General features: G+C 48.0%; 1 protein-coding gene across 1 annotated transcript; it reads left to right on the plus strand.

Moving 5' to 3' along the window:
* Positions 1-1,467: 1,467 nt before the first annotated feature.
* On the plus strand, positions 1,468-58,469 carry GMPR (guanosine monophosphate reductase). Its single transcript, XM_004043308.4, has 9 exons — positions 1,468-1,715; positions 9,774-9,893; positions 13,204-13,287; positions 17,488-17,661; positions 37,325-37,406; positions 41,679-41,785; positions 48,694-48,736; positions 53,347-53,506; positions 57,925-58,469. The coding sequence occupies exons 1-9, from the start codon at positions 1,629-1,631 to the stop codon at positions 58,103-58,105; spliced, it is 1,038 nt and encodes a 345-aa protein (XP_004043356.1). The 5' UTR covers positions 1,468-1,628; the 3' UTR covers positions 58,106-58,469.
* The last annotated feature ends 2,981 nt before the right edge of the window (positions 58,470-61,450 follow it).

Consider the following 61,450-nt stretch of genomic DNA (forward strand, 5'->3'; position numbering starts at 1 on the left):
GTTTGAAAATACAAACACAATGCACATAATGTAACATGTGACTACAAATCTGTAACTACCATGCATTGAGCAACTACTATGGGACAGACATGGTGCTTACATAAACACACACACTTTAATTCTCACAAAAACCAGGGAGGAGATAGGGTTAACCCCCCCTCCTGCCCCCACCCCTTTTATGAGAAAACTGAGACTTAGAGAAATTGACTCCCCAAAGGTCACCTAGCTAGACAGTGGTGGAACCAGGTTTCGAACTCAGGCAGAGATGTTCCAGGACAAAAGCAGCTTCAGTGAATAGTTGTAGCAAGTTTTAAGGACTGAGAAATTTATATTGAATTTTTCTGCGGCCTTAGGCAAGTTATTTCATTTATAGGAGCCTCGTTTTTCCTTATCTGTGAAATGGCTCTTTCTTCATTGGGTTGTTCTGAGAGTGAATGAGATGATGCATGAAGCCCGGCAGCACATTTCAAGTGTATAATAAAAGCTCGGTAAGGTCAATAAGTGAATCAATGAACTCACATGACTGGTAACCCTCAGAGGGGACTCAGGCTCCTCAAATCTCAGGATCTGCGTCGACTACAGACCTCACTGTTTTTCTTAAACAAAAATCCTGAAATCCAGGCTGGGAGCAGTGGCTCACGCCAGTAGTCCCAACACTGGGAAGCTGAGGCGGGAGGATTGCTTGAACCCAGTAGTTCAAGACCAGCCTGGGCAACACAGTGAGACCTTGTCTCTTAACAACAAGTCCAAAGGGAATCATGGCCTCCACAATCCCAGTACAGCTAAACAGTTAACTGCCCACGTTCTTTTCCTTAATTCTATACAACCTCCCTGGGGTTTCTGGTTCTTTGGCAAGTGAGAGACGTGCCCCTCAGCACTGGGTGAGCACACCGGGCTTGAATTTTAAAAAAGGAGAATCCGCCGGGCACGGTGGCTCATGCCTGTAATCCCAGCACTTTGGGAGGACGAGGCAGGCGGATCACTTGAGGTCAGGAGCTCGAGACTAGCTTGGGCAATATGGTGAAACCCGGCCTCTAGGAAATAATTTTTAAAATAAGCTGGGTGTGGCGGCGTGCGCCTGTACTCGAGGAGGCTGAGGCATGAGAATCGTTTGAGCCCAGGAAGTCGAGGCTGCGATGAGCGGCGATAGCGCCACTCACTCCAGCCTGAGCGACAGTGAGACTGTCTCAAAAAAAAAAAAAAAAAGTAAAAGCTCTCAGGGAGCGACTTTTCCCTTGGATAAGGCAGCCACACGCTAAGTCCCCTCTCCATCGGGGACCTTGGGGACAAACAGAACGGTGCGCATTTCCCTCCCCCGTCCCCATTCGGTCACTGCCACGGGCTGTACACCTGCGGGGGAAGGACGGGGGCGGCGGCGCGAGGAGGAAGGGCTTCGCCGCCAGTCTGTCCCTAACCAGTCTGCCTCTCAGCCCCTGCCCGAGGCGGAGGCGGTGCCCGGGGCGGGCCAAGCGTGACCGCGGGTCGGCGGGGCGTGTTTAAGACCGCGGCGTGCGCACCCGGCCCACGCCAGCTCCCGGCCGCGGCACAGCAGCCCCGGCGCTCCCCGCGCCGCCCCGCGCAGGCGCCCCCGCCCCGCCGTCGCCGCCGCAGCCAGGAGCCGCTGCACCATGCCCCGCATAGATGCGGACCTCAAGCTCGACTTCAAGGATGTCCTGCTCCGACCTAAGCGGAGCAGCCTCAAGAGCCGAGCCGAGGTGGGGGACGTTCGGAAGTCGCAGTGGGGTGGGATTTTTTTTTCCGGGTGGCGCGGGGCAAGTGGGTGGAAGGGGGTGGCACCGGGTTACCCTGCCTGCTTCGGTGTTTGAGACTGGGGCGCTGCGCCCCCGTTCCCGCGCCCCAGCACCTGCCAGGACGTGAGGTGTCTTTAAGGGCGGTGATACGGGGGCCCATGAAATTCTCTACACGTCGGTCCCGTTGGGTGGCCTAGGGGAAGTTCACAGTGAAACTCGACCACAGATGAGCAGAGATCCAGTGGCCAGTTGGTTTAGAAGGAATAGGGGTACGAGGGCGCTTATAGCAAGAAAAGGAAACGAGCTAGGGGAGAGAGGACGAGAAAAACAACTGCAGATCCCGGTGATTTTTGGCAGCGTCTCCTAGTGCTGAGAATTGCTGCTGCTTTCGCTTCGGGTCCAGCGGTGGAACTTCGTGAACGCGTCTGAAAAACCAGAACCCAGGGCACAAGTTCAGGGTTTCCTTTCTGAGTTTGGCGGCCTTGCTGGCAGTGGGGCTTGGGGACTCAGCGGTACTGGACAGCCCGCGGTCCCAGCCTAGCCCTGGAGAAGCGTTTCGAAAGCTTTGGGGTGGGAGAGGTGGGGGCGAATTGGAAGCCTCGAGCATTTCCCTGGTTCTGCCTGGATGTACTCAAATCCTAAGGAATAGGTGGAGACCGGACTGGAAATAGCCTGAGGCTGGGGGAAGGGAGGCCAGTCCCTGAAGGATAAACTAGTTGCCTGAAAGGCAGAGTGCCCCGGGGTGGTGTGCGCTGGTGACTGGCTTTGCTGAGAGCTGGAGAGGAAGGTGAGGAAACTGGACACGGCTGAAGGCTGGGGCTGAAGGAGTAAACACGAGGAGGCTGGGCCAACCTGCACAGCTCCGTCCACTCAGCTCCACAAACAAGACCATAAATAAATCCCCTCAGCAAAGAAGTCCGCTGCCCACTCCGGTGCCAGGCCTAACTGCAATGCCTGGGGCTGCCAGCCGAGGGCTTGCTTGGATTGGGGAAGCCTCCGCCTTAGCCAATGACTAAACCAAGTGGCCTTCTGTAAGCAGCAGCATTGGCTGATTTGGAGCTCGGCAGGACTGGAGGAGGTGGGGGAGGAATGATTAAAGCTTATCGCCCCAGATTGGGTGACCCTGTGCCTGTCCCTCATGACCTTTCACGTGCTAAAGAGGGGGCCTCTCTTGGAACAAAAACAGTTTGGAGGGCAGGCCTGGGCCTCTGGAAGCATGAGCTGTAGCCAATTCCTAAGGCAAGACCAAGATGAAATAGGGGGATTCTGGATATGCTAATAATTTGGTGGCCTCAATATTCTTTAAATATTCAAAATGTATTTAGAAGAGAGAAACTCATTTTTCAGAAAATTGGATGTTCAAAACAAAGATCTACCTATTTTCTGAACCAGAAAACATGTTGAGAAGGTAAAATATTGAACATTAATGTAATAGGGCCAGGCACAGTAGCTCACACCTGTAATCCCAGCACTTTAGGAACCTGAGGTGGAAGGATTGCTTGAGGCCAGGAGTTCGAGGCCAGCCTAGGCAACAAAGCAAGACCTCAGCTCTACAAAAATTTAAAAAATCAGCCAGGGCAGTTGTGCACACCTCTAGTCCCAGCTATTTGGAAGGCTGAGGCAGGAGGATGGCTTGAGCCCACGAGCTGGAGATTACAACAAAAATTTAAAAAATTAGGGCAGTGGTGCTCACCTGTAGTCCCAGCTACTTAGAAGGCTGAGGCGGGAGGATGGCTTGAGCCCAGGAGTTGGAGGTTACAGTGATCTATGATAGTGCCACTGCACTTCAGCCTGGACAACCCTGTCTCTAAAGCTAAAATGAAATTTATGTAATAGAATGAATTACTCCTTCTCGGGGAATACTATCACATCATGCGACAATGTCATGCAACACTTGGCTTCATAATTTGGGCAGATTATAACTACTAATGTTCCAGTTTGGGATGGCATCTTTGCAGTCTTCATGTACACATTGCAGTGAGAACTCAGTGCCCTTGAGGAGTCTCTTTTGTATTTTTATGTTTGTGGGAGTTTGCCAGCCACAGGCCTGGAGACTCAGGTTAACCAGCATTGCCTTTCTAATCGGTTGCCGTGATGATTTAGCTCCCTGATGCGTGAGGCTGCTGCCTGGCTGGCCACCCCCATGATCTGACTTTACTTGCCTCAGTGGCGTTGAGGGATCTAGTTAGGCCTCCCTAATCCCCTCTCAATGTTTTCTCAGTTTGCTTGTTGATGCCTGAAATTTTTCATAGGCAGATAAAAACTTTTCCTTGCACAATCAGAAGCTTAAAATATGTGCATCCTGGCAGAAGTAATATCTGGAGGCAAATTGGAAACTGAGTGGTAGATAACCGACATTAAGCCTAACAGCGGATTTGTACAGAGCCAGGAAAGAGAACATACACCCTGGGAGTAGAGTCAGGCTGGGGGAGGAGGGTTTTGACAGCTGATGATGGGCTTATCCTCGTGACAGTTTTGCTAAGAGCCAGGCCCAGCAATGGATCATCAGGCTATAGCAGGAAACGGACAGTAAGAGTGATCTCCCCCTCAGAAGCTTCAGCACTCCTGCAAGGACATTTCCACCAGCCTTCCATAAATGAGACATGAATGAGATGAATCTGAGGTCACCTCTGAGAGGCAAAGAATACAGGTAGCAGTGGCCCAGGTGGCCTTCGCCTGGATTCTCCAGGGAGGCATTCATCTCTCAAATGTCCAGCCCCTGGCATGGAAGAATAAAGCGCCACAGGGTCATGTGGGGACATTTGGATAATCTTTTTCTGAGAAGTGATGAGTTTGTGGATTGAGACAAGACCTTTGTTTTCATCTGATATGCTGGGGAGCCTGCATTCTCCCTGAGTGTTTTCTTCCTTAGTACCCATTTCTGGCTCTAACGTTCTAGTCTAGTCCTTAAGCTAGTAAGAATGTACTTATTTATTTATTTATTTAGAAACGGAGTCTCACTCTGTCACCCAGGCTGGAGTGCAGTGGTGTGATCTTGGCTCGCTGCAACCTCCGCCACCTGGGTTCAAGCGATTCTCCTTCCTCAGGCTCCCGAGAAGCTGGGATTACAGGCACCCACCACACTCTGCTAATTTTTGTATTTTTAGTAGAGATGGGGTTTCACCGTGTTGGCCAGGCTGGTCTTGAACTCTTGACTTCAGGTGATCCGCCTGCCTCAGACTCCCAAAGTGCTGGGATTACAGGTGTGAGCCACCGCACCCAGCTGATAAGAATTAAAACAAAAACAAAAAATAAACCCCTAAAAAACTTATTAATAAATTATCAGGCATTGAAGAGAATCACAGCAAATTACTCATTTTGTTTTAGGACAGAGAAGACACAACAGATGTTCAGTCTGCTTAAAACTTCATAGCAGTTTTTTCCCCAGCAGTCCAGTGAGAAGAGTTCTGGTCTAGCTTTCACCGTCTGCTACTGGTTGGCCTGAGGGGGGTGAGAACATGGCAGAGTGGCTGGGAGGAAGGATACCTGTGTTTTAGTCCAAGCTCTGTCACTAATTACTTTTTTTTTTTTTTTTTTTTTACCTTTGCCTGTATGCTGGTTTCCTGGGGCTGCTGTAACTGAGGACCACATACTTGGTGGCTTAAGTAACAAGAACTTATTATTTTACAGTTCTGGAAGGTAGCTGTCCCAGTCCAAGATGTTGGCAGGGTTGATTCCTTCTGAGGGCTGGTAGGGAGATTCTGTTTCTTGCCCTTCTCCCAGCTTCTGCTGGTTTGCTGACAGTTGTCCCCAATTTCTGCCTTCATCTCCACGTGAGGTTCTCCCTATGTGTGCATCTGTGTCCAAATTTCTCCTTTTTATTTTATTTTTTATTTTTTTTTTTTGAGAAGGAGTTTCGCTCTTGTTGCCCAGGCTGGAGTACAATGGCGTGATCTTGTCTCACCGCAACCTCCGCCTTCCGGGTTCAAGCAATTCTCCTGCCTCAGCCTCCCGAGTAACTGGGATTGTAGGCATGCACCACCACGCCCAACTAATTTTGTATTTTTAGTAGAGACAGGGTTTCTCCATGTTGGTCAGGCCGGTCTTGAACTCTCGACCTCAGGTGATTCGCCTGCCTCGGCCTCTTAAAGTGCTGGGATTATGTGCCCGGAAATTTATCCTTTTTATAAGAACATCAGTCATATTGGACTAGGGCTCACCCTCTTGATCTCACCTTAGCTTGATCATCTGCAGTGACTCTATTAACTAAGTAAGGTCACATTTACAGGTACTGGAGGTTAGGACTTCAACATTTTGGGGGCGGGGTGGGGAGACATAATTCAACCCATAACAGACAGCCTTTGTAAATTTTGCTTTGGAAAATTAAAGAGTTTGGCGCTGTTCTGAGTCATGAATGCGTTAGAATCGCCTGGGGAAACACTCCAAAATACACATAATATGTCCAGCACAAAGGTGGTGATTCATGAAGTTTGAGGCAGCTGGAGCACAAGTATTTTGGAACCAGTTCTAAGAGGATTCTGATGTGTACCCGGGTGTGCTGGACCAGCCTCTGAAGCCCTTTCCATTTGTGGAACCCTGCGGCTCGCTGGTAGCACTGCAGCTGGGCATGAGCTTCTCACGAGCCTGATAACTGATGGTGAGGCTTTCAGGGCTTGGATCCACATTCAGCGGTCTGGGCTGGGGCCACCAAACACTGCAAAAGGCTGGGGGCCAGAACACAGTATTCTTACCTTTTAGCCAGCCATTAGTTTATCCCACGCTTTTTGAGCCACTAGGACTACAAAGTTGGAAGACGTCCCTGTACTCAGACAGGTGTTACAGCTAATGAGCGATCTATATAATAGATTATGTAATAAAATACAATATGTAAAAGAATTGCTTTACTCGGTACCATCTGTAGATCTAGGAAAAGGAGCCTCTGTCCTGGGCCCCACGTCTGCCCCCCAAATTGCATCCCTCCTCACTGGGCAGGGCCTGTGGGCTATGCTGTTCCTTAGGCCACGCTCCAAGTACTCAGGATCCTGGATATCCTTCCCCAAGTGACTTTGAGTTGATTCTAAGGCCTGCATGGGCCTCTTGCCCTGGTGTGTTTCCAAGGGCCACCCATGATGCTGGTGTGCTCACCTCCAACCCAGAGTGGCCAAGTGGCAGTTGTTTATGGAAAAGTACGTGGGTATGCACAGAGCTTTGTGTGCCGACTGAAGGTGGGGGCCTTTTCCTCTGTGCACACATAAGGATTTGGGTGAGAAGGGAAGAGGGGTGGACTGGGGGCCAGGGCCAGCTCCCCACTACCATGTTCTGGTGCCTTTCTGGTTGTGAATGAAATTGTTTTTTTTTTTTTTTAGGGTAGGAGGTTAGAACCTATTTTATGTAGCAGTTTGTTCGTTGGACGTATCACATTGAATTATTTAGGAATGTGGTTGGTGGGCCTCTATTTGTATTTTTTTTTTTTTTTGAGACAAGGTCTCACTCTGTCACTCAGGCTGGCATGCAGTAGCATGATCATGGCTCACTGCAGCCTCAGCCTCCCGTGTTCAATCAATCCTCCCACCTCAGCCTCCTGAGTAGCTGGGACTACAGGCTCGCGCCACCAAAGCCTGGCTAGTTTTTTCTATTTTGTGTAGAGATGGGGTTTCACCATGTTGCCCAGGCTGGTCTTGAACTGAGCTCAAGCAATCTGCCTGCCTCAGCCTCCCACGGTACTGGGATTACAGGTGTGAGCTACCACGCCAGCCCATTTGCACTTTTGAGCCCCTAACATGTTGGGTGGCAGGACTGGCTTTAATGAAGGCCTGTTAGAGAGCAGCAGAGATGTGTGTTTGTGGGTGGGGGAGGGGACTTTGTTACTTTATGTTCCCTTTCAGGTCAGGCTTAGACAGGGAATCTAATCTATATTTGGCGTATTGGCCGGCTGTGCCAGACTAAGTGCCAAGTGTTGTTCCTGGGAGGCTGAAATATTTAAAATATTTATCTCTGCTAGTGAACAACTGGCCTGGGTTATGTGTGTGTGTCTGGGTGGATAAAGTTGGGGAAGATCATTTTATTTCTCATTCTTAGAATTAACGATGGCAAAGAGCTAGCTCATAAAAGACTGGAAATGAGGGGAAGTGTTTACTGTTAAGGCTGCCCTTTTCCATGAAGAGCTCTGCGTTTTGTGTCCTGCTGATAGGTTTTGGAGTGCCAAGAAAAACCCATTGTGATCTCAGCCGGGTGCAGAGTGTAGCAGCTAGCCCCATGCCTGTTGGAGGATAGAAGAGTAATTTGAGACCAAGGAATTGATTGTTTCAAGCCTGCCAAGCCAAATGTTACAGAGCCATTAGCCACACACAGGGTTGCTATGGGTAGGTCCCTTCAGTTCTCTTTCAGAATGTCGCTATAAACGTGCTCCACTGAAGCAGAACCCAGAGTCATCAGGAAGGAAGTGGAGAAAGGGACGTGCCACTGCGTAGGTTCTTGCACTTCCAGCATCTCATTTCTCCTCACTGATGGCGGTGTGAGGCCTGTGCAGTCATGTTTGTGACATCATTCACCCAGGACGCCTTCTGGACACAGAACCCGGTGTTGAGAAGCAAGAGAAATGTAAAGGCTAAAGGGCCAGAGCCGTCCCATGGTGTTTTCTGACTTAATGCTGATCGCAAAGTGAAAGTTGCCTCAAGTGAAAAAAATGAGAGGAGCATCTAGGTAAACACTGGCAGAAAATGACTCTTGCTGGTGTAATTCATGAAGCCAGGGTTAATGTAGGTCTAAGTTACTGCAGAAGCATGAGATTCATACCTGTGCTCCTCTGGCCAGTTCCCCTTGGGGAAGCACCCACTTCTAATGTAGTTTGTGTCTATCGGAGTCCAGCCAGAGAAACAAACGATGCTGACTGTTTAAAACATGGAATTGAATGCGGGGCATTCTGACACAACTGAGGATATTAAGGCACCCCAGAGATCAGCAACAGCAAGAAGCCACCCCTTCCTTAGGGTGAGGGTCGGAGGGAGAAGACAGTGCTCTGGAGCCCAGGAAGGGACTGGGCTCGCTTAGGGAAAGCTGGAACAAGGAATACGCAGGCCTCTCTGGTCAGAGGATCCAGGCCCGGAGGCAATCCAGCTGCTCTGGAGAAGCTGTCTAAGGCAGAGGGGTTCTGGGAGAACTACCCTGACTTCCCCCCACCTCTGCCTGCCACTGTCCTCCAGTTTCCCACCCAGTGTCCTCCATTGGCCCATCCCAGCCAGGAATGAACTTGAGAAATGGAGCCTGTAGCAGGTAGCCTTCCTGGGATAAGAGCAGGCTGAGGATGGTGGGTGGGCAGACAGGCTGGCATCTGCCGTGGGTCAGAGAAGTAATTTGGACTCTTCTAGCTCTTGGTGAGTTCCTGGCTCTATCTAGCACGTGGCTTCTGTCAAGCCCACCCTTGTGACTGTTGTTCTGGATTGCCGATAGCAAGGTTAGTCCTACATGCCCCGATCTTGAAGTTGCAGGAGAATTGGAGCCCCCCCACCTCCCCACCCAGCTGCTTGCAAGTCAAAGGAACAAGTGTTGATATGCAGGAACATATGGTTGCAATGTACTTTCCACCAGCTTTTTGAAAGATCCTCATAATTAAAGCAGCCGTGGAGGGTAAAAGGCGAAGGGATTAATTGTGTGGCGCTCACTGCAGGGTGAATTTGGAGTGTGGCTCTAGGTGAAAGGTAAGAAGTGAAGGGATTGTTCCAGGAGGAGGGCCATGGTTGGCAAGGAAGAGTGGAGCAGATGCTCCCAGGAGGGGAATGGTTTCTATAGGGCTTGGAGGTGGGGCGAAGATAACATGTATGTGGGTCTTTAGGGAAGTGGATAGAAGGCGGCAGTGGGGTTGGAGAGGCTGGGAAAGTAGGAGAGAGCTTCCGATTCCGAGGCTTGTCTTGACGGCGGAATTTCCGCTCTGGTGTCTTTGGAATACCTGTCTTTGACCCCTAAGAGAATCCAGGGACCTTTGTCTTGTTCCTACTCGCTCCAAACTCCAGAAATTCTGCACATTTCACATAAGAGCAAAGCACTCATTTCTTTACCTTTTTCTTTCTTTTTTTTGGCCAACAGGTGGATCTTGAACGCACCTTCACGTTTCGAAATTCAAAGCAGACCTACTCAGGGATTCCCATCATCGTGGCCAACATGGACACTGTGGGCACATTTGAGATGGCAGCTGTGATGTCACAGGTGAGGCGGTAGGCTTTTGTTTTTTCCCTTTGCTGCTCACACTGTGGACAGGTTATCAGGAGCCGACCCTGGCTTTATTCAGACACAAGGAAGAGTAGAAATGTGAGCTGCTTTGGGTCATTCTCTGTCTTTCCCTTCAATCAGAAAGTGGATGGTGTCTGGACTTTGGGTTCAATGAGATGGTCTAGATCTGCATCCGTTGCTTCCGTGAAAATGACTGTGATGGTTTTGGAAATTAGAGATACAAAAAGAAGCTAGACAACATGAAGAGTGCCATATTGCAGAAAAGTGACAACCCCTTTAAAATTAAGACAGAGCTGCTTTGTATGCAGTCTGTGCTGCAGCATTTACTGTATAATTATGTTGAATACATGTATCGAGCGCTTATGTACGAAACACTGCAGATAATGTATTTCTTTCTTTTTTTTTTTAAAAGACAGAGTCTCACTGTGTCACCCAGGCTGGAGTGCAGTGACGTGATGTTGGCTTACTGCAACATTTGCCTCCCTGGTTCAAACAATTCTCCTGCCTCAGCCTCCCAAGTAGCTAGGACTACAGGCACATGCCACCATGCCCACCTAATTTTTGTATTTTTAGTGGAGATGGGGTTTCACCGTGTTGGCCAAGCTGGCCTTGAACTCCTGACCTCAGGTGATCCGCCTGCCTTGGCCTACCCAAGTGCTGGGATTACAAGCATGAGTTACCATGCCCGGCCTGTATCTCTTAATTCTTGACGCAACTCAACAAGATAGATTCCTTTTACAGATGAGGAAACTGAGGCAGAGAGGGGAGGGGTAGGTCACTTGCCCTAGGCCCTCAGCCAGATGTATACAGAGAGAGAATCAGGATTCCAACCCAAACTGACTCTAGAATCTAAGGAATTTACCCCTGAACTTGAATGGATGATCACATTACAAGCTCAAAGTCTCTTTTAGACAACTACACCAGCCTAATTTTCTGTAAAGAGGGTAGCTAATATCCTTGCTTTGGCTGGGCATAGCGGCTCACACCTGTAATCCCAGAATTTGGGGAGGTGGAGGCAGGCGGATTGCTTGAGCTCAGGAGTTCAAGACCAGACTGGGCAACATGGCGAAGCATCATTTCTACAAAAAAATATGAAAATTGGCCAGTTGTGGTGGTGTGAGCCTGTAGTCCCAGCTACTCGGGAGGCTGAGGTGGGAAGATCACTTGAGCTGGGAGGCGGAGGTTGCAGTGAGCCAAGATTGCACCACTGCACTCCAGCCTGGGTGACAGAGCAAGAAGACCCTGTCTCAAAAAAAAAAAAAAAATTCATTGTATAGATCAATCTGAGAAGTACTGTTTGTTAAAATAGAATTAAAAAAAATTAAAAATGGTGTCCTGGCTTTGGGAAAAATAAAGGAAAACCCGTTTGTGGGCAGGACACTTATGGGTGAGGTGCAGAGCGTCTTCTGCATCCTAGATGTGGAATGTCTGCTGCACTCAGGGGTTCTGTCTTTCCTGTGGATAATGCCTGCCAAGTGAAAAGATAAATCCAATTAGTTGAGAGAGCTTCTCACTGTGGGCAGCAAGTCTAACCACAGGAGACACTGAGATTCATTATTAGCCAGTGATTCGACGGAAAAGATTCTCAAATAAATTATGAGCTCCCAAAATGGAGTAGGGGTGGTCTGTCGGATTCCGTGATCACTTGCATTGTCTGTCAGACCTCAGCCCCTACTGAGCGTTGGGCCAGAGGCTAATAAATTAATTGCTAAGGAACTGGTATTTTTTTCTCCTCACTCTTTCCCTGCTCTGCTCTGTCATCAGCCATTGCTACTAATGAATTATGTGTTAGTATAAAAGTGAGGGGAACCAGGGAGCAATCAAGTCTGATTAATTCACATAATAAATTATAGTCCAGGAAAAACCTAGAACTGGCTGTGCTCTTCCCATTTTCCTAGGAAGTCTCCCTGCTAACAGAATAGCATAGACTGGTGTAGCTAACCATGGGTGGCTACTGTGAATTTCCCATTTCTAGGATCCATAGAACTAGCACAAGTTACTAAAGTCATAGAAGTTTAGAATGAGAAGTTGTAGATGGGGACATAGGTAGCCCCAGAGAAGTTAGGTGGGAGGCTTCTGTTAAAGGGCAAGGTGTCCAATCTCCGTAGTCAGATCCAAGTTTGACTCTGGCCTTTGCCTCTTCCTCGCCATGCAGTTGTTACATTTTGTAATTTTTTTTTTTTTTTTTTTTTGAGATGGAGTTTCACTCTTGTTGCCCAGGCTGGAGTGCAATGGCACCATCTTGGCTCACCGCAACCTCCATCTCCCAGGTTCAAGTGATTCTCCTGCCTCAGCCTCCTGAGTAGCTGGGATTACAGGTGCTCTACCATGCCCGGCTAATTTTTTGTATTTAGTAGAGATGGGGTTTCACCATGTTAGTCAGGCTGGTTTTGAACTCCTGACCTCAGGTGATCCACCCACCTCAGCCTCCCCAAATGCTGGGATTACAGGAATGTGCCACCACGCTCAGCAAATTTTAAAAGTTTGATTTGTTTTATGTTTTTTAAATAGACATGGGGTCTTGCCATGTTGCTAGGCTGGTCTCGAACTCCTGGGCTTAAGTGATCCTCCTGCCTCGGCCTCCTAAAGTGCTGGGATTACAGGCATAAGCCACCATGCCTGGGCAACTTAAACTGCTTAAGCTCCATTTATGCCCACGAAGCTAATAATGCTGTTCAAAGTTGTTCCAAAAATTAAATGAAACGACTGACACAAAGCAGGTCATAAATGTTGGGGCAGTAGTCATAGGTTTAGGGTTATACTTTATATAATTCCCACTGTCAAGATTTAATGGATTTACCTTTTAGCAAGAAGTGTTCCGGTTGTGAACACAAGAGAAAGCTTTCAGGGATAAGGTGGGGTTCTTCAGGGCTGGCTAAGCAGAAGTTTGTGTTAGGATGGTCCTTCTGGGCAGGGGACCTGCTGCCTGGTTTTCTCTTCGGACCATCTGTGCTGCTTTTGGCCTAATACAGGTGTGGGTGGGAGCCTGGGTGGGCTGGGCAGGGCTCTGAGAATTCTCTTTTATCCCTCTCCTGCCTCCTGGCAGAGCCTCCCTAGTCCTGAATGCGGTATTGTCTAACCAGATTAGAATGGGAAACAGGGTTTTATGATTTCAATAGTTGTACCTTTGTTTGGTTTTGGCTGCTAGGAGCACATTCAAAGCAAATTAAGCATGGATGGCAGGAACACTGATGCCTTTGTCTTGTTGGATCACCACCTCCAGATGGAGGAGGGAGGGGGGCTCTCACTTGGCTTCCCATCCTAATGGTGCTGTTTTGTTTTCTAGCACTCCATGTTTACAGCAATTCATAAGCATTACTCCCTGGATGACTGGAAGCTCTTTGCCACAAATCACCCAGAATGCCTGCAGGTACGACTACAGCCTGGTTATCAATTACCAGTGTTGCAGGGGGGAACAAAATCTGCAGAGCTGTCAAGAGGATTTCAGTCAGTAGCAGAGAGACATTGAAGAGTTCGGTGTTTCTCTAGCCCTGTGCCATTGCCAGGGATTTGCTGAGAAAACTTGTTTCCATATTGTATTATTAAAATACTAGGATTTATCTGTAAGAACTGTCTGTTTTCCCCTGAAAGATGAAGTGTTATATCCCAAGAGCTTGGGGAAGACCTGTGTTTCCTGCCAGGTAATTCAAGGTAGATCCAGTCTTTTGGCTGTAGAAAAAACTTCTGAGTATAACAAGGTGCTTTGGAGTTGAGTAAACATTATTCCCACCAGGATGGCTGTCATCAAAAAGACAGATAATAGCCAGGCACCGTGGGTCATGCCTGTAATCCCAGCACTTTGGGAGGCTGAGGTGGGAGGATTGCTTGAACCCAGGAGTTCAAGGCCAGCCTGGTCAACATAGTGAGGGGTCTCTTTTTTAAAAAAAAAAGACAATAAATGTTGTTGAGGATGTGGAGGAACTGGAACCCTTATTCACTGCTGGGAATGGAAAATGGTGCAGCTGCTTTGGAAAACAGTTGTCAGTTCCTGGAACGTTAACCATAAGAGTTGCCATGTGACCCAGCAATCCCATTTCTAGGTATAGACTCAACAGAAATTAACACATTTCCACAGAAAAACTTGTACATGAATGTTCATGGCAGCGTTATTCATAATAGCCCAGAAGTAGACACAACCCAAATGTCTATCAGTGGGTGAAAGGACATACAAAATAAGGTATATCCATACAGTGGAATATTGTTCAACCGTAATAAGAAGTCAAGGTCTGATACAGGCTACAGCATGGATGAACCTTGAGGACATTTCACTAAGTGAAAAAGCCAGACACAGCCCGGCGCGGTGGCTCACGCCTGTAATCCCAGAACTTTGGGAGGCCGAGTCGGGTGGATCACCTGAGGTCGGGAGTTCGAGTCCAACCTGCCCAACATGGAGAAACCCTGTCTTTACTAGAAATACAAAATTAGCCGGGCGTGGTGGCGCATGCCTGTAATCCCAGCTACTCAGGAAGCTGAGGCAGGAACATTGCTTTAACCCTGGAGGCAGAGGTTGCGGTTAGCCACGATTGTGCCATTGCACTCCAGCCTGGGCAACGAGAGCGAAACTCTGTCTCAGAAAAGAAAAGGCCACACGCAAAGGCCAGAGCATCTATGATCCTATTTCTAGGAAATGTCCAGAATAGGCAAATCTAAGTCATAAAATAGATTAGTGGCCTGAGGGGCTGAGGAAGTGTGGGAGGGAGTGTGGTTAAGGGGTATGAGACTTTCTTTGGGAGGGTTATGAAAATATTCTAAAATCTATCATGATGGTTACAGAACTCTAAATATACTAAAAATCATTGAATTGTGCATGTTGAATGGGTGAACTGTATGGTATGTCATTATATTTCAAAAAGCCATTTAAAAAAACAACAGAAAGCCTTGCTGCAACATGCCTGCACTTTCTCCTGCCACATTCAGGTGGTTCTGAGCTGAAGCCACAGACAGGTCTCCCTGGGTTAGAGGTGTTCCCTGCTGGTCAGATCATTTATGATTGGAAAATGACTTCAGATTGTACTGTTTTCAAGGTCTCACTGGCTTTTTGGGGTTGTCGTTACTGTGCTTTAATTATGTGTGGATTTTGATTAGTGAAAAAGTGGTTTTGGAGATAAAATAATTCTGACTCAATAGTAAGTCCTTCATTTTTGCCATATTGTGTTCAAGTGAATTGTGTTTGTTTTCACTTTCTTCTGTTTTTCCCTATAATAAGTTTGGGAATAATGATTTTCTTTTTTTCTTTTTCTCAGACCTCCCTCTAACTTCTTTTATTTTATTTTATTTTTTTTGTTTGAGGCAGAGTTTTGCTCTTGTCACCCAGACTGGAGTGCAATGGCGTGATCTCTGCTCACTGCAGCCTCCACCTCCCGGGTTCAATTGATTTTCCTGCCTCAGCCTCCTGAGTAGCTGGGATTACAGGTGCACAACACCTAGCCTGGCTAAATTTTTGTATTTTTAGTAGAGACAAGGTTTCTCCATGTTGGCCTCAAATGATCCACCCACCTCGGCCTCCTAAAGTGCTGGGATTATAGGCATGAGCCACCACGCCCGGCCTCCCTCCACCTTCTTTAAGAGAGTTTTTGGCAATGTATTGTTAACTGGAACGGTGGCTTTCATTACCAAGTGTGATACATCGACTTACTACACAGCCCGCCACCAAATAAAAGGCGAATTCAAAAGGGATAAAGTTAAAAACTTGGTAGCAGTGAGAGAAGGCAACCAATCTCAAGTTCCATGTAGTATACTTAGACAGAAATGAAGTAAGATTAAAAAAAGCAGAGCTCTAGTGGGAGGGAGAGTGGGCTTGTGTGGATTGGGCTGGCACAGGGCAGAGCTGTGAACCACGAGGCCCAGGCGTGAATGCACAGAGAAGGCTGGAGTAAATATGTGTCATGTTAACCATCAGCTCACTCTCAGTCTCTGCACTGCAGCTACATTGTTATCATTTGGGGGAATAACATAAAGGATATTAAGATAGGTCACTCATATGTGGCCCAGGGTTTAGAGATAAGAGTTAAAATATAAACAATCCATGTCTTAGTTTCACTAAGGCATAAATTAGTGAAAGCAAGTCCTTGCCCAAGGGGCAGATATTCAGAGAAGGGAGAGGTGTGAGGTTCAGGGGCACTGGTGGAAGTTAAGGGACAAGGGTGTTACAGGGGAGGATGTGGTGGCCTCAGATTTAAACATGTACAAGTGTAGTTGTGAAAGATCATGTCAGGCTTGTTTGTTTTCACACCTTCGGAAATTTTATCCCTTTAATAGGAAAACAGATTTGCAGTTCTATATACAGGTTGAGATTTGCATGCTGTATTAGGCTGTTCTTGCATTGCTTTAGAGAAATACCTGAAACTGGGTAATTTATAAAGAAAAGAGATCTAATTGGCTAATTGTTCTGCAGGCTGTACAGGAAGCATAGTGCCACCCATCTGCTTTTGGGAAGGCCTTGGGAAGCTTCTAATCATGGTGGAAGGCGAAGTGGGAGAGAGAAAGAGAGGGTGGGAGGTCACACACTTTTAATGACCAGATCTACTGTGAACTCAGACCGAGAGATCACCAAGGGGATGGCCCAAGCCATTGATAAGGGATCCACCCCCATGACCCATACACCTCCCACCAGGCCCCACCTCCAGCATTGGGGATCATATTTCAACATGAGATTTGGATGAGGACAATATCCAAACTATGTCACATGCTGCACTATTATTTTATTGGGAGTGAAAATAAAAATAGGTAAGAGTTTTTCAGAGGCATTTCAGATATCTTCCCCTCTCTTGCTCCCCAAGCAAGGTGCTCAGGGTGAAGGCCACAGCTTTCATGTGGGGAAGCCCGAGTTGATTGGCCATTTCTCCTTCTTCCTGGAAACTTTTGGTTCTTGCTCATTGTCCTCCCTTGAGTTTCCCTGATATGACACAATCATGCCGGTAGTCATTATTTTTTTTTTAGTGGCGGGGTGGGGTTTGGCGGATGGAACCTTGCTCTGTTGCCCAGACTGGAGTGCAATGGCACGATCTCGGCTCACTGCAACCTCCGCCCCCCAGGTTCAAGCTATTCTCCTGCCTCAGCCTCCCAAGGAGCTGGGATTACAGGCACCTGCCACCACGCCTGGCTAATTTTTATATTTTTAATAGAGACAGAGTTTCACCATGTTGGCCAGGCTTGTCTCGAACTCCTGACCTCAGGTGATCCACCTGCCTCGGCCTCTCAAAGTGCTGGGATTACGGGCATGAGCCACCACACTTGGCTAATTTTTGTATTCTTAGTAGAGATGGGGTTTCACCATGTTGGCCAGGCTGGTCTCAAACTCCTGACCTCAGGTGATCTGCCCGCCTTGGCTTCCCAAAGTGCTAGGATTACAGCATGAGCCACCGTGCCTGGCCAAAGTTTAGATAATTTAATGAATGAATCCCCTTTACCTCTGCTGTTGCATGTGTCTTGAGCAGGTGCACTGTGCATTTGATTAGGGTAGACCGAAAAGGGTTGTGGTACTGTCCCAGAATAGGTGCATAAATGGGGGCAGGGTCTGATGTCTGAATGCTACCGTTTATGCCTGTCTTCTTGGTTTATTTTGGTGCAGAATGTAGCCGTGAGTTCAGGCAGTGGGCAGAACGATCTGGAAAAGATGACCAGCATCCTGGAAGCTGTGCCACAGGTTAAGTTTATTTGCCTGGATGTGGCCAATGGGTATTCAGAACATTTTGTGGAATTCGTGAAACTCGTCCGTGCCAAATTTCCTGAACACACCATTATGGTAAGTACGGTAGAACATTACGGTAGAACATTCTCAAGATGGAGAAGCCACGAGGGAGTTGTTCAATGTGTCGGGGGAGCTGTATTCTCTTCAGAGCTTTTGGTGCCTCTTTAGTCAAAGATTAATTGAGGATCATTTGGGAAAGGATAGGTAGCCGCTGCAGAAGATCTGAAAACTAGCTTCCCTCTATAAAAAATAAAATCCCCATCAACTTCATAGGATGTTGGCTGCAATTTTTCCTAAGTATCATCACATGTTTCTTACTATCTGATACTTTTTTTTTTTTTTTTGAGAAGGAGTCTCACTCTGTCACCCAGGCTGGAGTACAGTGGGGTGATCTCGGCTCACTGCAACCTATGCCTTCCAGGTTCAAAAGATTCTTGTACCTCAGCCTCACAAGTAGCTGGGATTACAGGCGCCCATCACCATGCCTGGCTAATTTTTTGTATTTTTAGTAGAGACGGGGTTGCACCATGTTGGCCAGGCTGGTCTCGAACTCCTGACCTCAGGTGATCCACCCACCTTGATCTCCCAAAGTGCTGAGATTACAGGTGTGAGCCACCACACTCAGCCCCATATGATACCTTTAAAAGGGGTTTGTATTACTTCTTAACAGAGAGTGTATTTTAAGATTGAAAACGTGACTGGGTTTGAGTGTCACATATGTAGGTCCTCCATGTCCCACCCCTACTGCCAGCAGGAAACTCCGCTGTAGGAGTTGGGAGTCTACGTTATGAACATTTCACGACAGTCTACTATCGATGGTGAATCGGTCAGCGATGTGTTTTATCTAGGAGCTTTGTTTCTTGACTTTTCCTGTATTTTCCTAATTATCTGCACCTTACCTAGTTAGAATGTAGATTTGTGACTTTTGGGAAAGATGGATTGGCAGAAAAAGGGACTTAGCAGCTCTGGAGTACAACTTGGGCTTTTGCAAAAACCTGTATTGTAATTATGCAAGTCTTTGCTAATTCTAATTATGATGGCACATACTGATTGACTATTAGATAATTTACCTACCCCTTCCTTTTTTGAATTTTGAACTTCGTTTCTTCTCATATATGTTATCATTGTAAGAAAGTTGGGAGGAAGGAATTGTTATGGAGTAAAGTCTTTTGTTAAAGGACTTTCAAGGATTGTTAAGTATTTTTATGTTTTTCAAACACATAGGAAGAAAGGATCAAGAATTGTTCCAGCTGGGCGCATTGGCTCACGACTGTAATCCCAGCAATTTGGGAGGCCGAGGCGGGTGGATCACCTGAAGTCAGGAATTTGAGACCAGCCTGGCCACATGGCGAAACCGTGTCTCTACTAAAAATACAAAAATTAGTCAGCCGTGATGGCGGGTGCCTGTAATCCCAGCTACTTAGGAGGCTGAGGCAGGAGAATCTCTTGAACCCAGGAGGTGAAGCTTGCAGTGAGCCGAGATCACACCACTGCACTCCAGCCTGGGCAAAAGAGGGAGACTCCGTCTCAAAAAAAAAAAAAAAAAAAAAAAAAAAAGAATTGGCCGGGTGCAGTGGCTAACGCCTGTAATCCCAGCACTTTGGGAGGCCAAGGTGGGTGGATCATGAGGTCAAGAGTTCAAGACCAGCCTGGCCAAGATGGTGAAACCCTGTCTCTACTAAAAAAAAAAAAATAGAAAAATTAGCCAGGCGTAGTGGCAGGCGACTGTAATCCCAGCTACTTGGGAGGCTGAGGCAGGGAATTGCTTGAACCCTGGAGGCAAAGGTGGCCATGAGCCGAGATCTCACCATTGCACTCTAGCCTGGGAGACAGAGTGAGACTCTGTCTCAAAAAAAAAAAAAAAAAAAAAAAAGAGTTGTTCCAAGGTCAACCAGCTGTACCAGTGTTAGAAGTGGGTTGGGAAATAGAAAAATTCACTTTGTTCTCTGTAATAGAACAGCCAACTTCATTGCTTTTGATAATGATGTTTGTTGAATACTGTTAAATAATAAGAAATGTATATGTGTTTATTGGTCTCAGCCCTTGGTTCTTGAGACAGAACTCCTAAAACCCTTGTAGATAAGGGTGCTAAGAGAATCTTTTGTTCTAATATTTGGTCATTGATCCTGATTGCTGACACAGAGCTTCTAGAACCTTTGTAATTTCCAGAGTGATGACAGCACCTGGCACAGAGCTTCTGAATCCCTTGAGATTTCCTGGGTGGTAGGAGTAGCTTTTGTTCTAATATTTAATCTTTGACCCTGGTTCCTGACACATGGCGCTAAATCCCTTGGGATTTCCTGGGTGATAGCAGCACAGCTGCTCTTGTCCTAACAAGGCGACTCTTAATGGGCTCCTGTGTGGGGGTTGGTCGTCAGATAGAACAAGCCATGATTAGAAGCTTGGGGCTTCTGGCTCCATCCTCCATTTTCCAGAGAGGGGAGAGGGCTGGAAGTAGAGTTAATAATCCATTATGCCTCCTTGACGAGGCCTTCACAGAAACCCCCGAAGTATGGGGTTTTGAAAGCTTCCTGGCGGGTAACACGTCTACATGCCTGGAGGGTGGCAGACCCCAGCTCTGTGGGTCCAGCACTCTGGACTCTTCCAGACCTCACCCTATGTCTCGCTTCATCAGGCTGTTCATCTGTATCCTTCATCATAGCCCTTATTAATATGATAAACTGGTAAACATTCCATAAGTGGTCATCCTTTATGTCTTTTGATCTTCTTTTTCTTGATAGTATATTTGAGATTCACCACGTTGCTTTATGTCAGCTGTATATATATATATTCCTTGGTTCCTGAAGCTAATCTTTAATATCATTTCCTAGATACCTCACTTGCTCTTTTTCCTTCTCTTTACTTTCCAGCTGGTTGTATCGCTGTTAAACTCACTCCTTAATGCTCTTTGTCTGAGTCTGTTTAGTCTGCTAGCATAAAATACCATAAACTGACTGGTGTATAAACAACAGAAAATTGCTCACAGTTCTGGAGGCTGGAATTCCAAAATCAAGGTGTTGGCTGATTTAGTGTCTAGTTTCACCGTTCCTCATAGGTGGTGCTTTCTTGCTGCATCTTCATATGGTGGAAGAGGCATACAGGCTCCTTGGAACCTCTCTTGTGAGGGCACTAATCGCATTCATGAAGGCTGCACCCTTATGACCTAATCACCTCCCAAAGGCCCTGCCTCCTAATGCCATTGGACTGAAGATTCAGTTTCAGCATAGGAATTTGTGGGGGACACAAACATACAGCCCACAGCACCCCAGAAGTCAGCGTGGGCACATGAGCTGAGTCACACTGGGGAAGTCGCATTCTTTCTGAATCTCACTTTCCTCACCTGTGAAAAGGAGGTTGAGGATCCTCGTGGCTGGAGAATGACTCGGGCTCAGATGGGATGCTGTTTTGTAACAGTGCCGCCTTCACTAGCATTTGCTCGTCTCTGGTGAGTGTCATCAAGGGCACATGCTCTGAGAACTGAGTCAGAGATGGAGAAGAAAGATGGAGGGTAATGTGGGATTTAAGAAGAGAGAGAAAATGTGTGTCACTCTTTAAAATGACAAGTGATAGCAGAAATGCATTAGTGCTCCCAAGCTGTCCATTACATTCTCCAAACTGGAGCTGCTGTGGGGTGTAGTTCACAGCTGGGCCTGCTGAGAACTGTGAGCTGCCTGTTGGACAGCCTAGAGAGCCTGCATGTCACCTCTGAAGGACAAAGACCAGGAAGGAGGGAAGTGCAGGAAGGAGGGGGCTGGGTAAGACGAGGGAAAGGGTGTTGTTTCCAGTGCAGAACTTAGGAGTTGCTATGGGGGAGTTTACTGGGAGGGAGGAGATCGGTTCAGAGTTCCCACAGCTGTCTGGGAAGCCACCAACAGCGAGGCCCTCTCCAGCACCCGCTGGCTGGCTGGCCCAGGGGTATGTTTTCATTGCTCTTGTTGGTTTCCCCAGCAATGAACAGGAGACTTTGGCAAGGTAGGTGTTTATTCTTAAGCTGTTCTGTGCCTGCACTGACCCTTGAAATCTGTGATTCATTTGGAAACCTCCAGTACTTTTATGTCCTTGGTTTTTGGTGTTTTTGAAACATAATTTCTTACGGCTTTTGGAGGCATTGTGAAGACGCATTCACATTTATCCAGTGTTTTGGAATGAGTGATGTAATATGAGGGCTGAGTGTTATGGAATGGAGTGTTATTACGATCGTTACAATACAGTGAACAGAAAGGATGCTCGCAAACGTTCCAGGAAGAAGCTGGCAGTTCCTGGCCTCTGCACCAGGAGTGAGGGCTTGTCGCTCCCTGCGCCCGTTTATCCTGGTTTTTTTTCTTGCCTTTTTTCATGCGCATCCGTGTGAAGAGACCACCAAACAGGCTTTGTGTGAGCAACATGGCTGTTTATTTCACCTGGGTGCAGGCGGGCTGAGTCCGAAAAGAGAGTCAGCGAAGGGAGATAGGGGTGGGGCCGTTTTATAGGATTTGGGTAGGTAAAGGAAAATTACAGTCAAAGGGGGGTTGGGTTGTTCTCTGGCGGGCAGAGTGGGGGTCACAAGGTGCTCAGTAGGGGAGCTTTTGAGCCAGGATGAGCTAGGAGAAGGAATTTCACAAGGCAATGTCATCCGTTAAGGCAGGAACGGCCATTTTCACTTCTTTTGTGGTGGAATGTCATCAGTTAAGGCAGGAACCGGCCATCTGGATGTGTACGTGCAGGTCACAGGGGATATGATGGCTTAGCTTGGGCTCAGAGGCCTGACATTCCTGTCTTATTATATTAATAAGAAAAATAAAACAAAATAGTGGTAAAGTGTTGGGACAGTGAAAATTTTTGGTGTGGTATGGGGAGATAATGGGCGATGTTTCTCAGGGCTGCTTCGAGCGGGATTAGGGGCGGCGTGGTAACCTAGAGTGGGAGAGATTAAGCCGAAGGAAGATTTTGTGGTAAGGGTTGATATTGTGGGACTGTTAGAAGAAACATTTGTCATTTGGAATTATTGGTGATGGCCTGGATACGGTTTTATATGAATTGAAAAACTAAATGGAATAAGAGAAGGAGAAAAACAGGTATAAAAGGTCTAAGAATTGGGACGACCCAGGACATCTGATTAGAGAGTGCCTAAGGAGATTCAGCATAGTCCTGCCAGCAAAGATTATTCATTTACTTCAAGAGTTAAGAGTGGCAGTTTGGGGATAGCACCAGGAGATATCAGCTGTGATGGCTTGGAGAAACAGTGTAAACCGGCAGTGTAAACAAGAGCAGGGCATGTATGAGTAGTTGAGAACGGTGAATAGGAGTATGACTAGACAGAAGATAGTAGGGATGACAAGTTTTTTTGGGGCACAGTCTAAGTTGGTCTGGTGTCTGGAATGAGACTGGGGCCTAATAAAAAGGAGCGTCTATACAGGAGCTCAAATAGGCTGTACTTTGTAGCATTCTGAGGACAGGTCTGACTTCTGAGAAGGGAAAGTGGTAAGAGTATTGACCAGTCCTTTTAAGTTGGTGGCTGAGCTTGGTGAGGTGTGTTTTTAAAAGACCTTTAGTCCGTTCTACTTTTCGTGAAGACGGAGGACCGTAAGGGATATAAAGGTTTCACTGAATACTAAGAGCCTGAAAAACTGCTTGGCTGATTTGACCCATAAAGGCTGGTCTGTTATCAGACTGTATAGAGGTGGGAAGGCTAAACTGAGGAATTATTTCTGACAGAAGGGAGGAAATGACTGCGGTGGCCTTCTCAGACCCTGTAGGAAAGGCCTCTACCTATCCAGTGAAAGTGTCTACCTAGACTAAGAGGTATTTTAGTTATCTGACTCGGGGCATGTCGAGTAAAGCTAATTTGCCAGTCCTGGGTGGGGGCAAATCCTCGAGCTTGATGTGTAGGGAAGGGAAGGGGCCTGAATAATCCCTGAGGAGTAGTAGAATAGCAGATGGAACACTGAGAAGTTATTTCCTTGAGGATAGATTTCTACGATGGAAAGAAAATGAGAGGTTCTAAGAGGCGGGCTAGTGGCTTGTACCATAGCATAGCCTGCCTTTGCTGGTGTGTGGCGATTAGGCCTGGTGGAACTGCCATCAATAAATCAAGCGTGATCAGGGTGAGGAACGGCAAAGAAGGAAATATGGGGAAATGGAGTGAATGTCAGGTGGATCAGAGAGATACAGTCATGGGGGTCAGGTGTGGTATCAGGAATAACGTGGGAGGCCGGATTGAAGTCCGGGCCAGGAACAATGGTAATTGTGGGACTTAACAAAGAGTGAGTACAGCTGAAGGAGCCAGGGAGCAGAAAGTATATGCGTCAGGTATGAGGAAGAAAATAGATTTTGGAAGTTATGAGAAATGTAGAGAGTAAGTTGAGCATAGTTTGTGATTTTGAGGGCCTCTAAAAGTATCAGGGCTGCACGGAGACATGATGGCTAGGCTAAAACAGTAAGGTCCAGTTGTTTGTACAGAAAGGCTACAGGGTGTGGTCCTGGCTCTTGTGTAAGAATTCTGACCGCACTAACCATGCCTAGGAAGGAAAGGAGTTGTTGTTTTGTAAGGAATTGAGGTTGGGGATATTAATTGGACACGATCAGCAGGGAGAGCACGTGTGTTTTTATAAGAATTATGCTTAGATAGGTAACAGATAAGGAATAAATTTGGACTTGACTGAAGTAATGGGGGCTGTCTGTGAAGCTTTGCAACAGAACAGCCCAGGTAATTTGCTGAGCCTGACGGGTGTCAGGGTCAGTCCAAGTGAAAACGAAGAGAGGCTAGGATGACAGGTGCAAAGGAATAGTAAAGAAAGCATGTTTGAGATCCACAACAGAATAATGGACTGTGGAGGGAGGTATTGAGGATAGGAGAGTATATGTGTTTGGCACCATGGGGTGGGTAGGCAAAACAATTTGGTTGATAAGGCGCAGATCCTGAACTAACTTGTAAGGTTTGTCTGGTTTTAGGACAGGTAAAATGGGGGAATTGTAAGGAGAGTTTATAGGCTTTAAAAGGCCATGCTGTAGCAGGCGAGTGATAACAGGCTTTAATCCTTTCAAAGCATGCTGTGGGATGGGATCTTGGCATTGAGCGGGGTAAGGGTTATTAGGTTTTAATGAGATGGTAAGGGGGTGCATGATCGGTCACCAAGGAGGAAGTAGAGGTATCTTATATTTGTGGGTTAAGGTGGGGGGATACAAGAGGAGGACACCAAGGAGGCTTTGGATTGGGAAGAAGGGCAGCAATGAGATGCAGCTGTAATCCAGGAATAGTCAGGGAAGCAGATAATTTAGTTAAAGTGTCTCGGCCTAATAAGGGAACTGGGCAGGTAGGGATAACTAAAAAGGAGTGGTTAAAAGAGTATTGTCTAAGTTCGCACTAGAGTTGGGGGATTTTAAGAGGTTTAGAAGCCTGGCCATCAATACCCACAACAGTTATGGAGGCAAGGGAAACAGGCCCTTGAAAAGAAGGTAATGTGGAGTGGGTAGCCTCCGTATTGATTAAGAAGGGGACAGACTTACCCTCCACTGTGAGAGTTACGCGAAGCTCGGCGCCCGTGATGGTCTAGGGGGCTTCCGAGGCGATCGGGCAGCATCAGTCTTCAGCCGCTAAGCCAAGAAGATCTGGGAAGCAGTCAGAGAGCCTTGGGCCAGAGTTCCAGGGGCTCTGGGAGTGGCTGCCAGGTGAGTTAGACAGTCCGATTTCCAGTGGGGTCCCGCACAGATGGGACTCAGCTTAGGAGGAATCCTGGGCTGCAGGCATTCCTTGGCCTGGTGGCCAGATTTCTGGCACTTGTAGCAAGCTCCTGGGGGAGGAGGTTCTGGAGGAATGCCTGGCCACTGCGGTTCAGGAGTTTGGAAGTTCTTGTGTGCTGGAGATGTGGCTGGGGTTTGTCTCACAGTGGAGGCAAGGAATTGCAACTTTTTTCTATTATTGTACACCTTGGAGGCGAGGTTAATTAAATCCTCTTGTGGGGTTTGAGGGCTGGAATTTAATTTTTGGAGTTTTATTTAATGTCGGGAGCAGATTGGGTAATAAAATGTATTTTGAGAATAAGACGGCCTTTTGACCTTTTAGGGTCTAGGGCTGTAAAGTGTCTCAGGGTTGCTGCCAAACGAGTCATGAACTGGGCTGGATTTTTATATTTGATGAAAAAGAGCCTAAACACTATCTGATTTGGGATAAAGAAAAAGGAGCATTAACCTTGACTATGCCTTTAGCTCCAGCCACCTTTTTAAGAGTAAATTGCTGGGCAGGTGGGGAGGGCTAGTCACGGAATGAAACTGTAAGCTGGACCATGTGTGAGGAGGGGAGGTGATAAAAGGATTATAGGGTGGAGGAGCGGAGGCTGAGGAAGAATTGGGACCTAGCTCGGCCTGGCGAGGAGCAGCCTGGGGAGGCGGGGAGAGGTCAGATGGGTCTGTAGAAAAGGAAGATTAGAAAGACTCAGCGACGCTTGGGGTTGGGACTGAGGGGACAGGCGGGAGGGAAAGGAGGAAGATTTGGGACGAGTTGCATTGGGAACAGAGACTAGAGAGGGACCGATGTGTAAAAGAATGCCTGGACGTCAGGCACCTCAGACCATTTGCCCATTTTACGACAAGAATTATTTAGATCTTGTAGGATGGAAAAATTGAAAGTGCCGTTTTCTGGCTATTTGGAACTACTGTCGAGTTTGTATTGGGGTCAAGCAGCACTGCAGAAGAAAATAAGATGCTTAGATTTTAGGTCAGGTGAGAATTGAAGAGGTTTTAAGTTTTTTGAGGACACAGGCTAAGGGAGAAGAAGGAGGAATGGAGGGTGGAAGGTCGCCCATAGTGAAGGAAGCAAGCCTAGAGAAAAGAGAGTAGAGACACGGAGGGAAGGGGTTCAGGGGTTCTTACCTTCCAGAAAAGCGGGAAAGGGGTTGGGGCGTGGAAATAAGGGGTTGGGACGCAGAGATAAGAGGTCGGGGCGTGGAAATAAGGGATGGGGTGCAGAGATAAGAGGTTGGGGCGTGGAAATAAGGGATCAGGGCACAGAGATAAGAGGTCGGGGCACAGAAATAAGGGATTGGGGTGCAGAGATAAGAGGTCAGGGCGCAGAAATAAGGGATTGGGGCACAGAGATATAAGAGGTTGGGGCGTGGAAATAAGGGAGTGGGGCACAGAGATACGAGGTTGGGGTACTTGCCCCTCCTCTAGAAAAGTGGGACTTGCCGCTAAGAGTGAAGGAGAAGGGGTTGGGGGTTTCTTGCCCCCCAGAAAGGCGGAGAAGGGATAGAGACACGGAGAGAAGGGATTGGGGTACTTGCCCCTTCCCCAGAAAAGCGGGACTTGCCGCTAAGGGTGAAGGACCAAGGCAGGCATCCCTGCGTGGTCTGACACCTCTGAAACCCGGATGAATAATCAGAGGCGTCCCTGCAATGATTAAACACCAAGGGAAGGCTGCCTTCCCTAGTCTGTGACTGGCGCCGGAGTTTTGAGTCCACGGATAAAACGTGTCTCCTTTATCTCTACCAGAAAATGAAAGGAATTGAAATTAAAAGAAGGGAGAGATTGAAGTGTGGCGCCAAGATTGAAAGGAGAGAGGCTGAGGGATAGTGAGGGAGGTTGCAGAAGAAAGTAAAAAGAGGCCGCTTATCAGATTTGAAATTGGTGAGATGTTTCTTGGGCTGGTCGGTCTGAGGACCTGAGGTCATAGGTAGATCTTTCTCACGGAGCAAAGAGCAGGAGGACAGGGGATTGATCTCCCGAGGGAGGTCCCCCGATCTGAGTCATGGCACCAAATTTCATGTGCGTCCGTGTGAAGAGACCACCAAACAGGCTTTGTGTGAGCAACATGGCTGTTTATTTCACCTGGGTGCAGGCGGGCTGAGTCCGAAAAGAGAATCAGTGAAGGGAGATAGGGGTGGGGCCGTTTTATAGGATTTGGGTAGGTAAAGGAAAATTACAGTCAAAGGGGGGTTGTTCTCTGGCGGGCAGAGTGGGGGTCACAAGGTGCTCAGTAGGGGAGCTTTTGAGCCAGGATGAGCCAGGAGAAGGAATTTCACAAGACAATGTCATCAGTTAAGGCAGGAACAGACCATTTTCACTTCTTTTGTGGTGGAATGTCATCAGTTAAGGCAGGAACCAGCCATCTGGATGTGTACATGCAGGTCACAGGGGATATGATGGCTTAGCTTGGGCTCAGAGGCCTGACACCTTTCACCTAAGATGGGCCTTGCCACATAGGGGTAGGAGAACAGGGATTTTTAGAGAACACCTTTGTCAGAAAAGGTCCTATTGAGGAGCTGGCTGATTGAAGAGTATACCAAGTCCTGTGGCTATTTGCCTGGTGGCTTTCAGGGAGGAAAGAGAATAATGTGTTCTTGGGTACATTCTCAGTACTGTGGAAAAAGGCACTAGCACAGACTAGGCAATTCTTTGTTAAAAAAAAGTTTGTAGAAACAGAATATTGCAGTGTTGACCAGGCTGATCTCAAACTCCTGACTTCAAGTAGTCCTCCTACCTCTGCCTCCTAAAGTGCTGAAATTACAGGCATGAATCACCATACCTGGCCAGAACTTCTTTTCTAATAACAAATCTTTGAGTAGAGGTAATAGCACCTACTTTTGTTGATGTAAAACTTAGTCCTAGAGAGCTCAGGGAGCCTTCTGAGGGTTACACCACCAGTGAGAGCTGGACCTGGCATTCAGGGCTAGGTGGCTTGCCTGAGCCTGCAAATTTTTGCTATTGTCCCCCACATGCCACCAGTTCAGGCTTGCTGGTGAGAGGTGAAGCCAGCTTGACTTTCTGGGTCGAGTGGGGACTTGGAGAACTTTTCTGTCTAGCTAGAGGATTGTAAATGCATCAGTCAGTGCTCTGTGTCTAGCTAAAGGTTTGTAAATGCACCAGTCAGCACTCTGTGTCTAGCTAAAGGATTGTAAATGCTCCAATCAGCACTGTGTAAAAACAGCACCAAGCAGCGCTGTGTCTAGCTAAAGCAGGGCTATGTCTAGCTAAAGCAGGGCTGTGTCTAGCTAAACGCACCAATCAGCACTCTGTAAAAACGCACCACTCCACACTCTGTAAAATGGACCAATCAGCAGGATGTGGGCAGGGCCAAATAAGGGAATAAAAGCTGGCTGCTGGAGCTAGCCTGGATAACCCGCTCCGGAACCCTTCCACGCTGTGGAGGTTTTCTTCGTTCGTTTGCTGCTGCTCGCTCTTTGGGTCCACGCGACGTTTATGAGCTGTAACACTTACTGCAAAGATGTGCAGTTTCTATCCTGAAGTCAGCGAGACCACGAACCCACCCGCCGGGAGAAAGGAGTAATTCTGGATGCGCAACCTTTAAGAGCTGTAACACTCACCGTGAAGGTCTGTGGCTTCACTGCTGAAGTCAGCGAGACCACGAACCCAGTGGGAGAAATGAACAACTCCCGATGGGCTACCTTTAAGAGCTGTAACACTTGCCATCTTTAAGAGCTGTAACACTTGCCATCTTTAAGAGCTGTAACACTTGCCATCTTTAAGAGCTGTAACACTTGCCATCTTTAAGAGCTGTAACACTCGCTGCGAAGAATGAACAACGCCGGGCGCACCACCTTTAAGAGCTGTAACACTCACTGCGAAGGTCTGAGGCTTCATTCCTGAAGTCAGCGTAGACCACGAACCCAAGAGGAGGAATGAACAACTCTGGGTGCGCTACCTTTAAGAGCTGTAACACTGCCTGTGAAAAGGGTGGCACGTCGGACGTGCCACCTTTAAGAGCTGTAACACTCCCTGTGAAAAGGGTGGCACGTCGGACGTGCCACCTTTAAGAGCTGTAACACGGCTGGGCGTGGTGGCTCACGCCTGTAATCCCGGCACTTTGGGAGGCCGAGGTGGGTGGATCACCAGGTCAGGAGATCATAACCATCCTGGCTAACACGGTGAAACCCCATCTCTACTAAAAGTACAAAAAAAAAGACAAAATTAGCCGGGCGCAGCGGCGGGCGCCTGTAGTCCCAGCTACTCGGGAGGCTGAGGCAGGAGAATTGCGTGAACCTGGGAGGCGGAGGTTGTAGTGAGCCGAGATAGCGCCACTGCACTCCAGCCTGGGTGAGAGCAAGACTCTGTCTCAAAAAGCAAACAAACAAAAAAAGAGCTGTAACACTCACTGTGAAGGTCTGTGGCTTCACTCCTGAAGTCAGCGAGACCACGAACCGTCCGGGAGGAACGAACAACTCCGGACGTGCCACCTTTAAGAGCTGTAACACTCAACTGCAAAGGTCTGCGGCTTCACTCCTGAAGTCAGGGTAGACCATGAACCCACGAGGAGAAACGAACAACTCTGGGTGCGCCACCTTTAAGAGCTGTAACACTCCCTGCGAAAAAGGTGGCACATCGGACGTGCCACCTTTAAGAGCTGTAACACAGCCGGGCACGGTGACTCATGCCTGTAATGCCGGCACTTTGGGAGGCCGAGGTGGGCGGATCACCAGGTCAGGAGATCATGACCATCCTGGCTAACACGGTGAAACCCTATCTCTACTAATAGTACAAAAAAAAGAAAAAATTAGCCGGGTGCAGTGGCGGGCGCCTGTAGTTCCAGCTACTGGGGAGGCTGAGGCAGGAGAATTGCATGAACCTGGGAGACGGAGCTTGCAGTGAGCCGAGATCGCGCCACTGCACTCCGGCCTGGGTGAGAGCGAGACTCCGTCTCAAAAAACAAAGAGCTGTAACACTCGCTGTGAAGGTCTGTGGCTTCACTCCTGAAGTCAGCGAGACCACGAACCGTCCGGGAGGAACGAACAACTCCGGACGTGCCACCTTTAAGGGCTGTAACACTCACTGCAAAGGTCTGCGGCTTCACTCCTGAAGTCAGCAAGACCATGAACCCACCAGAAGGAAGAAACTCTGGACACATCTGAACATCTGAAGGAACAAACTCCGGACACGCCATCTTTTAAGAATTGTAACACTCACCACAGCCGAAGGTCTGCGGCTCCAGCGAGACCAGGAACCCACCGGAAGGAACCAGTTCCAGACACACTGGGACTTGGAGGTCCCTGTGTTGGCTCTGGGAGATGCTTTTGTGCTGGTGGCTCTTTCTGATCTGGTCTGGAGGAAATAGGTACCTCAGATCTAATGTGTTCAGATTAGATAGAGGCCAAGCTCTACTCCCCTGGGGCAATGCCGTGTCAGCTGCTGCGGGCAGATCTCCGGGAGCCATGGGCTGGATCTCCAGGGCGGGACCCTGACGTTTCCATGCATGACTGATGGCTCATTGGCCTGCCCACATTCTTTCTCAAGGTTCTGAGCCACACAGACTACCGCTGTTCACCTCTTCACAGAGAGGCGGACACATTGAATGTTCCTTGAAAGCTTGGGGCAGGTCTGGGGCCTCACCAGTCGAGTGTCCCTCCCCTGAGGTACAAGGGGTGTGTATGGCTGAGAGCACCTCTCAGGCCGTGTTCCCTGGATTTTCTGTATTCACCCACTTTCTGGAACCATGGCTGAAAGCTACGAAGGTGATGTTCTCTCTGAAGAGTCACATAATAAACTCAGTTTAACGTGGCTGTTGCCTGGATAGCAACTATTTTTCCATGGGCAGGTAGTGGGACATTTTCCAACTGCTTGGGAACAGTCACTGGGGTTGATACTCCTTTTTTGTTGTTGTTGAGATGGACTCTCACTCTGTTGCCCAGGCTGGAGTGTGGTGGTGCGATCTTGGCTCACTGCAGTCTCCGCCTCCCAGGTTCAAGTCTCCTGAGTAGCACACCTGGTTAATTTTTGTATCTTTAGTAGAGACGAGGTTTTACCATATTGGCCAGGCTGGTCTTGAACTCCTGACCTCAGGTGATAACACCTGTCTCAGCCTCCCAAGGTGTTGGGATTACAGGCGTGAGCCACCACGCCTGGCGATATTTCTCTTTTTATGTTAGGGGTTGGCACATCACAGCCTGTGGGCCAAATCTAGCCGCCTGCTACCTGTTTGCCAACCCTTGCCTTTTATCATCCTATGGAAAGGATTTTTCTTGCAAGAGGACCCCAGAAAAACCAGTAAAAAGTGGTTACTGTTTAATGGGTACAGAATTTCAGTTTGAGATGATTAAAAAGTTCCAGAGATGGGTAATGCTGATGGTTGTACAACAGTGTGAATGTACTCACTGCCACTGAACTGTACACCTAAAAACTTATTTACTAACAAATTTTATGTTAAATAAATTTAAAATAAATATGAATTATTTTAAATTAAAAATTTTAAATAAATATGAATTATTTTAAATTAAAAGTTTTAAATAAATTTAAATTTTTTATTTATCTTTAGGTGTACAGTTCAGTGGCACTAAGTCCCTTCACGAAAAAATAAAAATAAAAAATATTTAAAAAAGAAAAATTTTATTTCTATTTTCTATGTGTAAAATTTACGCCTAGTAAATTTTATGTGTATTTGACCACAATTACAAAAAAACTAAAAAGAATGGGTAAAAGAGCAATATACAGAAAGTACTCTTAAATGGAGGGACTCACAGTTATAAAGCACCACCAAGAGCTGGGCCCTGTGCTAAGAACTTGAGAGAACTTTCTCTGTAAACCTTTTAAGGACTAAAAGTGGGTACATCCACCCCCATTTTATAGCAGGATAAATGGAGACTGTGGTTGAAGTGATTTGCTCAAAAGTACCCAGTAATGAGGGAGGTCTAGCATTCGACCCCAGATCTTTCCGAACTTATTTTGCCGTAGATGTTGAGGCCTAAAGGAAAGCTGGAAAAATTGGGGCAAAGCAGTTTTTGTTTTTATTTTTGCCCAGAGACCTTTTGTCATCAATTCTGTTCAGGCTGCAATAACAAGATACCATAAACTGAATAGCTTATATTATAAAAATCAGAAGTTGGCCTGGTGTGGTGGCTCATACCTGTAATCCTACCACTTTGGGAGGCCAAGACAGGCAGATTGCTTGAGCCCAGGAGTTTGAGACCAGCCTGACCAACATGGAGAAACCCCATCTCTACTAAAAATACAAAAAAATACAAAAAAATTAGCTGGGCGTGGTGTCACATGCCTGTAGTCCCAGCTACTCGGGAGGCTGAGGTGGGAGGATCACCTGAGCCTGGGAAGTTGAGGTTACAATGAGCTGTGATTGCGCCATTGCACTCCAGCCTGGGTGACAAAGTGAGACCCTGTCTCAAAAATAAATAAATAATACAAATCAGAAGTTTATTTTCACAGTTCTGAAGGCTGGGAAGTCCAATATCAAGGCAGATTCGGTATCTGGTGAGGGCCGGCTTCCTGGCTCATAGATAGATGGCCATCTTTTCATTGTCACCTCATGTGGATCTCTCTCAGTCCTCTCTTAGACGGCCACTAATCCCATTGTTGGGGGCTCTGCCCCCATGACCTACCTAATTCACCTCCCCAAATCCCCACCTGCTAATATCACCACCTTGGGAGTAAAGATTTCAACACTTTAATTTTGGAGGGACGTAAACATTCAGACCATACCAACTTTTTAAAAAATGATACAAAAGTACTTGAAGTCTTGGCTTGGCCACTTTTTATGTCTTTTCCATGACCTTCAACCTCTCCTTGACACAGAATTGTTGCCTTCCAGAGCATGGGGGAGCCCAAAACATGCTTGGCTTCCCTAGGAAGAGGGGTTGCCTATCAGAAACCTCCATCTGCCTGCCTCAGTGCTCTGGACAAGGGTTCATTGCTTCCATGTTGTCATGGCTGCCCAAGAAATGAACCTGCATGAACTGCCTGGGTGACTGAGCCTGCTGTGCTGCTACGCACAGTCCCATTCTGACAGTCCTGTATCCGCTCCACACCCAAGGTGCTTCATGACAAGATAAAGTAGACTCCTCACTTAATCACCCTGACCAGCTGCTTCCTGGCCCCTGTTATCACACCCCATTCCCAGAGGCTGCTCGAGGGCACACCGAGGACTTCACTAAAGCCTGACCACACTCCTGTCATATTCTCATTTCTGATTTGGTCTTTTCCTCTTTTCCCTTATTTTGCCCTTCTTGATTTCAAACTTGAATTGACAGCTTTTTGTTCCTGTCAATGGAAACTTCCCCGTCCTCCTGGAAGCATTCTTGCTGTGCTGTCCCTCATGGTTGAGGCATTTCATAATCACTTTGGGTTTTTCCAGACAGTGGCAGTGACCACATTTGGACCACGGACAGATTCAGCAGCCACACAGGTAGCTGATGGGATGGAGAGACATTTGCACAAGCTTCTGGGTTACTAAAGCAGCGTCAGCCTTCTTGATGTTTTTAAGCTGACTTTGGCCAGTTGAGGTGGCTCATACCTGTAATTCCAGCACTTTGGGAGGCAGAGGTGGGGGGATTACTTGAGGCCAGGAGTTAGAGACCAGCCTGGGCAACATAGCAAGGCCCTATCTCTGTTTTAAAAATAATTAAATAAGTAACTAGAACTTACTTTGACTCTACCGGCTTGTACCTGGTACATCTATGGTGAGCTGACTTGAATTAATCTATTTTATCTAAAGTAGCCCCTTAAAAATAAAATGGTTCGTAGGTGGCACCAGATTGGGGAAAAGAAATCCACATTGAAAATGAAATTGTGGCCAGGCGCAGTGGCTCATGCCTGTAATCCCAGCACTTTGGGAGGCTGAGGCAGGCAGATTGCTTGAGCTCAGGAGCTTGAGACCAGCCTAGGCAACAAGGTGAAACTCTGTCTCTGCAGAAAATACAAAAATTAGCCAGGCGTGGTGGCACATACCTGTAATCCCAGCTGCTTGGGAGGCTGAGGCAGGAAAATCGCTTGAGCTTGGGAAGTTCAGGCTGCGGCGAGCCATGTTTGTGCCATTGCACTCCCGTCTGGGAGACAAGAGTGAGACCCTGTCTCAAAAAGAAAAAAAAGAAAACAAAATGTGTGGTGGGCTTAGAGTAGCTTCTCTAAAGTTTTTGTGGTTTTGTTTGGTTGTTTAGCAAGTCAGCCACTGGGGAAGAACTGGAGCTCACGCCCTGCTTCTTAGGCTCCTGTTAGGTTGTCTGTCAGGGACAGAGCTCATGCTGTTCCTCGCACTATAAAAAACAAAACTAAACACTCCTACCCCCATTATAATTATAAAAGTAACACACTTTCTAGTATAAAATCTAGAAAAGATTAAAGAAGAAACAAAAAAAGTTTGATCATCTCTTCACCTAGACATCATCTGTTAGCATTTTGGTGTATTTTTTCATACACACATACACTTTTTTTAATAACAAAATTGAGATCTTTCTATTTCTCCCAACATTATACTAAAAGCATTTAAGCATTTTTCCCATGCTGTTAAACTACTCTTAGGCTGGGTGTGGTGCCTCACACCTGTAATTGCAGCACTTTGGGAGGCCAAAGTGGGCAGATCACCTGAGGTCAGGAGTTCGAGACCAGCCTGGCCAACTTGGTGAAACCCCGTCTCTACTAAAAATACAAAAATTAGCCAGGCAGTGGGGGCGTGTGCCTGTAATACCAGCTACTAGGGAGGCTGAGGCAGGAGAATCACTTAAACCCTGGAGGCAGAGGTTGCAGTGAGATCATGCCACTGCACTCCAGTCTGGGTGACAGAGCAAGACTCCGTCTCAAAACCAAAACAAAACAAAAAACAAAAAAACACTCTTAAAAACATCACATGGATGGGTCATAAATTGTTGGATCATTCCATTTTGGGGAATATATTTACAGTTCTGCACTGTTACAGATAATACATCTTTGTAGTTAAATGTTTGTCCACACTTATGATTATTTCCTTGGCAGAGAATCTTAGAAGAATTATTGAATACAAGGAAGTGCATATTTCTTTTATATGGACAAATTGCTTTCTGGGAAAACTCATACTACAATAAATTTTCCCAAAAGAAATAGAGATTCCATCTGATGTTTTCTTTTCAGTATTTACTGTTTACAACTATTGATAATTTGTTAAGTGAAAAGTAGTACCTCATTGGTACCTTAGTTTACATTTGGTTATTCAGGAGGTTGAACACTTTCCGTTTTTCTCAGCCACTTTTATTTCTTTCAATAGTGTTCCTGTCCTTTGGCATTTACTCTGTGAGATATTAGCATTTTTCTTATAGGTTTGTAAGAGCTCTTATTATGTTAAGGATAATAACACTTTGTCAAAATTGTAGATATTTTTCTCTACCTGGGTATTTGTTGATTGTATGAATATCTGTGTTTACGTGTATGTAAGTTTTTTTTCTTTTTTCTTTTTTTCACATAGAGACGGGGTTTTGCCATGTTGCCCAAGCTCGTCTCAAACTCCTGGGCTCAAGCAATCCACTTACCTCAGCCTCCCAAGTGCTGTGGTTATAGGCGTGAGCCACTGCACTTGGCCAAGTTTTTAGTTTTTATGTAGACAGCTCTGTCATTATGTTTTTTCACTTTTATGTGTATTGAAAGTATTCAAGGTTTCCTTCTGAATTTGGGGAGTATAACTTTAATTTTAATTCTTTAATCTACCTCTAGTCCTCTTTCTGGGCCATCTGTGATTTTTCCATTGTCAGCTACTGTTTGGATTAAAGCTTTGAGCCCTCCTCATCACCTTTTCCCCACATCCTTTTTTATGAAGTTAAAAGTCACTTTGTCTACGTTAAAAAAGAAAAATTCCCTCTGGGAAGCAATTCAGAGAGAAGACACTTGGACTTCAGTGCAAAAAACATGAGTGGAATGAGTAAGGATTCATTTTGCAAAATATGACCTTTGCACAGTTGTGAAAACTCAGCCAGGGCATCTTGCCAAGTATCCTATATACTGGCTGAAGAATCCACAGGGCAGTGAGTTGTAATAAAAAGGGCTATTTTTGCACTCCTACACTCCTGCAGTGAAAGAGCTTGTACTGTTTCCAAACCAGACACATCCTTCTGGTTGATAGATTCTGCCACTTCCTGGAGGCTTGTGTGTTCTTAGGCCAAAGCTTCATGTTCTGTAAACTGAGCACGTGCTGATGCTATGTGGTCCATGAGGGCTCATCTGCCCTTTCCTGTCTAGATGGGAATCCCAGCCCTAGAGAGTGGGGCACACTGCTATTTTCTTAACTGCGTTTTCTAATTCTGACTCTCTGGGGTTCCATAAAGATTCTTCAGGGGTTTTGCAAACTGTGAAACATTTTTTTGCCCAACACTAAAGATATTAATTACCAAGAGAGTGTTTCATTGCTGACTTTTTGTATTTGGGGGTCCCTCTAAGATTTTTTTTTTTTTTTTTTTTTTTTTGAGACAGAGTCTTGCTCTGTCGTCCAGGCTGGAGTACAGTGGTGCCATCTTGGCTCACTGCAACCTCTGCCTCCCGGGTTCAAGCGATTGTCCTGCCTCAGCCTCCCGAGTAACTAGGACTACAGGCATGCGCCACCAGGCCCAGCTAATTTTTGTATTTTTAGTAGAGACGGGGTTTCACCATGTTGGCCAGGATGGTCTCAGTCTCTTGACCTCATGATCTGCCTGCTTCGGCCTCCCAAAGTACTGAGATTACAGGCGTGAGCCACCAAGCCCAGCCCCCTCTAAGATTTTTGTTGTTGTTGTTGATTGCTGAGATGTCTGAAAAGCCCTTACCTGGACTCTCTAAGATCTCTTCTAGTTCTTAAATCATATAATGCTGTATCTTCTCATGCCAACAGCTCACCCAAGGGGCCTTTCCCAAAAGTGGTCTCCAGGTATGAAATTCTGTGTTCCTTTTTTGTCCCCCAGCTGCCTGGTGGCTTTAGGACATGCACATCCTCGTGTTCAGGTGTGGGGTTCCTCACCTTTATACCAGCAATAGTAGTTCATGATCATCAGCTGTATTCTTTCTGTCTCAGGCAGGGAACGTGGTGACAGGAGAAATGGTAGAAGAGCTTATTCTTTCCGGAGCAGATATCATCAAAGTGGGGGTTGGACCAGGTAAGACTTGTTAGGAGCACAGCAGAGGACGTGTGTGGGGAAGAATGGGATCTGGGGCTTGCGGGGACTGCAGATCACTGGAAGGGGATGCATGAATGACTCATTCACAGATATTTAAAGCACGCTTTTTCTGGAAGCATAATTGAGCTTCTCGGGGAAGCCCCTGATGAAAAGTATTGTTGAGCTGCTTTTTGATGCCCCCAGGGATTTTCCAAATTATGGTTAGAATATATGGATGTGGTCAGAATATGAGGGCTTGGTTTCAGAACCAATGTGGAAGAATGTAGATTTCACTAATGACCCCATACACCTTGAAGAGGAAGGCGATAGGTGAAGAATCCATAGAGACAGTTAATAAACATGAATGACTCCAGTTGATGTGAATGTTTGAGGGACCCCAAACATTGCAAATAAGCTTGCAGTGATGGGGCCACATTCGAACTTGACCCATGGCCTAGGTAATGATCACCTTTGGTTCCTCACCTGATACATATTAGATATAGGTTTTGCCCATGTTCTTCTCCCAGGCATGCTTTCTTAGGACCACCCATTGGCATCTTAAGCAGAAGAACGAGGTAGAGCCTTCTGTCCTTGTCATGGGTGGCGCCATTTTCTCATGGGGCAGAGTTACTGTTCGCTTTCCTTCTTTGCCCTGCTTGAAGATGAGCTGCCATGTTTTAAATTCATCCATGCACATCCAGTATTAACCAGACACTAAAATTGAGGAGCAAGAAAGATGATACACATTTTCACTTGGGACTAAAAAACAGCAAAGATTTTTCAAAAGAATCTCATACCCAAATGACACTACCAAAAAAGGAAGCAAACCTAAACCAATATGAGAGGAATCTGTGGGAAAACGCACAGCTGGGAGGCGCAGGAGACGCTGTTGAGCTGTGACTTGGCTCCGTGATCAGCCTGAGGGAATTGGATGTGTATGAAGAGAATATTAGGAAGAAGAGCCCTGTAGATTCGTAAAAATACCCAAGCTTTTAACATACAGGGAGATTTTCAAGGTTAAGTTTTTCATATTGCCACTCATTTAAGCCAGTTAATAATGTATTCTGAGCAAATGGGAAGAGGTCTTTACTGAGTATCTACCATTATTGAAAAGGCAAAGAAAGGATAAGGCCTCGTTCTTCCTTTCCAGGCTGCCTCCTCTTAAGGCAGGCTGTAATAGACAGACTGATAATAGAACAAAATAGGCTAATAGATTAGGAAGACTCTTTTTAGTCCCAAAGGCAGGGACACTCACTAGTCACCTGTTTAATCATGATGCGGTGGCTCACGCCTGGTCTCCCAGCACTTTGGGAGGCCAAGGTGGGTGGATCGCTTGAGCCTAGGAGTTTGAGACCAGCCTGGGCAACATGGTGAAACTCTGTCTCTACTAAAAATAGGAGATAAAAATTAAAAAGTAGTCAGGCACAGTGGCATGCACCTGTAGTCTCAGCTACTTGGGAGGCTAAGGTGGGAGGATCAGCTGATCCTGGGAGGTGAAGGTTGCAGTAAGCTGAGATCGCACTACTGCACTCCAGTCTTGGTGATAGAGCAAGACCCTGTCTCAAGAAAAAAAAAAGGAAATATGTATTGAATGTTCACTAGCTACCATTGTGTTGGGCGGGTGCTGTACAGGATGTGAAGGTGTGTGAGAAGCTTCTTGGCTCTCAAAGCTTTTTTTTTTTGAGATAGTCTTGCTCTGTTGCCCAGGCTGGAGTGCAGTGGTGTGATCTCAGCTCACTGCAACCTTCGCCTCCGAGGTTCAAGTGATTCTTCTGCCTCAGCCTCCTGAGTAACTGGGATTACAGGCATGCACCAGCATGCCCGGCTAATTTTTTGTACTTTTAGTGGAGACGGGGTTTCACCATGTTGGCCAGGCTGGTCTCGAACTCCTGGCCTCAGGTGATCCACCCGCCTTGGCCTCCCAACGTGCTGGGATTCCAGGTGTGAGCCACCACACCCGGCCCTCTCAAAGCTTTTCTAGATGTGGTCTCGAACATTTACTACACTTGTTTTCTTCTTGCACATCTCTGTGTCTGCATTCTATTTCCCCAGAAGCTGTATTGTCCTGCTGCTCTCACTGTCTCTCCCCACCCCTCTGGCTGTCTGTGTAGGAAAGATGTGACTAAAGAGAATAAGGGGCTTTCTCTGAGCCCAATGCTTGGGAGCTACTTCTTTAAATTGTTTGGAGACCATATTTAGGTCTCACACATTCTTTATGGTAAAAACATTGCGTATTACATATCTAAATGATAGCATTATTGGATGTCTATTGATTGATAGATTTAATTCATTATTGAGCAACTCCTGGGAACTGGGAAAAAGCATCAGAAACGGATTCCCTGCCCCTCTAGTCAAGAGAAAATATGCACCAACTTCTTCTTTCACCTGGGTGTTAATCAAAACCGCCTGTGTGTTATTTGAAGCTTCTTCCTCGGCTGTTTCCAAGAAAGGCAATTGGTCTACCCTTTATAGAGCCCTCACTACTATCAGAACCCCAGGCCTACTGCAGCTGAGGCCCCCACCCCCGGATCTAGCAATTCAATGGGAGAGGAGGAGAAAAGCTGAGGCTGAACCGGGGGTTAAACCTTTTATTCTGCCGTGCACAATGTCCGGTTGCAGGGCGGGGGGAAGGCGCCTTTGTGGGAATGAGATTTCTTGGCTCCAGGACTGTGAGTGACACATAGCAGGACACAGGGAGCTACAGGACTTCTGTGGACTCTGCCCCACAGCTGATGCAGGAGAGGGGCTTGCCCTGTCTCTCCTGGTTTCTCTGCTAAATCCAGGCCTGGGGAACACAGACATACTTCTCTGTCTGATCTTGTCCCTAAAGACCCCTGGCAGAAATTAGCATCCTACAAGGTGGTGCCAGCCAGGAGCCGGAGATTAGGCTGCGCCTCAAAGCATCTCACCCCCAGGTCTGGTGGGAGGGAGGAGTTCACTTCCACCTTTACCCTGTCCCCAGAGCGCCCTCTCGTGCACACCACAAGACCTCCGGGAGGGGCTGAGTGGCAGTGGAGACAGGGATGTGGGTGACTCATTCATTCTTGAGTCCACACATTCTTTCAGTGACTAGTTATAGTGCCTTATTGTATATGAGGCTCTGTTCTCAGCACCTGATAACAACAGCGAATGTCCATGGAGCCGACCACCCAGTACAGAAGACAGACCCTTAACATTCTCACACAGATCCTGATTGAAATGCCTCTTTTTGAAACTGTGATGAACAACTCCCCTGGGGCAGTGACATTTAAGAAGAAGCTGGAAAGATGAGAAGGGTTTGGCTAGGCGGGCTGGTACAGAGGGGAGTGTCCAAGAGAGAGAACATTGTGTACAGAGTCCCTAAGGTGGGAAGAAACTTGCCCCATTGGAGAAGCAGTGGGGAGGGAGGGGAGCAGGTGGAGCTTGATTCTGCTGATCTGGGTAAAGTGGGGTGCTGTGGCGGCACCGGAAGCTTGAATAAGGGGAGGTATGATAAAGAGGTCAGAGTGCGACTTGGCCTGGACCTAACTGGGAGAACAACCAGGACTGGGGCTGACCGTGGGACAGGCAGGCAGGAGGGTGCTGGTGTGAGCCCTGCCCTGGAAGTGAACCTCGGGCTAGGCTGCAAGGGACTTGAGGTGGGGCAGCCAGGAGGGAGATGGACAAACGGCTGGGCCCTGTGGAGCACAGAGCTGAGTGAGAGCAGGTGAGGGTGTGGAGGGTGTGGTGCTGCAGGCCAGGCCCTGGGCCAAGCAGTATCCCTCCCTGTGCCATTTGTTCTCTGCCACAACCCCAGGAGGTTGTGTTTCTCTTTGGATTTTACAGACTGGGCAGTGAGGCTTAAGAGAGGTGAGTCATTTGACAAAGGTTGAAGGTAAAGAAGCTACGAGCCAGTGGGAGGATTCTGAGAGGTCCTTTAAAGCAGAGTGTAGATCTGTAGAAAGGTGGAAAGGAGTGGGTGTTTAAGTGTGGAAAGGTCAGTGCCTGGCTATTGCATGGGAGCCGATGCCACAGGGAGGAGTGGCAGTGACAGGTGCATGGTAGAGGGGAAGGCGATGTCTGGGACATCAGCCAGTGACAGTGATGAGGACCGGAGGGGGTGCATGACCAGGCGGTGTGGTTTACAGCGACCTCCATTGTGCAGATGGGGTAGCCCGTTCCCCACATCTCCTCTGCCACAGAGGTTCACCCTGGTCCCTAGAGCAGGGCTGCAAAGATAAGGGGGACGCATTTCATGTCACAGTCTTCTCATGTATAACCATCTATTTGGGGACAACTTCTTTCTCTGTGCAGGTTCTGTGTGCACCACCCGCACCAAGACAGGAGTGGGGTACCCCCAGCTGAGTGCCGTCATTGAGTGCGCCGACTCTGCCCATGGCCTGAAGGGCCACATCATCTCTGTGAGTCTCCACCCGGGGCTGAGGTGGGGTGTCTTGGGAGGCCCCTGCTCCCTCGCTGCTCTTCTTCCACTGGCTGGGCATCCTGTGGGCATGGGAGGGAGCTGGGCACTGCGGTCACAGCACTGACATTCAGCAGAAACAGAGGCCCTGCTGCCCACGGATTCCACAGTGAGGGTGGCAGGCCCAGTAGGCAGAAGCCGTACAAGCAGGTGGGTGGTCCATCCGATGAGGGATGTGCAGGCAGCTTTCAGAGCACAGGGTAGGCCAGGCCACAGCTTGCTAGAACAGTTGTAATAAAGCCCCACAGACTGGGGGCTTAAATTTCAGTGTCTCACCATTCTGGAGACGAGAAGCCCAACATCAGGGTGTTGAGGGGGCCATGCTCCCTCTCAGGGCCCCAGAGAAGGATCTGTTGCAGGCCTCTCTGTGACCTTCTGCTGGTTCCTTAGCTTGTGGCGTCCTCTGTGTGTGTGTCTCTGTGTGCAAACATCCCCTTTTCCTGAGGATACTAGTCCTTTCAGATCAGGGGCCACCCTCCTCCAGGATGTCCTCATCTTAACTGATGACATGTCCATTGTTCCTGTTTCCAAATAAGGTCACATTCTGAGATGCTAGGGGTTAGGATGGCAACATGCGAGTTTTTGGGGGGGACCCAGTTCAACCCATAACAGGCCACGTATCCCATATTCAGGGTCAGGGAAGGCTTCCTGGAGTGTAATAGAGAGAGCTGATGGTTGAAAAGGAAGTTTTCAGATGAGAAGAAAGAAGGGAACAGAAAAGCACTGGGGAACCAAATCTCAGTCACTGCATCTGGGGCGAGTGACCTGAGAGGGGCAGGTGTGAGGGGCAGCAGGAGATAAGCTTGAGGGCAAGTATGGACAAGAGCTGTGGGATCCACCTTTAAGGATGGGACTTCTCTGAGAGCACTAGGGAGCTATTGCAGAGGTCTGAGTAGGAGAGTGCCCAGCTCACTGCCTTGGGTCAGATTGAAAGGGGCAAAATAAAAAAGACAGCCCAGCTGGGACGTGTTAGTAATTCAGGGGGGAGGTGACTGTGCTCTGCAGCAGGCTTGAGAGCCATCTCCAGAATTGACTGACATTTGGGAGGCAGAATTAAACAAGTGTCGGCAATGGAGTAGGTGCTTGGGGGGCACTGGAGAAGGAGAAGGAGGAGCAAGGCTGTGGCTGGCTCATGTGCTGGCTCACCTGGAAGATGGCTGCAAAGGAAGAGGTTCGGGGCTGGTGTGGTGTTCACTATGGCACGTGTCTATTGATTCTGAGGTGCTTGAGGGGCATCAGAAGGGAAATTGCACATGACGCATTGTGTTCACGGTTGGAGACCTGGCAGCTTTTAGCCCATAGATGATGAAAGTCTTGGGAGTGGTGCTCAGGTAACAACTGAAGCTAGGATCGAGGTCTTTCACTCGCTGTCCAGTGCAGATTGCCTGGCTCCTTCTAATGCCTCATCCAAGTTTTTCACCCACCCATCCATTCATCCAGCAAGTCTCTATTAAGCATCTACTGTGATAGTATCTGAAATAAATGGTCAAAGGTTTATTGGTTAATGACAGAGTTCTAAGACTCTCCACTCAATACCCTTTGCCCCAGTGAACAAATTAATATCCATTTATCGAGCAACTAGTGTGTAAAAGGCTGACATAGAACTGTCGGTCTACATTTGCTAAGAGGTTATTCAACTCACGGGAGCGGCCAGGCAGTAGTACCATTCCGCAGTATGTCAGTGGTTCTCAAATCCTGAATGCAGCCTTGTCTGAGTCTGGCTGCGTGAGGATCACCAGAGAGGCTTTTACAAATCAACATTCCGGGACCCCATCCTAGTGAACTGGCTCTTTCAGAGGTTGGTCCCCAAAATCCCCATATGTAATTAGTCCTGTCTCCATTATCTAATAATGTTAACCATTGAGCATCTCCATCAAGTCAAAACTTGGACCCTATATCGTAAGTGTTGAATGACCACTATTTCCAAAGTAGTGGAGTTCTGATTAATAAAGTTTTACTCTGAACATATTCTGAGATCCTTACGTCTTTCTAGAAACTTCAAACTTGCTTAGTTTACAGGGCTGTTTGGCCAAAGATTGGTGGTAGGCAGGGTGGGGTGGAGGCTCTGTGTGCCCCAGAGGTGAATCTGATTGGAAATCAACTTAGCATCTCTTTACACAGCACCACCTAATTTATAGTGTATCTCAGCAGTTCTCTTAAGCGTGGTGCCCAGACCAGCAGCAGCAGTATCAACTGAGAACTTGTTACAAATTCTTGGGCCCCACCATCGACATGACCTACAGAATCAGAACTCTGCAGATGAGGCCCAGGAACCTGTTTTAACACGAGCCCTCCAGGTAGTCCTGATGTCCTCTCAAGTGTGAGACCCACTGGCTTATAGAGTAGAGGCTCAGCATACGCTGTTGGGGTGAGTGTTCCTGAACCAGGTCTCATCTGCTGGTGCCCAAGGCAGCAACTTCTCTGAATTTAACAGTTAGGGACAATGACATCCCAAGCCTGGGGCACTGGTGCTATAGGAAGGTAGCACTTCTGATCTTGCTTGTGTTCTCTGAGGTTCTTTTTTTTCTTTTTAGCTTTTACTTTTTTATTTTATTTATTTTTTATTTTTTTGAGATGGAGTCTTGCTGTATCGCCCAGGCTGGAGTGCAGTGGCATGATCTTGGCTCACTGCTAGAACGCCTCCCGGGTTCAAGCGATTCTCCTGCCTCAGCCTCCCAAGTAGCTGGGATTACAGGCACGCGCCACCACGCTCAGCCAATTTTTTTTTGTATTTTTAGTAGAGGCAGGGTTTCACCATGCTGGCCAGGCTGGTCTCGAACTGCTGACCTCATGATCCACCTGCCTCAGCCACCCAAAGTGCTGGGATTACAGGCGTAAGCCACCGTGCCCGGCCTCCGAGTTTCCTTTTACATCAATGCTGAGAGGTCTCCTAGATGGGGTTAGGAGTTCCATTTAGCTGGAAAAGCAAATGAATGGACTTAGTAGAATTTGGACCTTTGCCCTCAGCTCAGTCCTTGTAAGCAGCTGAGTGTCTTGAGGTTCAGAGCAGCCATTGCCCCCACACTCCCTTTGTCTAACAGGGCACGGGCACGTTTCTGTCACTTGCCAGTAGCCCTGAACCTGCTGGAAACCCACCAGGTGTTTTGGATCCTGCCACTTGGTCCAATTTCCTTCCAGCTGTCCCATTTTACCCTTTATTTGCTGAATTAGCACATCGGTGCCATTGAAGTTCAAAGGAAGCCACAACATGGTGTCTGTTGAGCATGTACTGATACCCAAGAGGCTGGGCTTCAGTCGTGTTTCTGTTGTGGCCCACATGGGCCTCAGAGAGGCAGAGAGAGGAAAAATTCAGGATACTTCCTGCATAGGTGAAGATTAAGGTGGGACCAGTTAATTTTTTGTTGTCACACCATTATTTAGAAATACCTAAACAAATTCATTCAAATAATTAATCTTTTTTTTTTTGAGTCTGGAAAATTTTCCCAACAAAATGTGTTTAACCTAGGAAAAGTTAGAAATGCAAATAAACATAAAAAGGAAAATAAGTATTAGCAGTAATGCTATCATCTTAAGATAACCACTGGTTCTAAACTTGTTTTTCCATTTTTATAGCTGTGTGACCTTAGGAGAGTTGCTTAACCTTTCTGAGCCTCTTCCCACCACCCCCGCCGTCTACACAATATCTCCTTCAGGTTCATGAGTTTGAATGGAAAAATGACTTTTAAGTTCAAAATAGTTGCTGGTTCTTAGTAGGTGACTGATTTGAACTCCTTTCTCTGCCTACTCCATGTTTGCCATCACCATCCTTCCTTTGTTTTAGGAATAAGCAAGTATTTTTCTTTTTTCTTTTTTGTTTTTTCATTGTCAGTATTCAACATAATGTGAGCAAGTATTTTTTTTTTCTTTTTCTTTTTTTTTTTTTTTTGAGACAGAGTCTTGCTTTGTCACCCATGCTGGAGTGCAGTGGCATGATCTCGGCTCACTGCAACCTCTGTCTCCCAGGTTTAAGTGATAGTCCTGCCTCAGCCTCCCGAGTGGCTGGGATTACAGGCACATGCCACCACACCCAGCTAATTTCTGTAGTTTTAGTAGAGACGGGGTTTCACCATGTTCACCAGGCTGGTCTTGAACTCCTGACCCTAGGCGATCTGCCCGCCTCAGCCTCCCAAAGTGCTGGGATTACAGGTGTGAGCCACCGTGCCTGTAGCCTGAGCAAGTATTTTTAAGCAAAAGAGGCAGGCTGACCGTTCACAAGTTATCCTTCATGTCCTGTGATGCCGTTTGTACTTAAATATAATGTTAACTCTTTTGGAAAAACAAAAAAAGGACTCCTTGTACATTACTGCTTTCAATACTTGCACAGAACAAAATACAAGCCCAAATGTTGTTGTTTTTAACAACCTTTCAGCAGCTATGAATGTTTATGTGTGAAGATGCATGTATGTCTTAGATTGCTGGAGCTACACTGCTTCCCGAGAACATGAAAGGACACTTTGAACACTTTTGGAAATATAAACAGTAGCAGGAAGTAGACTGCCGTGTCTGTCCTAAGGCATCATGTGAAGTTGGATTGCTCTTGGTTAAATGTACAACCATTAACCATATACAGTTGTTTGGTCTACGCTGACCATTTCACAAGTGCACATACAAAAGCACCCTGTGAGCGGATGACGCCGTAAATATGATTTCTTCTTTGCAATACGCCATAAAGTTGTATTAACTGTGGATCTCTTGGCCCATCCTGGGAAGAGAAAGGCTGATTTTCTTGGGGTCCCAGTGGCACAGGGCTCCTGAGTCAGGCCTCATCACTGACCACAGTAATATGAAATTTTCAGGACACCACAGGAGACACAAATGAGTGAACAAAAGAGTGATTTTTTTAAAAGTCATACATGTGTAGGACTTATTTTAATGGGAGCATGAGTTTATTTAATGTGTTTGAGGCCAGAAGTGTGAAACACTGTGTAGAGCTGGTTTTGATAAAGAGATAAAGCACTTTAAAATTAATTGGCAGGGCAAGCGAAGGGCATTTTGAGGTTGTACCTTTGAAAGGTAAAATAAATAAATATGCCAGGATTTTGAAGCATTAACAAGGGGTATAGAGCCACAAGCCCTGTCCCTGTCTTCACACAGTGGGTTTGGGCCAGATAACATATGGCAAGACCACCTCTGAAATAATATTCCTCAGTGCTCTGTGGCCCTCTGGGGGTCAGAGAAGCCATGTATGAATAACACATTTGATTGATGAAATAACTGTGGTCAGTAAATGTTTGTAAAGAAAAGGTCCAGCCTTCACACTTAACCTTTTGATCAGAGCTGCAAAGAAGTAGTGAAATAGTATTGGAGTTCTAGCTCCTGGAGTGACAGGCCTCATTGGTAGATAGAGAAAGGGAACTGAGTCACAGAGACCCTATGTTCTCAGTTTGAGATGTTCTTTGCAAGGTGGTTCATCCCATTTCCCTGCTCTCCAACTCCAGAAGTGTGTGCACTTTCCTGCAGGTTGTAACACGGGGTAGCCTGGGTACTCTGTCTTTTCTCTATTCCTTCCTAAAGTGGGTCCCACCTTCTGCGGACAGGTGCTTCCCTCTGAGGCCCTGCTGTTTCTCCTAGACCCACACTTAGCTTTGGGCTGTGGCACCGTCACGTGAGCCCTGACACTGTTGCTGTCTCCCCTTGCGCCATGGCTTTCGTGACTGTCCCCGTGTGTCTGGCTGCTGCTCCAGTGTACTGTTGCTGTCCTTTTGCCCCTTGAATTGCACCCAGGCTACATTAGGAATAGCAGGTAGCAGCCTGGGCATTTGGTGTCTTGTGTTTGTAAGAAAATGCAGCTAGTGGCTGGGCGCGGTGGTGCACGCCTGTAATCCCAGCACTTTGGGAGGCCGAGGTGGGCGGATCACCTGAGGTCAGGAGTTCAAGACCAGCCCGGCCAACGTGGCGAAACCCCATCTCTACTAAAAGTACAAAAATTAGCCGGGCTTGGTGGTGGGAACTTGTAATCCAGCTACTCAGGAGGCTGAGGCAGGAGAATTGCTTGAACCCAGGAGGCAGAGGTTGCAGTGAGCCGAGATCACGCCATTACACTCCAGCCTGGGCGACAAGAGTGAGACTCTGTCTCAAAAAAAAAAAAAAAAAAAAAAAAAAACAAAAAAGAAAAGAAAATTCAGCTAGCTCTGCATCCTAGAAGACTTGTACTGTGTAGCTGGAGTTTAAACATTACCCCCAACAGCTGAAACTTCCTGGGCAGCCCAAGATAACAGACTGGCCCTGCTACACATTAAACCAGCCCAAGTGTGGTCTGCATGGGCAGTGTGGGTGGAAAAACAGATGTTTGATTTTAAGGTAACTTTGTACCATACATGAGGAATAGCAGACATGGAGGTACCTGGAAAGATAAAAGGATTAACTCAATGTCCTTTTCTTGGCTCTTACAAGAATTCAACCCTTGTACTAAATAAATCTCACCTCACACCAGGCAGAGAGGGAAAGGTGACTCCTGAGTGAGAATGAGCGTGGACAGTGGAATGGCTGGGTGTGTTATGTAGGGGGCTGGCATGGGATGAGGGCTGAGCCCCTCTGCCACTCACAGCCCCTGCTGCCTCCTGCTCTGCAACAGAAGTGTCTGAGCCCAGGCAGGCAGGTGGGCAGTGGGTGGTGCCAGCTTCTGACCCACAGAGGAAACCTGGATGGGCCTGGGGAGTGAAAGGTGCAGTATTGAGGGGAGTACACTCGATCAGACAACAACAGCCGTGGTGGGGGAACTTGGGCCCGTGGGCTTGCTGGGGGCTGTGGTGGGTCCGAACCACCAGTCACTAGGTCATCTGGGGGGAGGGGACAGCCTGGCTGAGCTCCCGCTGATGATGTCCTGTCCTTGCTTTTTCCTCTGTGAAGGATGGAGGCTGTACATGTCCAGGGGATGTCGCCAAAGCCTTTGGTAAGGCCGGGCCCTGGTGCAGAGGGAGGGAAGGAAGGAAGGAGGGAGCTCCCTGCACCTCTCCAGCCGGCAGCCTGAATGAGGAGGGGGACCTGGTGGGGAAGTTCTGGGTCTCCTGGAGGTTCCTCTCCCTGGGTTTCAGCCCCAATTGGCCCAAATCCTGGACCGTGGCAGAGCAGCCACAGATGCCCCAGGAGATAGATCTAGGGGTGACGTCCTGCAAGCCAGGAGTGGGTGAAGTCACGGCCTTTTCATCCCAGGAAAGAGAAAGCTCAGGGGACCTGTCCAAGGGGATGGTGCCAGGTGTGATGTGTAACAACAACAGAGGGGGTTTTTTGGACCCAGCTTGGAGAAGTCCCGTGGAAGGGACAGAGGAATCCCGCAGCGGTTTCTCACTGGAGGCTGGAGCCTGCCTCCCACTAGGGGGCAGCAGTGCCTGCTGTGAGCCCGTGGGATTGGGGATGGGGAGCGGTGGTGGGAGGGCAGCAGGTCCTGAGCTTTTCTCTGGAAAGCACTAGACGCTCCAGCCTCTCAACACCACAAGCAGTAAAGTACGGCTGCCGAGCCATGTGTTGGCCATAGAACTGCAAATGGCATTTGGAAGTCAGAGCTGGCCGTGTGGCTGCGGGCTCCAGAATGTGAAAGGGGGGTGTGGGTGCCGGCGGGAGGCAGAAACGAAGCTCCCATGCCTCCGCCCTTTGCTGATGCCAGAAAAAAAAAATGGTGGCAGGAAACTTTATGTCATAGGAATTCTGTTTTTTTGTTTTTTGGTTTTTAATTTTCAGGCTGGGTGCGGTGGCTCACACCTGTAATCCCAGCACTTTGGGAGGCCGAGGTGGGCAGATCACTTGAAACCAGCAGTTTGAGACCAGCCTGGACAATACCCCATCTCTACTAAAAATACAAAAAAAATTGCCGGGGTGTGGTGGTGCACGCCTGTAATCCCAGCTACTCAGGAGGCCAAGGTGGGACAATCTCTTGAACCTGGGAGCCAGAAGTTGCAGTGAGCCAAGATCACGCCACTGCACTCCAGCCTGGGCGACAGACAGAGTGACCCTGTCTCAAAAAAATATAAAAAATAAATGGTCAGACAACAACCCTGATAGTGACAAAGGAAAACACAGGGCAGTGTTCTTAGCAACAAGGTTTCATAGCAACCCAAAGAATGTCATGAAAAATGGTATTTAACCTCCTCCTAATCATAGATCCTATCTGTGGAAGGGAATCTACAGACCCTCCACTGATTCCAGCTTCCTATTTTATAGTTGAGGGGACTGAGGCTGTAGGAAGGAATGACAAGGTCACAGCCCTACAATCAGGGGCAGAACAGGGAGAATACAGAGCCTCTGCTAGCTAGTGCTGTCACTTACCCTTTATTGTAAGGATCATTGGCCAAGGGCATTTTTATGATTGGTTTTTGAGCTGAATCTACTTAATACAGGTGGTGGTCCATCTTGGACTCTTGTGTTGCCTCACACATGCTCTCTGTACAGAGGGAGAGCCAAACACACTTTAAAGTGACTGGTCCTTGAGAAGTGCCTTGTAGATCACAGTTCCTGGCCTTTGGACCACACTCAGCTCAGTCTCCTTTGGGTGCCATTCCCTCCTCCACTGTCTCTCAGTCAGTGCGGCCGTACCTGTGCCGAGACTCAGTGGAGCAAGAGGGACCTTGTCAGGGAAGGATGCAGGAGTGTCCCGAAATGAAAATGGTTGGGAACCCCCTCAAAGCATTCTTTAGTGGGTCTGTGCTCTGCGTTCCTGCTGTTGACATCTGCTCCTTTGCAGCTGCCGCAGAGGTGCTGTGCTCCTGAATTGTCAAGAATCCTGGCTGGACACCAGTTATCCTCTGCCTCCTTAAAATCATGGCAGGAGGACCAGGGAGTCAGCATTCGTGTTAGGAACCCTGAAAGGGGAGGGTCTTAAGAGGTTGCTGCCACTTAGTGAAGGTTGCGTTGTGCTTTGCTTCCCTGAGTGCTAGAAAAGCTCGCCTTTCTGTCATGCTGAACGGAAGGGACTGTAATGCCAACGCAAACCCCAGAGTGCTCTGCCAATGTTTAAATGACCAAATTGAAGGCATCAGGGCCACTTTCAGGGGTTCCTATGTTTCCTCCTCCTAATTAGGATTTGCCAGGCTCCCCTCCTCCTTCATCCTATTACTTAATACATCTGCGCCCTGCTACTGTCTTGTTCTGTTCTAAAGGTAAACCCTCAGTAGGGCTTACTCAGGGGAGGCTGTAGTGAGAGGTGACAGCCCTCACAGCCCTCGCTTGCTCTCCGCGCCTCCTCTGCCTGGGCTCCCACTTTGGCAGCACTTGAGGAGCCCTTCAGCCCGTCTCTGCACTCTGGGAGCCCCTTTCTGAGCTGGCCAAGGCCGGAGCCGGCTCCCTCAGCTTGAAGGGAGGTGTGGAGGGAGAGGCGCGAGTGGCAACCGAGGACGCGCGAGGCGCTTGCGGGCCAGCTGGAGTTCCGGGTGGGCGTGGGCTTGGCAGGCCCTGCACTCGGAGCGGCCGGCTGGCCCTGCCGGCCTCAGGCAATGAGGGTCTTAGCACCCGGGCCAGCAGCTGCGGAGGGTGTGCTGGGTCCTCCAGCAGTACCAGCCCACTGGCGCTGCGCTAGATTTCTGGCCGGGCCTTAGCTGCCTCCCCGCGGGGCAGGGCTCGGGACCTGCAGCCCGCCATGGCTGAGCTTCCCCGTCCCCTCTACGGGCTCCTGTGCGGCCGGAGCCTCCCTAACGAGCGCCGCCCCCTGCTCCAGGGCCCCCAGTCCCGTCAACCACCCAAGGACTAAGGAATGCGGGCGCAGAGCGTGGGACTGGCGGGCAGCTCCACCTGCAGCCCCGGTGCGGATCCACTGGATGAAGCCAGCTGGGCTTCTCAGTCTGGTGGGACGTGGAGAACCTTTATGTCTAACTCAGGGATTGTAAATACACCAATGGGCACTCTGTATCTAGCTCAAGGTTTGTAAACACACCAACCGACATCCTGTGTCTAGCTCAGGGTTTGTGAATGCACCAATCCACACTCTGTATCTAGCTAATCTGGTGGGGACGTGGAGAACCTTTGTGTCTAGCTCAGGGATTGTAAACACACCAATCAGCGCCCTGTCAAAACAGACCACTCGCTCTACCAATCAGCAGGATATGGGTGGGGCCAGATAAGAGAATAAAAGCAGGCTGCCGGAGCCTGTAGTGGCAAACCGTTCTGGCTCCTTTCCGCGGGGTGGGGTGATTTGTTGTTTCGCTCTTTGCAATAAATTCTGTTGCTGTTCGGTCTTTAGGTGCACACTGCTTTTATGAGCTGTGCTATTTACTGGGACGGTCTATAGTTTTATTTCTGAGCTAGCGCAGACCACAACCCCACCAGAAGGAAAAAGCCTCAGCCGCCCCACCTTATAGAGCTGTTACACTCACAGTGAGGGTCCATGGCTTCATTCTTGAAGTCAGTGAGACCAAGAACCCACCAATTCCCGACACAGTAGCAGTTCCTTAGTTAATAGGCAATGAAGAATCCCGCTGCACGGTGATCCATGAACAAAATGGGGAATGATAACTATTTTTTCCCCACGTTTTTACTTTTTTGACAGCTAATCATTCAGCGTCTATCATGTGCTGTGCACTTGGGATCAACACAGAGCCAGCCCTGGGCCTGTTCCAGCATAGCCCACAAAGACAGGCAGCTTCAGTACGTCTGTCTCCTGCGCCTGTCCTGGAAATGTGCTGTCATTCGGTGATCAGTCTGGCAGAATATGTACTCTGGAAATCTAATGTGCAGCAGCATGGTGCGGGTGGAGTTTCACACGACTTCCATAACACAGGGACTTCTTTCCTTGAAGCTGTCTCTAGTGTAGGAGCTTCAGTCTGTTCTGAGGCTTTTTCCTGATGTATAAGCACAGGGAGTGTCAGAGTGTGGAGAGCTTCAAGTATAGACCAGACACCTGAGGGGGTATCATAGAGGAGTCATAGCATTAAGTACAAGATTAGGTAACTTGCTTTCTAAGATACTGCCCAATTTTTTTTTTTTTTTTTTTTTTTTTTTGTGAGACGGAGTCTCCCTCTGTTGCCCAGGCTGGAGTGCAGTGGCATGATCTCGGCTCAATGCAACCTCCGCCTCCCGGGTTCAAGCGATTTCCGGCTAGTTTTTGTATTTTTAGTAGAAATGGGGTTTTATCATGTTGGCCAGGCTGGTCTTGAACTCCTGATCTCAAGTGATTCACCTGCCTCGGCCTCCCAAAGTGCTAGGATTACAGGGCTGAGCCACTGTGCCTGGCGGAATACTCCCCAATCTTAATGTTCCTGTGATTCTAAGAGACTTAGATCTGAGGAAGGTGGTCGTAGTTAGCCATTAAAAGCCATTCAGCGTGGTCCAGTATATGGGACACTAGCCTTCAGTAGGCTGCATTTGTTTCTCCCAGTGTCCCATGGCCCTGTCTCCCTGCATGGAAGCCTTCTCCCTTTTTCCAGGAGGAGATAGGCGAGAGAGGTCCAGCCTTTCTCTTGACTATAGCTGGGCGGGGAGGGAGGTGAACTGGGCAAGCACTGGGATTTTTTGAGAGCCTTTTCCCCTGAGCTGTTTTCTCTGCTACTCGCTTTCATCCCCACCGTTGGCATTTAGGAGCTGGAGCAGATTTTGTCATGCTGGGAGGAATGTTTTCGGGTCATACGGAGTGTGCTGGAGAAGTGATTGAGAGGAACGGACGGAAGCTCAAGCTCTTCTACGGGATGAGCTCTGACACCGCCATGAACAAGCATGCAGGAGGAGTTGCTGAGTACAGGTGAGGAGGTGGCCCCAGGGCGCACCCTCGAGGCCTGGCCTTGCTTTTCTTACGGAGATGGGATGGAAGCAGGTCTGAATAGCAGCTCTGTGTATATTAAAGTACCGTGGGAAGGGGTTCTTTTTAAAGACCCCTAATTTGTATCCAGTTAGCATTTGCAGTGTTTGGGGTTCCCAAAAGCAAGTACAGAGCAGCAGTGTTTGGTGATGGGTTGGAAGTGTGACCAGGGTTATATGTGAGTGGGTGCCAGTCCTGAAGGGGAATACTTCAGACCTCTGGGGGTAGGTGGAATTATTGTCTTGTCCTTCCAATAGAGCCTGTGCTGATCTATCCCTGTAAGCTTAGATCTCTGGCTTGAGAAGAGTTCAGGCTGAAAGGATTGAGTTGAAGAATGGCTCTCCAATTGCACAGAAAGCCATAGGTGTGGTCTAGACCACTGCACGGTGGCCAGGCCTTTCCTGAACAATGCTGCATACAGCTCATACCGCTTCTCACCTTCCTCCAGGCTCCGAGAGCCGACACAGCAGCATTTTCAGCCATTCAGTTGTGTCATCCACTGTAGAAGTGGGGCTTACTTCTGCTGATGTGTGTTTATTTTGTATTTTTTATTTTTATTTTTTTGTGGTGGAGTCGTGCTCCGTCGCCCAGGCTAGAGTGCAGTGGTGTGATGTCAGCTCACTGTAACCTCTGCTTCCCGGGTTCAAGTGATTCTCCTGCCTCAGCCTCCCGAGTAGCTGGGATTACAGGTGCCCCCCATCATGCCCAGCTAATTTTTGTATTTTTAGTAAAGATGGGGTTTCGTCATGTTGGCCAGGCTGGTCTCGAACTCCTGACTTCCAGTGATCCACCCACCTTGACCTCCCAAAGTGCTGGGATTATAGGCATGAGCCACCGCACCTGGCTCCTGATGCATGTTTTTAATCCATGGTCTCCAAAGACACCTGGGTCTTTTCCTGATTCACTTCCATTTTAACTGTCTGCGCGTGTGTTTTAAGAACCTGATGATGGGGCCAGGCGCAGTGGCTCATGCTTGTAATCCCAGTGCTTCCAGAAGCAAAGGTTGGAGGGCCGCTTGAGCCCGGGAGTTACAGATGAGCCTAGGCAACATAGAAAGACCCTGTCTCTACAAAAAAATTAAAAATTAGCTGGGTGTGGTGTCACATGACTGTACTCCCAGCAGCTCAGGAGGCTAAGGCAGGAAGATGGCTTAAGCCCAGGAGTTGGAGGCTGCAGTGAGCTATGATCGTGCCACTGTGCTCCAGCCTGGGCAACAGAGTGATACCCTGCCAAAAAAAAAAAAAAAAGAACCTGATGACAGTATACTCACTGCCTCACCCTGCTCCATAGAGCCTACTGTTACTCTCATCAGGGTTAGCACCATGACAAGCTATACAAAATGGGGACAGGAGCAAAGGTTCTCCATCTGCAGAGGGAAGTTGCCTGTGAATCGGCTGGTTGCCTTTTTCCAGGAAACTTCAGGCTTCTCCCTCCAATTTTCAGACTCTATCCCGGCTGGAGTGGAAACCTAAGCCCTCCCTGACTGACACCCTTTATTTCCTACCACTCATTCCACACCCAGAGGGTCATTTTGAGGACCTGGGATTCAGATGTATTATATAAGGTTCATACCAAGCTAGCAGCAAAATCTCGGAACTCCACTGAGATTTGTAGGTGGGGGGATTGGGGGGATTGGGGGGAGTGGGGTGTATTCTACCAGAGTTCTATTCATCCGTGGGGTTCTAGCGGACTTACTTCAGTTCTCATTCTCCTCAAGTCTCTTTCTGTTGGTGGTGAACCCCAATAAAGATATTATAGTATGGGAAAAGCAGGATGGGAAAGATCGATGGGGACTGCACCAATCAGAAATGAGGGATTCACTCCTTCCAGGTAGCCCCCGAGGCCCTCTTTCCCCCAAGCGGTCCCTGATAGAGGAGGAGGTTGCATGGTTGGGTAAGGAGGAGGCACTAAGCTGGACCTATGTTCAAGAAGCTTCGTGCTTTACCAGCAACTGTTGTCATCATCCAAGGGCCTGCACATGTGTCCTCTGTGCCAGAATGTAAGTGGAGCTTTCATGGGTGAGCAGCAGCTAGGTGCTTTGCCTGGAGTACCTTTTTCACCCTCGTGGCTGCATCTGTTTTGGGTTCTTAAAAAAATAGAATCAAGAAGACCAGAGCAGGCTATGGCACAAACAGAAACCAAAGAGCTGAAAGAAAAACCATCTCCTGTAATTTCAGCAGGGTTTAGGTATAATAGAAAAAAAAAGATTCAGCGGTAGCAAGACTCAGTTCTGAAAGTGGATTCAAATCTTTAACAGGGAAGGAAATTGCTGAGGAAATTAGAACCTTAATCCAAAGGCCTCAGCCTGAGCCTTGCAGCTGCACCTGTCTTACCTCTGTCTGTTTGAGTCTCTCTCTCTCTCTCTCTCTCTCTCAGTTTCCAGCCCGTGACCATGATCTTGTCATGAGAATGCTTCCCGACTTTGACAAATTACTTATGGCACAGTTATGTACACATTGCTGGTTCTTTCCCAATCATTATTTCATTCTCACGCTGTGCCCGGGAGGCAAAGTACCTTCATTTTACGGATGAGCAGACTTAAGCATCAGCAAAAAAGGAACTTGTAAAAGGCGACACCACCACTTAGCAGAGAAGCAACAGTGAGAATCTAGAAATTTCCAAGAAGCCCCAGGAAGGCCATGGAAATATCTTACGAAAATGAAATGTCAGTAATTGCAGGCACAAGTGTACAGACGCTTGTCTGGGGTCACGGAGCGCTGAGCCCTGAACCATCCTGGGTATGGCCAATGACTTTGGCTTCCTGAGCTTGGGGCTCTAAACCGGTTTAAGTAGCTGGTTTAAGTAGCTGATGGTTTAAGTAGCTGGATTTTACCCAAGGGTAGTCCTGCCTGTTCAGCGACCAAGAGTTAAGCCCCTTTTGAAATTCTAGATAATGAATGTCTGGTCAAGAGATGCTCTTCAAGGCAGGTGGATCACCTAAGGCCAGGAGTTCGAGACCAGCCTGGCCAACATGGTGAAACCCCATCTCTACTAAAAATACTAAAATTAGCGGGGAGTGGTGGCAGGCACCTGTAATCCCAGCTACTCAGGAGGCTGAGGCAGGAGAATTGCTTGAACCCAGGAGGCAGAGGTTGCAGTGAGCTGAGATTGCACCATTGCACTCCAGTCTGGGTAACAAAGGCAAAACTCCATCTCAAAAAAAGAGGCTCTTTTTCCAGCTGAAAAGAACAGCTACAGAAAGTTCCAGAATTTGGGTACTTGTTAGAACTTGCATGGCCCTTAGATGAGAGCTAGAGTTTTGCCTAGATTTCAGATTTCCTTCTGGTAATACACACATCTGGTAATATACACATGGGTAATATACACATATTCTGGTAATATATACATGTGTATGGACCACATCCCCATTTTGCAGTGAGGGGACATGACCTGTGTTACCCAAGTAATAATCAAGCAGTGTTACCTGGTGGCTTTGTGAAGAGAGGGACATGGGCTCAGTGGGGACAGTGAAATGTTGCTTAGTGTTCGTGACATAGGCCAGACCTGAGTTTCTAAATACTCCTCTGAAAATGTGAACGTTGCTATCCAAAGCCTGGAAGCCTCTGGTGCTAAGACAGGTCTTGGTTCTCCTCTGATTCCACCTTGCTTGGACCCACACATGTGCAGGGTGATAGGTGTAGTGACCTGTAAGAGAACAGGGAGTCGAACTGGGGGTGGCCAGTGTACCCAGCAAAGCAGAAAGACAGGCAGGCTATCAAAACGGAGCCACTTCAATGAAATCACCTTGCTGGTGATTTCCACATAAGCTGGTAGGACCTGAGCTATCCATTTTATGTCCTCCTCGTCCTGGTCGTCCCCCTTGAAGACACTTGGTTTCTGATCTTAGAGCAGGCAGGCGGGAGGTGAAGCTCTGGACTTTTCCTGTTGTTGATGTAGGAGGACAGGAGGCTGTTTCCAGGGGGAATCGGCCAGGGCCATTCTGGGGGCATTTTGGGCTCCTGGTTGTTGGGAAGTTGGTGTGCGTGTTGAGGTAGAATAGAAAGGTAAAGGTGGTTTCTGTTAGCAGCAGAGGGGAGCACGTTGCTGGAGAGAATGGCACCAAGCAGGGTGGTATGGGTCCCTGACTCCTTCAAGCGCTGCTCACCAGGACTTTCCTCTCCGCAACATGCAGGGCAGCCAGCAATGAGCCCGTGCCCTTTGGGTGGGAGGAATGTGTTCATCTGAGATGCTGGTGATCATCTTGGCACTTGGTAGAAATGTGGGGATGGGTCAGAGGGTGGGGTCTGGTTTTCTGAGTGCCTTGGGGGCTACAGAAAGTGCTGGAGCTGGGAGTAATTCTAATTGGGCTCTTAAGGTGGGGCGGGAAACTAGATAAAAAGAAAACTTCTGTCGTCTTCCAGAGCCTCTGAGGGTAAGACTGTGGAAGTGCCTTACAAAGGAGATGTGGAAAACACTATCTTGGATATTCTCGGGGGACTGAGGTCCACGTGCACCTACGTGGGGGCCGCCAAACTCAAGGAGCTCAGCAGGAGGGCAACATTCATCCGGGTGACCCAGCAGCACAACACCGTGTTCAGCTAACCCTGGGGACAAAGCGGCGTCTGGCTCGAGTGGAAGCGTCCAAACCTGCTTTTCCCATCTCCCCCGCCAGTCTGTTCCGTCAGAGCTTCTGGCTGCTCCTGAATGGTGGAATGCTGTGTCCTCTCTCCTGTCTCCTGCCACCTGGAGGCTTCGGGGCTCTCCCGCCTGCCTTCTCGGGGCCCAGACGCAAGGCACCGATTGGGCCAACATCAGAGCCCTGCTGCCCAGAACTCATAACCTCATTGTTCAAACCAACACTTGCACCTTTCTCTTTTTCTCTTTCTCTCTCCCTTTCTTTGTTTTTCTTTCTTTTTTAAAAGAAGATGGTTTCACTTTAATATAATGCTATTATCTTAAGACTTAATGGAGTTGCTGGAGTTTGTATTTCCAGGAGTCAAGTTGAATGTTTTGGGATTTGTTTTGCTGCCTTCCTAGACAGGCTGATGGCAAGCCTCTCCTGGCGATTAGCAGACAAGTCACCTTAGGAGGGGCAAGGAGAGGAGGACAGTGCGGGGGCCAAGGGTGGACAGGCCGGAGTCAAAGTAACTGGCATCCCTCACCTCTAGCTTTTGGTTGCTGCAAAAGAACAAAAGCAATTAACTGGACAGATGAACATGAATTGTTTTCCCAGCTGATACTCACAAAGTTGAGCCAATGTGTTTTCCCCAAGTTTCATTACATGTGCTTTTCAGGGACAAGTCATCTGTTGCTACCAGTTTGCTGTTGCCTCTAGGAAGCTGTCCCTGTCCTGGCTTCTCATTTCGTTTTGTTTTCCTCCATCTTTTTTTTCCCCTTCTCAGTCCCAACTTGTCTTAATTTGAAATTCCACAGGATGTTTTATGGGAAGGTTGTCTCCCAAGAAATTAGCAGGTGGAGTCACACTGAAAAAGAGCCAAAGCTTTGATCAGTGGCATCCTAAAAGGCATTGATTTGAGACATGAGTTAGAGCCATTCCCTCAGTGTGCCAGTGAATCCTTTCCCAGAAGGACCACATGGCACTACTGTATAAGGGTCAGTTAACGGGTTGGGAACAATGACATTGTCTTGGAGAACTGGCCTCTGCAGCTGACCTGCAGCAGTCCACCAGGATGCTTGTTTAAACAGTGAACGCAGAAGAAGTGATGACCAGCCGTTAAACTTTGAAGTATTGAGTTCCAGGCCTGGAAAGCGTATGCAGATCAGGATGTTTTACTTTACTTTTTAATAAGGCTGAAGAGCAGGTACACAAGTCAGTTTTCTTTGGAAAGGCAAGCAATGACCCTGGAGTAGAGAAGATCCACAGGGTGCTGCTGTGCCAGGGTGAATGAATGGCCTGATTGTCCGCAGTGACCGATGGCATGAGAAGGGTCCAACCAGAGCTGTCACACTCTGGGATAATACAGGCCCACTGTTGGTCCTGTAAGATTATGTTTAGAGATCTAGCCAGCAGCATTGTCTCCATTGCAATACTTTCCCCTACTAAATCCATTAAGAGTTTTTTTTTTTTTTTTTTTAATTTGAGACAGGGTCTCTGTCGCCCAGGCTGGAGTGCAGTGGCAGGATCACAGCTCACCACAGCCTCGACCTCCCGGGCTCAGGTGATCCTCTGACCTCAGTCTCCCAAGTAGCTGGGACTACAGACACCTGCTACCATGCCCAGCTAATTTTTGTATTTTTTATAGAGACAGGGTTTCACCACGTTGCCCAGACTGGTCTCAAACTCCAGGGCTCAAGCCATCCACCTGCGTCAACCTCCCCAAAGTGCTAGGATTACAGGTGTGAGCCACTGTGCCCGGCCCATTAAGAATAACTCTTGCACCTGTAGAAACACAAGGGCTGCACTTTGGAGACGGGAGGGCCAAGAGGCTATTTAACGTGGAGCAAGACATGGGGCTTGGCTGCAGGCTGCCCGCCTTGCTCTCTGTGGTCTTCCAGCTGCTTGTAACTGAGTAGTTACAAAATCAAAAACTCCTTAGCACCATTTTGAAGCAGAGCCTTCAGAAAGAGAATGTCTTTTTTTTTTTTTCTGAGACCAAGTCTTGCTCTGTCACCCAGGCAGAGTGCAGTGGCACAATCTCGGCTCACTGCAACCTCTGCCTCCCAGGTTCAAGTGATTCTCGTGCCTCAGCCTTCAGAGTAGCCAGGATTACAGGTGCCCGCTGCCACGTCTGGCTAATTTTTATGTTTTTAGTAGAGATGGGTTTTTGCCATGTTACCCATGCTGGTCTCAAACTCCTGGGCTCAGGTGATCCACCCACCTCAGCCTCCCAAAGTGCTGGGATTACAGGTGTGAGCCACCGCACCCGGCCCATAAAGAGAACTTGTAAGGCTCCGTCACCGTTTGCCTTAGCAGGTTCATCTCTGCCTCCGATAGGAGTGGGGCTGGGAGAGCCCACACCAGAGTGTCCCTTGGACCAGGTGTCCCACAGGACCTGGAGATGAAGCATGCAGCTTTGCTGCTGACCCACTGGGCTTCCTGTGCCAGAGCTGGGGGAGGAGGAGGAGAGCCAGTGAACTCGACGCCATTTGCCTTGGGCCACTCTGGCTGCTCCATCTGAGGGCTCTGGCAATGCTTTTGATGGTTTCAAGTCCTGCCCAGCTGCAGCACCTGAAGGTATGGTTCCCCCTAATTGATTTCACCAGCTGAGGTAAGTAACACAGCCACTGGACCCCAAACTTGTCAGAACAATCAGCATCTCACACAAACAAAAAGGGAAGGCAGAGATGCAGACTGCTTTGCCGGGTTTGCCCACAGCACACAGGCACATTTGCCCGGGCTACTCCACAGGACCTGGGGCAGCCCTTGTAGCCTGAGCTGCATCTACACAGCTCTGGTTTGCTGTGTGTCCTTTCACATATTTATTATATAATGTGTCAGGACCTCAACTAAGTAATCAGAGGAGAGTCCAAAACACCTTCCCAAGAAGGTAGTTCCTCCTTGGCTAAGTGAAAATGAATTTAACCCCAAGTGTTCTCCCACCTCTGTGTAACCTTGAGGCTGGAAGGTCTTGAGGTGAGAGCAGGGGGTTCCACCTGGAAGCCATGGGTTCTTGAGGAATTACTTTTTCTGGCACAACTGCTAAGCCATATCTTTCCAAGACTGGGCCCAGTGCAAAGCTGTAATGTACTCTTGAGGTAAACGGGGGGTTCCTCCACATGCTGAGAGACCTGCTCAAGGAGTTGGGTTTTTTTTTTTGTTTTTGAGGCAGAGTTTTGCTCTGTCGCCCAGGCTGGAGTGCAGCGGTATGATTATGGCTCACTGCAGCCTCGACCTCCTGGCCCCAGGCGATCCTCCCACCTCAGTCCCCTAAGTAGCTGGGATCATAGGCATGTGCCACCACACCCGGCTAATTTCATTTTTTGTAG

Source organism: Gorilla gorilla, chromosome 5 (assembly GCF_029281585.2).
Source record: "Gorilla gorilla gorilla isolate KB3781 chromosome 5, NHGRI_mGorGor1-v2.1_pri, whole genome shotgun sequence".
In the NCBI taxonomy this organism is placed as follows: Eukaryota; Metazoa; Chordata; class Mammalia; order Primates; family Hominidae; genus Gorilla; species Gorilla gorilla.

Excerpts from the sequence above, each read along its gene's own strand:
- GMPR (XM_004043308.4), top strand. The coding sequence starts at position 1,629 with ATGCCCCGCATAGATGCGGACCTCAAGCTCGACTTCAAGGATGTCCTG. Across the intron at positions 17,662-37,324 it reads TTCCTGAACACACCATTATG|GCAGGGAACGTGGTGACAGG; the intron begins GTAAGTACGGTA and ends TTTCTGTCTCAG. Across the intron at positions 37,407-41,678 it reads CAAAGTGGGGGTTGGACCAG|GTTCTGTGTGCACCACCCGC; the intron begins GTAAGACTTGTT and ends TTCTCTGTGCAG.